The sequence below is a fragment of the Rhinoraja longicauda genome, chromosome 34 (genome assembly GCF_053455715.1).
Source record: "Rhinoraja longicauda isolate Sanriku21f chromosome 34, sRhiLon1.1, whole genome shotgun sequence".
In the NCBI taxonomy this organism is placed as follows: domain Eukaryota; kingdom Metazoa; phylum Chordata; class Chondrichthyes; order Rajiformes; family Arhynchobatidae; genus Rhinoraja; species Rhinoraja longicauda.
Genome location: NC_135986.1, coordinates 14,142,406 through 14,209,225, shown reverse-complemented (window position 1 = coordinate 14,209,225; position 66,820 = coordinate 14,142,406). Strand labels below are relative to the sequence as shown.

General features: G+C 48.1%; 6 protein-coding genes across 6 annotated transcripts; 1 reads left to right on the top strand and 5 right to left on the bottom strand.

Annotated features, from left to right (window-relative positions):
- The first annotated feature begins 23,529 nt into the window (after positions 1 to 23,529).
- On the top strand, positions 23,530 to 23,841 carry LOC144609503 (histone H4). Its single transcript, XM_078427984.1, has one exon. The coding sequence runs from the start codon at positions 23,530 to 23,532 to the stop codon at positions 23,839 to 23,841; it is 312 nt and encodes a 103-aa protein (XP_078284110.1).
- Positions 23,842 to 24,282: 441 nt separating this feature from the next.
- Positions 24,283 to 24,954, bottom strand: LOC144609553 (histone H2A-like). Its single transcript, XM_078428063.1, has one exon. It carries the CDS (start codon positions 24,943 to 24,945, stop codon positions 24,553 to 24,555), a length of 393 nt encoding a protein of 130 aa, XP_078284189.1. The 5' UTR covers positions 24,946 to 24,954; the 3' UTR covers positions 24,283 to 24,552.
- Positions 24,955 to 30,255: 5,301 nt separating this feature from the next.
- LOC144609383 (histone H3) lies at positions 30,256 to 30,706 on the bottom strand. The gene has a single exon (XM_078427846.1). It carries the CDS (start codon positions 30,677 to 30,679, stop codon positions 30,269 to 30,271), a length of 411 nt encoding a protein of 136 aa, XP_078283972.1. The 5' UTR covers positions 30,680 to 30,706; the 3' UTR covers positions 30,256 to 30,268.
- A 1,086-nt stretch (positions 30,707 to 31,792) lies between these two features.
- LOC144609459 (uncharacterized) lies at positions 31,793 to 32,527 on the bottom strand. Its single transcript, XM_078427939.1, has one exon. It carries the CDS (start codon positions 32,525 to 32,527, stop codon positions 31,793 to 31,795), a length of 735 nt encoding a protein of 244 aa, XP_078284065.1.
- A 20,470-nt stretch (positions 32,528 to 52,997) lies between these two features.
- LOC144609460 (histone H3-like) lies at positions 52,998 to 53,408 on the bottom strand. Its single transcript, XM_078427940.1, has one exon. The coding sequence runs from the start codon at positions 53,406 to 53,408 to the stop codon at positions 52,998 to 53,000; it is 411 nt and encodes a 136-aa protein (XP_078284066.1).
- Positions 53,409 to 59,867: 6,459 nt separating this feature from the next.
- Positions 59,868 to 61,489, bottom strand: LOC144609581 (histone H4-like). The gene is made up of 2 exons (XM_078428087.1): positions 61,292 to 61,489; positions 59,868 to 60,221 (listed from the first exon to the last, which is right to left on the bottom strand). Exons 1-2 carry the CDS (start codon positions 61,487 to 61,489, stop codon positions 59,868 to 59,870), a joined length of 552 nt encoding a protein of 183 aa, XP_078284213.1.
- Positions 61,490 to 66,820: the final 5,331 nt, after the last annotated feature.

Sequence of the window (66,820 nt, the reverse complement as noted above, 5' to 3'; positions counted from 1 at the left end):
GCCTTGTAGCCTTTCCTGAACGGCGTGTAGCAGTGGTCCAAAGTTCCATCCCCCCTGGTGACACACGTGATGTGTTGGTAGAAGTTGGGCATGACCTTTTTGAGATTTCCCCTATTGAAGTCTCCAGCCACCAGCACAGCCGCATCAGGGTTCTTGTTTTGGTGTTGACACAACACATCGTGTAGGGTGGACAGTGCCACGTCGGTGTCCGCATGCGGTGGGATATAGACGGCTGTGATGATCACCGAGCTGAACTCCCGGGGTAGGTAGAATGGTTGGCATAAGATAGTTAGATGTTCCAGGTCCGGCGAGCAGGAACGAGAAAGCGTCTTAATATTCCCAGGATTACACCAGTTATTATTGGTCAAGAAGCAGACTCCTCCGCCCTTGGATTTCCCGGATTCTACCGTTCTGTCCGCCCGGAAAACAGTGAAGGACTCGGATGGGCAGATCACCTGGTCAGGCACCAGCGGGGTCAGCCATGTTTCGGTCAGACAAAGGATGTTACAGTTCTTTATGTCCCTCTGGAATCTGATCCTTGCCCTCAGGTCATCCAACTTGTTCTCCAGGGACTGGACGTTGGCCAGAAGTATGCTGGGCAGAGGTGGACGTAAGGCTTGGGTTCTCAGCCTGTTCCGAATCCCCCCTCGCTTCCCTCGGTGTTTTTTCCGACTAACCTGGATTTCCCTCAGTTCCTCCATCTCATTAGACCCCCGGTCCCCCGCTATTTCCGGCAGACGGTTTATGTCTTCCTTAGGTAAGACAGAACCAAAGTATTTGTTCAATTGGTCTGCCATCTCCTTGTTCCCTATGATCAATTCACCTGTTTCCGACTGCAAGGGACCTACATTTGTCTTAACTAATATTTTTCTCTTGACATATCTATAAAAGCTTTTGCAGTCAGTTTTTATGTTCCTTGCCAGTTTTCCCTCATAATCTATTTTCCCATTCCTAATTAAGCCCTTTGTCCTCCTCTGCTGGACTCTAAATTTCTCCCAGTCCTCTGGTATGCTACTTTTTCTGGCTAATCTGTATGCTTCATCTTTTGTTTTAATACTATCCTTGATTTCCCTTGTTAGCCACAGATGCACTACCTTTCCTGGTTTGTTCTTTTGCCAAACTGGGATGAACACTTGTTGTCGTTCATCCATGCGACCTTTAAATGCCTTCCATTGCATGTCCACCGTCAATCCTTTCAGCATCAAACGCCAGTCTATCTTGGACAATTCACGCCTCATACCCTCAAGGTTACCTTTCTTTTAGTTCAGAACACTTGTTTCTGTATTGACTTTGTCACTCTCCATCCTAATAAAGAACTCTACCATATTATGATCACTCTTGCCCAAAGGGCCTCGCACAACAAGACTGCTAACTAACCCTTCCTCATTACTCAATACCCAGTCTAGAATGGCCTGTTCTCTTGTTGGTTCCTCGACATGTTGGTTTAGAAAACCATCTCTCAAACATTCCAAGAAATCCTCTTCCTCAGCACCCCTGCCAGTTTGGTTCACCCAATCTATATGTAGATTGAAGTCACCCATTATAACTGCTGTTGTTTCTTCGCCTCAGACCAGGATGGAGAGTTCCCGGTTTTGTTTAATTCTCCCCGTATGGGGTTGTCACTGGACAGTGATCAGTGAACACAGAGCCGGACACTCAGGGTGGGGGCAGTTTTACGAAGAGCGGCTCACTTTGTGTGTGAGGGATACTTTTTAAGCAGTCGCCTTCGGCAGCGCCTCACAATGAAGCAATTAATCCACCACCTTCACACAAGTAGCTGCCTTTTATCTCACCCTCAATTATCCAATTTATTTTTCCATTCCACAGGAAAATTCTTCAATCAATTATTTTTCCTCCTCCGTGGCACAAGGAATAGAGCAGCCGCTCCGTCCCTCACTCACAAGGTATGTTACAGTGCACATAGACACCGGCAGCACATCAATTTCAGGGCCTCGGATACGAGACCCAGACACACATTTCCAATACACCAGTTAAACGGAACCAGAGAGACGCACAAACGCGAGCTGTCGTGACTGGTGTCGATGAGTATCTTGGTCAGCATGAGTAAGTTGGCCGAATGGCCTATTGCCGTGCCGTGTTCTCCATTTCACTCAGTAATGCCACTGGGACTGTAAGGAAGGCTTTCTGAGTTTACGAATGGATCTGGAACACCTGGGGAGGTGTAGACAATAGGTGCAGGAGTAGGCCATTCGGCCCTTTGAGCCAGCACCGCCATTCAATGTGATCATGGCTGATCATTCTCAATCAGTACCCCGTTCCTGCCTTCAAATGATTGTTGGATGGAATTTAACTCTAACAAGAGTGACGTGTTGAATATTCGTCAGGCAACTCGGGCAGGACTTGCACAGAAAATGGTGGACTCCTCATTGTTGTAGATGGACATGTGAGGTAGACACAAAAATCTGGAGTAAATCAGCGGGACAGGCAGCAACTTTGGAGAGAAGGAATGGGTGATGTTTCGGGTCGAGACACCAAGAAGGGTCATAGAAACATAGAAAATAAGTGCAGGAGGAGGCCATTCGGCCCTTCGAGCTAGCTCTGCCATTCATTGTGATTGTGGCTGATCGTCCACGATCAATAATCAATAACCAGTAAGCCTGCCTTCTCGCCATATCCCTTGATTCCACTAGCCACTAGCATCTTTTGAGGATGTAACTAGGATTTTTGAGGATGTAACTAGGAAAATTGACAGGGGAGAGCCGGTAAATGTGGTGTACCTCGACTTTCAGAAAGCCTTCCACAAGGTCCCACATAGGTTATTAGGAGGCAAAATTAGAGCACATGGTATTGGGGGTAGGGTACTGACATGGATAGAAAATTGGTTGACAGACAGAAAGAAAAGAGTGGGGATAAATGGGTCCCTTTCAGAATGGCAGGCCCTGAAACTGGTGGGGTACCGCAAGGCTCGGTGCTGGGACCGCAGCTATTTACAATATACATTAATGACTTGGATGAAGGGATTAAAAGTACTATTAGCAAATTTGCAGATGATACTAGCTGGGTGGTAGTGTGAACAGTGAGGAAGATGCTATGAGATTGTAGGGTGACTTGGACAAGTTGTGTGAGTGGGCGGATGCATGGCAGATGCAGTTTAATGTGGATAAGTGTGAGGTTATACACTTTGGTGGTTAGAATAGGAAGGCAGATTATTATCTGAATGGTGTCAAGTTAGGTAAAGGGGGTCTACAATGCGTGTCCTGGTGCATCAGTCACTGAAAGGAAGCATGCAGGTACAGCAGGCAATGAAGAAAGCCAATGGAATGTTGGCCTTCATAACAAGAGGAGTTGAGTATAGGAGCAAATAGGTCCTTCTGCAGTTGTACAAGGCCCTAGTGAGACCGCACCTGGAGTACTGTGTGCAGTTATGGTCTCCAAATTTGAGTAAGGATATTCGTGCTATTGAGGGCGTGCAGCGTAGGTTTACTAGGTTAATTCCCGGAATGGTGGGGCTGTCATATGTTGAAAGACTGGAGCGACTAGGCTTGTATACACTGGAATTTAGAAGGATGAGAGGGGATCTTATCGAAACATATAAGATTATTAAGGGGTTGGACACGTTAGAGGCAGGAAACATGTTCCCAAATTTGGTGGAGTCCAGAACCAGGGGCCACAGTTTAAGAATAAGGGGTAGACCATTTAGAACAGAGATGAGGAAAAATCTTTTCAGTCAGAGTTGTAAATCTGTGGAGTTCTCTGCCATCGGCAGTGGAGGCCAATTCTCTGAATGCATTCAAGAGAGAGCTGGATAGAGCTCTTAAGGATAGCGGAGCCAGAAGGTATGGGGAGAAGGCAGGAACGGGGTACTGATTGAGAATGATCAGCCATGATCACATTGAATGGCGGTGCTGGCTCGAAGGGTCGAAAGGCCTACTCCTGCACCTAAAGTGATGAACGTGAACATGCAGGCTCAGCATGTAGTTCAGGAGAAGATTTGTATTTTGCCCTGTGACTAGGGTTTGTGATCAGTGTAGAGATATCTCATTGAAATCACGATCAGCCCCAGTGAGATGGCATCTTGAATATTTTGTCCAGATCGATCATAGGTAGGATATTGGTGCAATAGAGGGAGTGCAGAGACGGTTCACACAGTGTCTGGTCTGCGGGGTTGGAAATTGAAGGGGTTTGAAGGACAGTTTATCTGAAGAAATCTGAATATTTTACAATATCTGTGTGTCCAAGATTGTTGAATTGTGCATTGGCAAGTAGTGTGACAAAACGGGTTGATCTGAGTGAAAACATGTCATTTGTGTGACGTGCAAGTTTATCCAAAGACTGTGAGTGACAGGAGTGAGTACAGTTGGTGACAAGTAATTTCGTGCCCGACGACTGCTGGCAGTGAGACTCACTGGGAACCAGTGTCATGGCCGTGCTGTTGATGAGAAGCGGCAACTCTGGTGTCAATGTGAAGAAATGTAGGACGGTGGGAAAACTCAGCAGGCCAGACAGCATCTGTGGAAAGAGAAATGGCTGATATTTTAGCTCTGGCATCCTTGATTGGAACAGAGGAAGAGATAAATGTGTCTGTCTCTGTAGCAGAGAGGGCTGGGAGGGCATTGGGTGGAACTGAGTGACGTTTGCTGATAGATGCACCGGGGCTACTCAGGATTTAATCTAGTGATGTAGGGGGCTGAGATCCACAGTTACTGGTGGGCTGTGACTCCTATGTAGAAATAAGGACAGTAAAATCCAGTGGGATGAGTAGACAGAGACAGGAGGGGAATTTCGAGAGGGGCCAGTGGGGTTAATGGACGATCACTATGACGGGATTATACTGTCTGCCTCTCAATAGTCAGCATGGAAGAGTAATCCAAACATGTCGGCTGAATGAGGAAGGGTGTAAAATCAATGTGTTTGTAGTCATGGGTAATTGTAACTGTTGGGTGGGGAGAAGCAGTGATGTTTCAACAGAAAGCAACATCCAGATCTGTGCTACTAGGACTAGCTCTGTGGCACAGTGGGGATGAATGAGGCCAGTCAGGCTACAGTGATAGGATACTCAATAGTCAGGGGAAAAGAAGGATATTCTGTGAGGATAGGAATAAGGAGATGGGACAGATGAATGCATGGCTGAAAGGTTGGAGCAGGGAGTCAGATTATTGGATTATTGGGATTTTTCTGCGGCTGCGGTGATCTGCACAAGAGGGACGGGTTACACCTGAACTGGAGGGTGACAAATATTCTGGCAGGCAGATTTGCTCACGATACCAGGGAAGGTTTCAAATAGATTGGCAGTGGTGTGGGATTCAAAGCAGTAGTGAGGCAAGTGGAAGCTGCAAGTTGACTGCAAAGTCAGCAACAGTAAGTTCAGTATATGTGTCAGGCAGCAGCAGGGCAGGGAGCGAGCAAAGGGAGTCAGATTAAATTACATTTATTTCAGTAAAAGAGGCCGGACAAGTAAGGTCGTCGAACTGGACGTGAATAAGTACATGGGACTGGGATATTATAGCCCTTGCAGAAATATAGTTAATGGAGGGTCAGGCAGGTAGCTTAATGTTCCAGGGTACCAGTGCGACATGATAAAATGAACTGAAGACAGATATTAAAAGCGAGAGTAACTCAGCGCATCAGGCAGCATCTCTGGAGAAATGGAATAGGTGACGTTTCGGGTCAAGGTCCTTCTTCAGACTGACAGTCAGGGAAAAGGAGGAATGAGAGATATGGACGATACTTAGAACAAATGAATGAAAGAAATGCAGACAGCAACGACAATCATTGAAATGTGAATCCCACAATGGTCCATTGATGACTGGGATAGGTGATAACGAGTTATACAGACCGTGAAATTCGACAGGACGACAACAAAGCTAGTATTACGATGGTGGGGGAGGGACGGATAGAGGGGATGCAAGTTAGAGAAATCAAAATTAATACCTCTGGGTTGTAAACTGCCAAAGTGAAATATGAGGCGCTGTTCCGCCAATTTACATTTGGCCTCTCTCTGATACTGAAGGAGACCTCGGACAGAGAGGTCAGGATGGGAATGGGAAGGGGAGTTAGTGTTTGGCAACTGGGAGAGCATGTAGTTTAAGGCGGACTGTTGAGTGAAGCGATCGCCGAGTCTGCCTGTGTTTGGTCTCCCCTAATATATATATATATATACACACATATACACATATCCACACCTGGATGGCAGATACAGTAGATGAGGTTGGAGGAGATGCACGTGAACCTCTGCCTCACCCGAAAGGAATGTCGAGGTCCCTGGACCTGTGCGCTCTGTTGGTGAATTGATTCTGAAACAGATTTACTGCTCTTCATTTGCCTCCAGGGTATTTGACTGATATTATCAACTGTTTTGGCGTTTGGGACCTATCAGTTATTGCTGAAGTCCTCGCCAACACTCCACGCTATCCCCTCAATTAATCGAACCAACTATGATTAATGAAAATCTGAAGAAGGCTCCCATCCGAAAACATTGTCTGTCCATTCCGCTCTTTGTAGCGCGTGGCAGTGTTGCTGCCTTCCAGCGCCAGAGACCCGGGTTAGATCCTGAGTATGGGTGCTGTCTGTACAGAGTTTGTACGTTCTTCACATGCCCTGTGTGGGTTTTCTGCAAGAGCTCCAGTTACCTACAGCACTGAAGACGTACAGGTTAGTAGGTGAATTGGCTACGTGCATTTGTAAATTTCCCCTCGTGTCGGATAGTGTTCGTGTAAGGGGATCGCTGGTCGGCGTGGTTTCGGTGGGCCGATGGGCCTGTTTCCGCACTGTATCTCTGAAACTAAACGTAAGCTGCAATTTATTGTGCTTCCTAAGTAACTTCTGGCTTTATAAACACAGGTTTACCATCTAAGTTGGATCTGACCTCCAACGCTTCACCGGGGATTCCCCCTCTTCCAGCCGCCTTCTCCATATTACAATCAGTCTGAAGAACAATCCAAATCCAAGGGGTGGCTATGGGCACTCACATGGGACCTAGCTATGCCTGTCTCTTTGTAGGGTATGTTGAACAATCCCTGTTCCAGGCGTACACTGGCCCTATCCCCGAACTCTACCTCCGCTACATTGAAGACTGCATTGGTGCTACCTTCTGTACACATGCAGAACTCACTGACTTCATCAACTTTACTAATTTCCATCCTGCTCTCAAATTTACTTGGAGCATCTCCCTACCGTTTCTGGATCTTACCGTCTCCATCACAGGAGACAGACTGTTGACCGACATCTACTGCAAACCAACTGACTCCCATTGCTATCCTGACTACACTTCTTCCCACCCTGTTTCCTGTAAAGACTATCCCCTACTCCCAATTCCTCCATCTACGCTGACTCTGCGCTCAGGATGAGGTGTTCCATACTAGGACATCGGAGATGTCCTCATTCATTAGGTAACGGGGGTTCCCCTCTTCCATTGTACTTGAGGCTTTCGCTAAGGTTTCTTCAATATCCCTCAGCTCCACTTTTGCTCCCACTCCCCTATTCATAACAAGGACAGAGCCCCCTTGTTACCTTCCACCCCATCAGCCATCGCATACAACATCTTATCCTCCAACATTTTTGACACCTCCAACGGGATCCCATTACTGGCCACATCTTCCCATCTCCACCCCTTTATGCTTTCCGCAGAGACCGTTCCCTCCGCAACTCTCTGGTTCACTCATTCCTTCCTACCCAAACCACCCCCTCCCCAGGTACTTTCCCCTGCAACCGCAGGAGAAGCAACACCTGTCCCTTTACCTCCCCCCTCGACTCCATCCATGGACCCAAACAGTCTTTCGTAGTGAGGCAGAGTTTCACCGGCACCTCTTCCAACCTCATCTACTGCATCCAGGTGTCAACTTCTCTACATCGGTGAGACCAAGCGCAGGCTCGGCGATCGTTTCGCTGAACACCTCCGCTCAGTCCGTCTTGACCTACCTGATCTCCTGCTGGCTCAGCACTTCAACTCCGCCTCCCATTCCGAATCTGACCTTTCTGTCCTGGGCCATTGTCAGATTGAGGTCCAGCGCAAATTGGTGGCAGAGCACCTCATAAGTTTGGGTAGTTTACACCCCAGCGGTATGAACATTAGTTTTTCTTACTTCACATAGTCCCTGCTTTCTCTCTCTTTCCCAGTTTTCCCACTGGTCTTCCTATCTCTGACTATTCTAGAGTCACTCCCCTGACATTAGTCTGAAGGGTCTCGACCTGAAACGTCACCCATTCCTTCTCCCGAGATGCTGCCTGACCCGTTGAGTTACTTCAGCATTTTTTGTCTACCTGTGGTCCCATATCCATGTTCTCCAGCGATGCTGCCTCACCTGCTGAGTTATTCCGGCACTTTCATATTTGAATAATTGCTCCACTAATGAAGTTGTACAAGCTGACCTTTAATTGCAAGGTGAGCCACCTCCAATTTCCGGTGGGCCTCACTATGGCACTGGAGGAGGCCCATGACAGAAAGGTCAGACTGGGAATGGGAGGGGGAGTTGAAGCGCTCAGCCACCGGGAGATCACGTTGCTTAAGTGGGACTGAGCAAAGGTGTTGAGCGAAATGATCGCCGAGCCTGCATTTGGTTTCGCCGATGTAAAGAAGTTGACATCTAGAGCAACAGATACAATAGATGAGGTTGGAGGAGGTGCAGGTGAACCTTTGTATCACCTGGAAAGACTGCTTGGGTCCTTGGATGGAGTTGAGGGGGGAGGTAAAGGGACAGGTGTAGCATCTCCTGCGGGTTGCTGGGGAAAGTGCCCGGGGATGGTGTGGTTACTCAATCAAGCTTACTCATTAGACTTGGCTCAGAGAAATTCAGATGCTTATGGCTCATCTAATGTGTATTCTGCTGCAACTACTACAGAATAATCTAACCCAAATATTAATATGGGGCAAGCTGAAACAATTTCTACTGATAAATGTGCCCTTGCTGCAGCATGTACTTATTCAAAAAAGAAGTGTTACTTTTGCGTGGGTAATATTCATAATAGAGAGTGATATGTCCTGCTCGAGAGGCAACTTGTAATGGTTGTGGCAAGAAGGGATATTATTCTAGAGTATGCAAGTCCAAAGCAACTACTAAAAGTGTGATTGCTGCCACGTATATGCCTTCTTTATGTGCAATCACAGCTGCATTTCCTCAGGGCTTGTCTCATGCAGCTGCAACGGTATCCATCAACGGCCGTACACTTAATGTACTACTTGATTCTGGCAGTTCAGAAAGTTTTATTAGTGAACAAGTTGTGTCTCGACTAAATATAACTATAATTCCTTCAAATAGAGAAATCTCGATGGCTCTGACAACTCTCAATACTCAAATTATTGGATCTTGTATTGTGGACTTTATTCTGAACAAAACTAGTTATAAATCTGTATGTCTGGGTATTTTGAAAAATTTGTGTAGCGATATAATTCTACGTCAGGATTTTCACAAACAGTACAGATCACTTCAAATCATGTATGAAGGAACAATGCCTGATCTTGTATTGTCAAAGCCTCCAGTATTGTGTGATTTTTCTACTGCATCTGTTGAATGTCCTTCATTATTCACTAATCTATCCTGTAAGTGCAAGCCTATTGCTACAAAATCAAGACATTTTAGTAAAGATGACAAAAAATGTATCAACACAGAAGTAACTAATCTTTTACAAGAAGGTATCATAGAACCCAGCTCTTCCCCTTGGAAGGCACAAGTTGTCGTGGTTAAGGACCCCTTAGAGAGACATAGAAAGAGACTCTGCATTGATTATTCTCAAACTATAATCAGTTCACGGAGCTTGATGCATATCCATTGAACAGGAAAACCTTAAAGATACTTTCCCTTATCTTAATAATATAACTATTGCAGGAAAAGACCAAGCTAAACATGACAAAAATGTACAATGGTTTTTAGAAGTTGTACATTCTAAAAATCTAACATTAAATGAGGCTGGCAGAAAGACTCCACCCACTCCAAGAAATACCTATTCCAGCTATATTAAACTCTCTATGAAGCTTGATGAATATCCATTGAACAGGAAAACCTTAAAGATACTTTCCCTTATCTTAATAATATAACTATTGCAGGAAAAGACCAAGTTAAATATGACAAAAATGTACAATGGTTTTTAGAAGTTGTACATTCTAAAAATCTAACATTAAATGAGGCTGGCAGAAAGACTCCACCCACTCCAAGAAATACCTATTCCAGCTATATTAAACTCTCTATGAAGGCTTCTTGGTATGTTTGCATATTATGCTAAATGGATACCAAATTTTTCTGACAAATTTCAACCTTTGATTAGAGCAAAATCGTTTCCTCTTGACTCTACAGCAATTGGTGCCTTTACTTCTTTAAAGAAACAATTAGAATCTGCGACATTATACGCCATCGATGAGGATCTCCCCTTTGTTGTTGAATGTGATCCCTCTGATTTAGCACTATCAGCAACATTAAATCAAGGAGGACGACCAGTGGCTTTCATGTCACGTACTCTCCAAGGTAGTGAATTGCACTACCCACCCGTCGAAAAGGAAGCTACAGCAATTATTGAAGCAGTGAGAAAATTGAATCATTTCCTTGCTCACCAGCACTTTACTTTAATAACAGATCAGCATTCAGTAGCTTTAATGCTAGATAATCGGAAACGAACAAAGATTAAAAACAGTAAAATTCATGAATGGAGGATTGAATTATCTGCATATAGTTATTCAATTGAGTACCACCCTGGTAAGGATAATGTTGCTCTGGATACATTAACTCGAGCATTTTGTGCTTCTGTTCATTCTTTTGCAGTCACTGATCCTCACAAAGGGTTGTGTCATCCTGGAGTCACTCGTATGTTACACCAAGTTCGTTCCAAAAACTTACCTTTCTCTATAGATGATGTGAAGTGATGTGTGCTTCATGTAGAATCGGTGCTGAATTAAAACCAAGGTTCTTCCATTCTGTAGAAGGAAGATTGATCAAAGCTACTCAACCTATGGAACGTGTCTTGAACAGGAAAACCTTAAAAGGGCCTTTACCATCCTCCTCTCAAAATGTTTATATACTTACCATACTTGATGAATATTCGAGGTTTCCATTTGCCTTTCCTTGTCCAAATATGTCAGCTGCTACGGTTATCAAATGTTCAGATCAACTGTTTTAATTCTGTGGATTTCCACGTTACATACATTCTGATAGGAGCACCTCATTCATGTCAAACGATTTAAAAGACTACCTTTCTAATAGAGGAATTGCAACAAGTAAAACAACACTATATCATCCTATTGGAAATGGTCAGGTTGAGAGGTATAACGGAATCATTTGCAAAGTAGTGAAACTGGCTTTAAAGTCAAATGACATACCAGATTAGCAGTGGGAATGTGTTCTACCAGATACATTACACTCCATCAGATCTCTACTGTCAACTGCTACCAATACTACTCCACATGAGCGGTACTTTAACTTCAAACGGCATTCTTCCGGTGGTATTTCTCTGTCATCATGGTTGACTAGCCCTGGGACTGTGTTGCTTCATTGGTATGTCCGATCAAATAAGAATGAGCCCTTAGTTGATGAAGTTGAACTGACTGATGTCAACCCTTCTTATGCAACTATCAAGTATCAGGATGGACGTCAGTCAACTTCTCATTTCGTGACCTTGCACCATGTCCATCTTCTCCATCAGCTCCATCACTCCTTTATAATATTAATCAAGAACTTCCTTCAACACTCCCACTGTCCCCTATGAAAACTTCTATAAGTAATTCTAAAATTGAAAATGTAAATAACAATATGAGTGAAGTTGATGACCAAGCAATATATGTACCACCAGCTATTGAAACACCATTATCTCCTGATGCTCCAGTGCTGCGACGGTCATCAAGACATACTAAACCTCCTGACTGTCTCAACTTATAAATAGGAGGGGAGAATGAAGTGTGCGCATGTGCGGGGCTTGGGCCGGCGAGGCCTGCTGAATCAGCGATAATTTCCAGGCGCTTTGAAGATGTGTATGACAGAAATGAGTTGCTTAAAGCTTAAATAAAGTTTAATTGATTAGAATTTTCATTTGCCTCACAACATTGACGTTGAAAGCAAGGTTGTTGTTCTGGTACCATTTGATCAGTTGTTCGATCTTCCTCCTATTTTCCAACTTATCGTCATCTATAATTTATGCAACAACAGTGGTGTCATTGGCCAACTTGAAGATGGAGTTCAAACTGTGTCCGGCTACACAGTCATGAGTAGAGCAGCAGGCTGAGCACGCAGCCATGAGGTCCTCCAATGCTGATGGTTATCAAGGAGGAAGTGTTGCTGCCAATTCGTACAGATCATTGTCTGTTGACAAGGAAGTCTAGGAACCAGTTGCAGAGGGTTGTGCAGAGACCCAGTTCCATGAGCTTGGTATCCAGCTTGGAGGGGATCATGGTGTTAAACATCCTGATGTATGTGTTTTTATCATTCAATCAGTCCAGTGCAGAGCGGTGAGCCAGCAAGATTGCATCTTCTGTTGACCTGTTGTGGTGGGAGGTAAATTGTAGCGGGTCCATGTTCTTGTTGAGGAAGGAGTTCATATGCACCATAAACAACCTCTCAAAGCACTTCATCACCATATACCTAGTCACTGAGGCACGTCACCATATTCTTCTTGGCCAAAGGTAAAGCAGATGGGAACCTGATCTAAAACATTTTTTGGGAGATTGTTTGTATCCTCTGCAGTGATACCTAGTAGATTCCTGAAGGTGCACAGCACAAAGACAGTCACTGTGATCCACCATACTATCTAACAAAAAACCCAACTGTACCGATCCAGTTCATTGGTACTTGGTCTGTAAACATCTACACCATAATGCTTCACGTCCCATCTACACTAGTCCCACTTGCCATATTCCCTCTAAACATGTCCTATCCAGTCTTAGCGCAGTACCCAATATAGATGACTTAATATAGTTATTAATTTTTAATAACTATTTTCTCTATGGCAGGACCACAATCAAGCACAGGACTAAGCAGTGAAATTTCTGGAGTTTCAATAACCCTACAACCTTGCTGCGGGCTAATCTAGAAGGATGAGAGGTGATCTTATAGACAATAGACAATAGACAATAGGTGCAGGAGTAGGCCTTTCAGCCCTTCGAGCCAGCACCGCCATTCAATGCGATCATGGCTGATCACTCTCAATCAGTACCCCGTTCTTGCCTTCTCCCCATACCCCCCCACTCCGCTATCCTTAAGAGCTCTATCCAGCTCTCTCTTGAAAGCATCCAACGAAATGGCCTCCACTGCCTTCTGAGGCAGAGAATTCCACACCTTCACCACTCTCTGACTGAAAAAGTTCTTCCTCATCTCCGTTCTAAATGGCCTACCCCTTATTCTTAAACTGTGGCCCCTTGTTCTGGACTCCCCCAACATTGGGAACATGTTTCTTGCCTCTAATGTGTCCAATCCCCTAATTATCTTATACGTTTCAATAAGATCCCCCCTCATCCTTCTAAATTCCAGTGTATACAAGCCTAATTGCTCCAGCCTTTCAACATACGACAGTCCCGCCATTCCGGGAATCAACCTAGTGAACCTACGCTGCACGCCCTCAATAGCAAGAATATCCTTCCTCAAATTTGGAGACCAAAACTGCACACAGTACTCCAGGTGCGGTCTCACCAGGGCCCGGTACAACTGTAGAAGGACCTCTTTGCTCCTATACTCAACTCCTCTTGTTACGAAGGCCAACATTCCATTGGCTTTCTTCACTGCCTGCTCTACCTGCATGCTTCCTTTCAGTGACTGATGCACTAGGACACCCAGATCTCGTTGAACATCCCCTCTTCCTAACTTGACACCATTCAGATAATAATCTGCCTTTCTATTCTTACTTCCAAAGTGAATAACCTCACACTTATCTACATTAAACTGCATCTGCCATGTATCCGCCCACTCACACAACCTGTCCAATTCACCCTGCAGCCTTATTGCATCTTCCTCACAATTCACACTACCCCCCAGCTTAGTATCATCTGCAAATTTGCTAATGGTTTATCGAAACTTATAAGATTATTAAGGGGTTGGACACATTAGAGGCAGGAAACATGTTCCCAATGTTGGGGGAGTCCAGAACCAGGGGCCACAGTTTAAGAATAAGGGGTAGGCCATTTAGAACAGAGATGAGGAAAACTTTTTCAGTCAGAGAGTTGTGAATCTGTGGAATTCTCTGCCTCAGAGGGGAGTGGAGGCCAATTCTCTGAATACATTCAAGAGAGAGCTAGATAGAGCTCTTAAGGATAGCGGAGTCAGGGGGTATGGGGAGAAAGCAGGAACGGGGTACTGATTGAGAATGATCAGCCATGATCACATTGAATGGTGGTGCTGGCTCAAAGGGCCGAATGGCCTACTCCTACACCTATTGTCTATTGTAAAGCTACTGTTCTGCCACTTGGTCTGCAAACACCTACACCATAACGCTTCCAGAGCTCATCCAGATACTTCTGACATTTTGTGAGTGTCCTTGCATCCACTACCTTCTCGGGGTGGTCCCTCATTGCAACCCACTCCTTGGTGAAAGAAAAATCGTTAGGTTTTTCTCACCCTCTCCCTGCTCGCCTGAAAATGATGTCAACTGGTTTCAAATATCTTCGTTTATGGGGAAAGGTTTCTCATTATCCACGCTGCTCCTACCCACATCTCGCTCTGACCAGATTCCCCTCATGTCCGAAACGCTCTGTCCCAGGGAACAGTTTGGTCAATCTCCTTTGCCCATCTGAAGTGCATTCCCACCCCTCCTATGGTGTGGTGACCAGAAATGCACACAGCACTCCAGCTGTGGCCTCAGCAACGTTTTACAGTTCACTCAAAATACTTCGCACCCATTCTGCTGTCTCCGAATTCTCCATCATTCGGCTCACTTTACACAGTATCACTTTGCAAAGCGGCTCGTCTGATTGACAGCTCCATCTGTCCCTCCCCGGGCTGCGGCCGCCCCTGTCACGTGATGCGAGGAGACGTCACGGAGCTAATTGCGACCTGACGTCACGACGCCATTGACGTCGTTCCCTCGGCAACCGGCTGCGAGGCCCACGGAGGAGGAGCGGCCTGGGCCCGGGGGTGGACGCGAGAGATTCCCCGGGCGGGAGGTGTTGTGGCGACCGGGGGCCCGTGTCCAAAGTGCTGGAGCGCGGTTCCAGCTCGTCCCGGTCCCGGGGCCGCACTGAAGGGAGTCAGGGTGAGAAGAGGCGGATGGAGCCTCGCCTTCATCAGCGCGGCGGAGAAGAGGAACCGAATTCAAAAATGGGTCCGGCCGAGGCTGCCCCGGGATGGAAGTGTGGGCCCTGGTCCTGATCTCCGGCCTGAGGATGCAGGACCATGGGGTTTATTCCACGTCCTGGGACCAGGGGTCGTGGGCTGGGAAGGGGAAGTATTGACTCGACTGAACTGAAACGGTCGATGCAGAGAAACTGTTCCCTGCAGCAGGTAAATCTGAGAGCGGTCGACAGGCGCTCCCACTGAGAAATAAAGGTAGAACAGTTTGGAAACACTCGGCAGGTCGGTCAGCATCTCCGGGGAGAAAAGCAGAGTTTCGGTTCCAGGTCTCAGCTCTGTTTCTCTCACCACGGTCGCTGCCTGGGCTGCTGAGAATTCCCAGCAGGTGTTATGTTCATCTCGGACATCCAGCATCTGCAGATTTTATTTTCTTCCCATCTAACAATTGGAAGCTGAGGTTAAGAACTGAACTGGGGTTGGTGTGTACTTGCTAGAGTTTCGAAGAATGAGAGGTAATCTCACGGCTTCTCTTGTGTTTGCAGACTGACTTGGCGGGATGAACAAGATGGCGATTGCATCAAACGTGACATTCCCATGTGGATCTGGGACCTGGCTAGTGGAATCTTGTGGACATGAGTGCTCCTCCACCGTGGACATTGGGGTCTTCTCTTCTTGACTGCCGTCGAGTGAACAGTGAGGGTATGTTGGTACCTACTCCACCAGTCCCTGCCTCAGTTTTAACAATGCCATCCTCGTGTTCAAATCCCTTCTTTGCCCTCACCCTTTCTGTAACCTCCTTCACTGTTCTGGCGCTCTGAAATCTTTGCTCTCCTCCACCTATGGCAACGTCATGTCCCTTCCCTTTTCAGATTGGAGGACTCTGACTACAGGTGTGCTGCAGGAATTATTACTTGGTCCTTTCTTTTTTGTCTAAACAACTTAATTCCCTTGTTCCAGTCCCGACTTGAAACATTCCCTCCATAAATGCAGCATATACCTGTTGAGTTCTTCCAGCACACGGCATAAAGGCAGAAGAGTTGGTATGTAACTTCGGAGACAACACCAAAATTGATGAAGTTGTGGTCAGTGAAAATGGTTGTGAAAGTATACAGCAGGATACAGATCAGCTACAGAAATGGTGGATAAATGGCAGATGGTGTTTGGAGCAAATGAAAGGGGTTGCACTTTGTTAGGTCTAATGTTAGGGGAAAGTATACAGTTAATGTCTGGATCCTCAAAAGCATTGACATGTAGAGGGGTTTTGGGGGACACTACAGCAACCTAAAAGTGAGATCACAAGTAGATAGTATGGTAAAGACGGCACATGATATACTTTGTGAGTCGGTGTATTGCGTAAAAGAGTCGGGAACCCATGTTGCAGCCTTGGAGTATTGTCTGGTCACCCCATTACAGGAATGTTGGTGAGAGTGCAGAAGAAGTTTACTAGAATGTTGCCTGGATTAGAAGACATTAGGTACAAGGCAAGGTTACATAAAATTGGATTGTTTTCTCTGGAGTATCGGAGGCTGAGGTTGAAGTAGATAAAATTAGGAGGGGCATAGAAAGTGTGGATAGTCTGATCCTTGTCCCTGGCTGAAATTGTCATAAACTAGATGGCTTAGCTTTAAGGTTTGAGACACAAAGTTTAAACGATATGTGTGTGACCGCTGTTTTGCACAGGGTGGTATGGGTGCCTGGAATGTGCTGCGTGGGAGATGGTGCAGGCAGATAGAATAGTGGCATTTAAGAGTCTTTTGGATCGACACTTGGATATACACGGATATGAATCACACGCAGGCAGAGAGGATTAATTAAACTTGGCATGGAAACATAGAAAATAGGTGCTGGAGGAGGCCATTTGGCCCTTCGAGCCAGCACTGTCATTCATTGTGATCATGGCTGATCGTCCACAATCAATAACCCGTGCCTGCCTTCTCCCTATATCCCTTGACCACTAGCCCCTAGAGGTTTATCTAACTCTCTTAAATCCATCCAATGATTTGGCCTCCAATGCCCTCTGGCAGAGAATTCCACAAATTCACAACTCTCTGGGTGAAAAAGTTCCTTCTCACCTCAGTTTTAAATGGCCTCCCCTTTATTATAAGACTGTGGCCCCTGGTTCTGGACTCACCCAACATTGGGAACATTTTTCCTGCATCTAGCTTGTCCAGTCCTTTTATAATTTTATATATTTCTATAAGATCCCCTCTCATCCTTCTAAACTCCAGTGAATACAAGCCTAGACTTTTCAATCTTTCCTCATATGACAGTCCCGTAATCTCAGGTAAGCTGCCCCATCGAAATATGAGATGATGTTCCTCCAATTTGCGTTTAGCCTCACTCTGACAATGGAGGAGACCAAGGACAGAAAGGTCTGTGTAGGAATGGGAAGGAGAATTAAAGTGTCCGGCAACGAGGAGATCAGGTAGGTTCAGGCGGGCTGGTTGAAATTACGGAGACATGGCTTGAAGGTGACCAAGGCTGGGAGCTAAACATGCAGGAGTATTCAATATTCAGGAAGGATAGATAGAAAGGAAGAGGACATGGGGTGGCATTGCTGGTTAAAGAGGAGATGAATGCAATCACAAGGAGAGACATTAGCTTGGATGTTGTAGAATCGATATAGGTAGAACTGCGAAATAGCCAAGGGCAGAAAATGCTTGTTGGAGTTGTAGACAGACCACCAAACAGCAGCAGGGAGGTTGGGGGTTGCATAAAGCAGGAAATTAGGGATGCGTGTAGTAAAGGTACAGCAGACATCATGGGTGACTTTAATCTACATATAGATTGGGCCAACCAAATTGGTAACATCGCTGAGGAGGAGGATTTCCTGGAATGTACACAAGATGGTTGTTTAAGCCAACATGTTGAGGAACCGACTAGAGGGCAGGTCATCCTAGTCTGGGTATTGTATAATGAGGAAGGATTAGTTAGCGATCTTGTTGTGCAAAGCCCCTTGGGCAACAGTGATCATAATATGCGGCACGGTAGCGCAGCGGTAGAGTTGCTGCTTTACAGCGAATGCAGCGCCGGAGACTCAGGTTCGATCCTGACTACGGGTGCTGTACTGTAAGGAGTTTGTACGTTCTCCCCGTGACCTGCGTGGGTTTTCTCCGAGATCTTCCGTTTCCTCCCACACTCCAAAGACGTACAGGTATGTAGGTTAATTGACTGGGTAAATGTAAAAATTGTCCCTAGTGTGTGTAGGATAGTGTTAATGTGCGGGGATCACTGGGCGGTGCGGACTTGGTGGGCCGAAAAGGCCTGTTTCCGCGCTGTATCTGAAATATGAAATATGAAAATAAATAAAATATGATGGAATTCTGCATTAGGATGGATAGTGAGACGGTTAATTCAGAGACTGGGGTCCTGAACTTGAAGAAAGGGGACTTTGATGGTACGAGATGGGAATTGGCTTGGATAATCAGGCAAATTATACTTAAGGTTGACAGTGGAGATGCAATGGCAAAGATTTAAAGACCGCATGGATGAACTCCAAAAAATGTTCATGCCTGTCTGGCGAAAAAATAAAACGGGGAGGGCGGCTCAACAGTGGCTCACAAGGGAAATCAAGGGAAGTGTTAAATCCAAGGAAGAGGCATATGAATTGGCCAGAGGAAGCAGCAAACTGGAGGACTGGGAGAAATTTAGAACACAATAGAGGAGGAGAAAGGGGTTAATTAAAAGGGAGGAAAAGAGCATGAAAGAAAAAAACACTAGTCTTACTGTCTCCGACTACATTCTATCTTTCTCCCACCCCCTCACCTAACATCAGTCTAAAGAAGGGTTTCGACCCGAATCGTCACCCATTCCTTCTGTCCAGAGATGCTGCCTGACCCGCTGAGTTACTCCAGCATTTTGTGTCTACCTTCGATTTAAACCAGTATCTGCAGTTCTTTCCTACACAAGAAAGAAAGCTTGCGGGGAATATAAAAACTGACTGTAAAAGCTTCTTTGGATGTGTAAAAAGGAAAAGATTAGTGAAGACAAATGTAGGTCCCTTACAATCAGAGACAGATGAATTTAACATGGGAAACAAGGAAATGGCAGAACAGTTAAATGAGTACTTTATTTGTGTCTTCCTTGGTGAAGACAGGACCAATCTCCCAGAAATACTAGGGGACGGAGGATCTAGTGGGAGGGAGGAATTGAAGAGAATCCACATTAGTCAGAAAATGGTGTTAGGACTGTTGGGACTGGAGACAGATAAATCCCCAGGGCCTGATGGTCTACATCCCAGAGTACTCAAGTAGGTGTCCCTAGAAATCGTGGATGCATTGATAAACAATATTCCAATGTTCTTTCTACTCTCGATCTGTTCCTGTGGACCGGAGGGTGGCCAATGTAACTCCACTCTTTAAGAAAGGAGAGAGAGAGAAAACGAAATTATAGATCACTTAGCCTAACATCGGTAGTGGGGAAGATGCTTGAGTTGATTATTAAAGATGTTATATCTGCGCATTTGGAAAGCAGTAACAGGATAGGTCAAAGTCAGCATGAATTTATGATGGGGAAATCATGCTTGACTAATCTTCTGGATTTTTTTGAGGATGTAACAAGTAGAATGGATAACGGAGAGCCAGTGGGTGTGGTGTAACTGGACTTTCAAAAAGCCTTTGACAAGGTCCCACACAAGGGATTAGTGTGCAAATTTAGAGCACATCGCATTGGGGTTAGGGTATTGACATGGATAGAGAACTGGTTGACCGACAGGAAGCAAAGATTAGTAATTAATGGGTCCTTTTCAGAATGGCAGGCAGTGGGGTGCTGCAAGGTTCGGTGCTGGGATCCCAGTTATTTACAATATATATTAATGATTTAGACGAGGGAATTAAATGTGCCATCTCCAGGTTTGCGGATGACACAAAGCTGGGCGGCAGTGTGAGCTGCCAGGAGGATGCTATGAGGCTGCAGGGTGTCTTGGATAGGTTGGGTGAGTGGGCAGATGCAGTATAATGTGGATAAATGTGAGGTTATCCACTTTGGTGGTGCACAGGAAGGCAGATTATTATCGGAATGGTGTCAGATTCGGAAAAGGGGAGGTGCAACACGACCCGGGTGTGCTTGTACATCAAACACTGAAAGTAAGCATGCAGGTACAACGGGCAGTGAATAAAGCTGTTGGCCTTCATTGCGAGAGGATTTGAGTTAGGAGCAAGCAGGTTGTACAGGGCCCTGGTGAAACCAACCCTGGAGTATTGTGTGCAATTTATGTCTTATTTGAGGAAGGACATTAATGCTATTGAGGGAGTGCAGAGAAGGTTCACCAGATTAATTCCCAGAGGGAGGGACAGACATATGATGAAAGAATGGGTTGACTGGTCTTGTATTCACTGGAATTGAGAAGGATGAGACGGGATCTTGTAGATACATATAAAATTCTTAAGGGATTGGACAGGCTTGATGCAGAAAAATGCTCCCGATGAGGGGGGGGGGGGGGGGAGAGAGTCCAGAACCAGGGGTCACAGTTTAAGAATAAGGGGGCGACCATTTAGGACTGAGATGAGGAAAAACTTTTTCAGCCAGAGAGTTGTGAATCTGTGGAATTCCTTGCCACAGAAGGCAGTGGAGGCCAACTCACTGGATGTTTTCAAGAGAGAGTTAGATTTAGCTCTCAGGGCTGAAGGAATCAAGGGACATGGAGAGAAAGCCGGAACGGGGTACTGATTTTAGGTGATCAGCCGTGATCACATTGATCTGGCTCGAAGGGCGAATGGCCTACTCCTACATCTATTTTTCTATGTTTCTCTCTTCAAGTAGCCCTGAGATTCCCTCTCTCTCTATCCCTCCCCCATCCAAGTTGCATTAGTTTTTTGCATTTTCACCCTATAAGCAGCTAACAATGGCCTGTTTCTTTTATCATTGTTACTTTTTTGCATATCTTTCATTCATTATTCTTTACCTCTCCATATCACCGTCTATATCTCTCGTTTCCATTGTCCTTAACCAGTCTGAAGAAGGGTCTCAACCCGAAACGTCACCCATTCCTTCTCTCCAGAGATGCTGCCTGTCCCGCTGAGTTACTCCAGCTTTTTGTGCCTATGGACTGGGCAGTGTTCATCCATTTTTGCAATCATCTTTGATCCTGGGCGCTTCAAGTTGCTGAACCAGGCCATGGTGCAACCAGTCAATATGTTCTCTACTATACACCTGTAGAAGTTCAATAATGTGTTTGTTAACATACTGAATTTCCTGAATCTTAGAAGTATAAACATTGAGGCACTTTCTTTATGATTGCATCAATGTGCTCGGGCCAGGACAGATGTTCAGAAACGTGCATGCCCAGGAATTTGATGCAGTTGCATATGGATGTGCAGAGACCCAGTTCCCTGAGCTTGGTAACCAGTTTGGAGGGGATGATGGTATGGAACGCCGTGTTACATAGAAACATAGAAAATAGGTGCAGGAGTAGGCCATTCGGCCCTTCGAGCCTGCACCGTCATTCAATATGATCATGGCTGATCATCCAGCTCAGTAGCCTGTATCTGCCATCTCTCCGTACCCCCTGATCCCTTTAGCAAAAAGGGCCACACCTAACTCCCTCTTAAATATAGCCAATGAACTGGCCTCAACTACCTTCTGTGGCAGAGAATTCCACAGACTCACCACTCTCTGTGTGAAGAAATGTTTTCTCATCTCGGTCCTAAAAGACTTCCTCCTTATCCTTAAGCTGTGACCCCTGGTTCTGGACTCCCCCAACACCGGGAACAATCTTCCCGCATCTAGCCTCTCCAACCCCTTAAGAATTTTATATGTTTCTATAAGATCCCCCCTCAGTCTTCTAAATTCCAGCGAGTACAAGCCCAGTCTATCCAGTCTTTCCTCATATGTAAGTCCCGCCATCCCAGGGAGTTACAGTCCTATGCGTTACAGTCTGAGATCGCACCAATCTGTGTCCCTGCAGGACTGTGGTTGGATTCCCTTTGTCCATCTCCCTACTGTCAGTGCTGGAGCTGTACTGGGCAGTCTCCATGCAGTCCTGAGGTGGTTTGTGCGGTCTGTGCCCTTACAGTGTTGGGAGTGGCTGGTGCAAAGCTCTCTGTCCACAGGCTGTGTGGTCTGTACTGGGCTGTGATTTCACAGTGTAGTGCAGGGGGTATTCCTGTCTTTATCTGTGCAGCAGAGGGGTTGGTGTTGGAAATCTGTTGCCCCACAGAGCAGTTTGAGGTTCCTTGTCTTTATATTATTGTGCTGTGTGATGGTCACACAGTCTCCCTACAGTACAGTGCAGGGGAGTATTATTGTTTCCCGTTGGTGCACGTGACAATAATAATAACCTTAAATCTTTTTAGGTCACACAGTGAGTGCCAGTCATCTATCATCGTTTAAATACCAGTCATAAAGTCATAGAGCTGTGCAGCATGGAAATATTGTGCTAGTCCCTTTTACCTACATTTGGCCCAAATCCCTCTAAAACTAACGACTTGCTCAGCTGCATGATGATGTGGCAACATTTGTACTCTATCCTTCCCAGTGAAGTAAAGCATGCCAAACACTGCCTACACCGCGCTGTCCACCTGACTGACCATTTTCAGGGAGCCATACACCTGTACACCCAGATCTCTGTGTTCTGCAACACACTTCAGGGTCCTACCATTTACGTGCAAGTCGTGTCCATTGTTTCACAGGCCAAAATGCAACATCTCTTATTTGCCATCTGCCCTTCCTAGTCCCACCTTCCCAACTGCTCTGGACCTTGTTGCAAAGTTGTGGCTAAGGAAGGTGCGATCCCAAGAGGGATACAATGGGGAAAACTGTGGATCTGGTTAAACGACTAGAGGGTGATGGGGGCAAAGGGGGAGGGGAGGAGAGTGTTGGTAGAAGTCATTTAAACGCAGAGAATTAACCATTCACATCCCTCCACAAGCTAAACATCAGCTGCTGTTGCTGCAAGTGGAAAGGTAAATTGTTGCCGGCCCTGATTTGTCCCGGTTTTTTCTCACCTCCAACTTTCCACGCCCTCTCCACTGCCTCCTCAATTTCCCCCACACCCCCTCCCCAATTTCAGGCTGAAGAAGGGTCCCGAGCAAAAACATCACCTATCCCTTTTCTCTTGAGATGCTGGTTACTCCACCACTTTGTGTCCATCTTTCGTATGAATCAGCATCTGTAGTTCCTTATTTCGACCAGTTCAACATGGGGATTGGCGGGAACGTTAAATTTAAATTGTATTGTTTATTGACGGTTGGAAATTGGCGGTTAAAGGAAACCGAGGGCGGAGCTGGAAGATAAAAGGCGTCCCTCTTTCTGTCTGTCACAATGATTCTGCCTTTTCTCCTCCTCTGCATTTCCCCGGCAGGTCGGGGCGCTGTGTATAAAAGGAGACAGCAACAGCGAGATTGTCACTGAGCAGCGACTCGAGTGAAGCAGCATCATGTCTGGCCGAGGGAAAGGAGGCAAAGGTCTGGGCAAAGGCGGAGCAAAGCGGCACCGAAAAGTACTTCGCGATAACATCCAGGGCATCACCAAGCCAGCCATCCGCCGCCTGGCTCGGCGTGGCGGGGTCAAGCGGATCTCGGGTCTGATCTACGAGGAGACCCGCGGGGTGCTGAAGGTTTTCCTGGAGAATGTGATCAGGGACGCGGTCACCTACACCGAGCACGCCAAGCGCAAGACGGTCACTGCCATGGATGTGGTGTACGCTCTGAAACGCCAGGGCCGCACTCTCTACGGGTTCGGCGGATAAATAACTACCCCTTTATTCGAACACAAAACAAAGGCTCTTTTAAGAGCCGCCCACAGCCTCACAGAGAGAGCAGTGACCACCCGATTTAGTTAATTATATTGAATCCTGCAGCAGTCAATATGATCCGGTAAAGGAACATTTTGTGACATTGGTGATCGGTTGTACTGTTGCGGAGTGGTGTCTCCGCCTGTTTAACATCGGAAGTCTGGGCGGCATTCGGTCATGAAGAGAGGCGTTGCTCCATGGAGACAAAGATTCGTGTCGGCGAAATGTCCGCTATTCATTCTCTTCACAGATGCTGTAACCGGTTGTTATTCCCAGTATTTGGGAGTCGTCACGCAGATGGTGACGGTATGTACGTTAAATTTTCCCTCTACGGATTGATGTTCTAGAAACATCGGCCTTTCTGAAATTCCCCTGCTCCCCTCTCACTGATCCCGTTGGGTGAGAGCTCCGTGTAACTGACGGAGAGGAGAATGTGGACTGTGGAGGAAGCCGGACAGAAGCGGATCGCTTTGTGCGGGGCAGATGTTGGCTTTATTCATGGGAGTTGGCGGGACGCAAAGGGGAACGTGAGTAGGTCCGGTTGTTTCATACGTGAACGGATAGACTGAACGGAAACCGCCCACCCCAGCCGGTACTCAGCCCTTCGACAGACACTGAGTGGCTCTGAAAAGAGCCTTTGGGTCGTTAGATTGACGTTTCGCTGATCTATTTGCTCTTAGTGGCAGAGGTTGCGCTGGTTTTCTTGGGCAACAGCACGGCCTGGATATTAGGCAGCACCCCGCCCTGAGCGATGGTTACCCCTCCCAGCAGCTTGTTGAGCTCCTCGTCGTTGCGGACGGCCAGCTGCAGGTGTCTGGGGATGATGCGGCTCTTCTTGTTGTCCCGGGCCGCGTTGCCGGCCAGCTCCAGGATTTCAGCCGTCAGATACTCGAGCACAGCAGCCAGATAGACAGGGGCTCCGGCACCCACCCGTTCACCATAGTTGCCCTTTCTCAGGAGCCTGTGAACACGGCCCACCGGGAACTGCAATCCGGCCCGGGACGAGCGTGATTTAGGCTTGACCTTGGCTTTGCCTCCGGTTTTCCCTCGTCCACTCATTTCCACAAACTTCTGCGAGCAGAGAATGAGGAAATCCTCCCGCACTCCCCCTTCTTGTAGCTTCAGGACGAATGCGGTGGGACGCTTACCATTGGTGGCGCGGCGCAGCGCTTCATCTCATTGGTGATGTGAAATAGGCCAATCGTAGAGCTGCCTCTTCCTCCAATGACCAGGCGCCAACAGGAGAAGAGCGGAAAATAACCGCCAGTCCCCAAAAGAACTGAAATTTGAAAAGCCCGCCCAAAAAGAAAATATATATCTTCAACAATACCCTAGACTTAATTAATTACACATCTATGTGTGATAATGGATCCCCGCATCCCCGGTTATTCTATAAGAAAATAACTGCAGATGCTGGTACAAATCGAAGGTTTTTATTCACAAAACGCTGGAGTAACTCAGCAGGTCAGGCAGCATCTCGGGAGAGAAGGAATGGGTGACGTTTTGGGTCGAGACCCTTCTTCAGACTGATTCTATGATCACCCGAGTGTGAATTCGTTCCATGGTGAGAGATTCTTAGCAATGTTCACTTACTATTTGAAACAGCAAACCTGTCGGAACAAACGCGGTTCACAGAACATGTTAGACATCGTTCTATGCACAAAGGACATTAGACTATTGATGACCAATGGTCTAATGAAATGGAAACCGGAAGTGACGTGAGAGGACGCTGGCGTTGTTTGTTCGCCGCTTCTCACCACTTCTATTTTTGGATTAATTTTGCCGTTTTTAAAAAGATTTCTCAGATTTGAAAAAATCCCTCTACTTAAACTAACCCTTCTGCTTGACCTGGTATCATCTGCCCAGCTCTTCCACCGCTGCCTCCGCACCCTTGGACTCCGCACCTTTGGACCTCTCACTCCTTCCTGTCTGTGCTCCTGTCTCTGCTGGCTTGGACTGCTCCCCTGTGGGTTACCTGACAGCTAGCGCTGACATCATCAAATCGCTAACGCTACCGCTAACGCTAACAGCTGCCTGGCTGCCTGCTTGCCTGGCTACCTCCTCTGCCTGCACGTCCTCAGCTCCGTATTAACCCTCAGGCTGCTCAGCTTCCTTGATCCTCATAGGCCTTGCTCTGGATCAGCCTGTTGTGCCTGCTGTGACCTTTTGATCTCTCTGGGCTCTATGCTCCTTCGCTCCTGCCTGGCATGGCACTGAAGTACTTGGCTGCGAGGCTCCTCCAGCTCAACAACCACTCCACTCCGACATGCATCTCTGCCATCATCAACCAAGGACTTCTACGACGACCCAAATACATCCACAGAGGCTCCGGTCACAAGTTTGTTTACTCCCAGACCGGTCACTCCATCCCTGCACTCTGGTCAGCTGATCGGACTTCCACTCGTCCATTACATCTTCACAACAACGCACACGAGCGTGCCCCCTGTCTACAAGCCCTGGCTAAATCACCCGTGTCCATCCACACCATACAAAGCAACATGAAGCTCACTCTGCTCAACATCCGGTCCCTCAACAATAAAAGTCTCATTCTGAATGACTTCATCCTGGAAAATAAACTGGACTTCCTCTGTCTGACAGAAACCTGGCAACAACCTCTGGATTACCTCTCACTCAACCTCACTACACCCAACGGATACTCCTACATCAATAAACCACGCTCGGAAGGCCGAGGTGGTGGGATTGCCGTAATTCACCGACAGGACTTCAAGATCAACCTCATCTCCATCTCATCTGCTCCATCATTTGAACACCTGGCTTTCAAACTCTCTGGCCACACAAAATTAGTCATGGCAGTTGTCTACCGCCCTCCCAAACCACACCCATCATTCCTTTCTGACTTCTCTGACTTTCTGACCCAGTTCTGTTCTCTCTCCCCCTCAATCCTCCTCCTCGGTGATTTCAACATCCACATGGACTCCACTGACTCCACAATAACCGCTGACTTCACTGAAATACTCAACTGCTTTAACCTCACTCAACATGTAAATTTTCCCACCCATAACCGTGGGCACATTCTGGACCTTGTCTGCTCCACTGGACCAAATCTACATCACCTCTCTGGCTCCGACCCCACCCTCTCTGATCACTTAGCCATCACCATGTCTGTCAACATTCCCACCCCAGCTCCAAAGCAAAAACGCAAAATAAACTTCCGCAAGCTGAACTCTGTTTCACCTACCTCGCTCTCATCCTCCCTCTCTGAAATAATGTCCGCCTCTCCCTTCGTTGACCTCCACAGCCCCTCTGACCTCACTGACTACTACAACCGCACTCTCTCCTCCTGCCTCGACCAGCTTGCACCTATGAAAACCTTCACCCACTCTGCTCCCTGGTTTACCCCTGAACTCCGCGTGATGAAAACTCATGCCCACCAACTTGAAAGACTCCGCAACAAAACAGGTCTCACAATTCACTCCCAAGCCTACAAAGACCACATACAGCACTATAAAGATGCCCTCTCCCATGCCCACTCCACCTACTACTCTCAAATAATTCACTCTGGCTCCGGAAACCCCAAAACACTCTTCTCTACAATAAACAAACTCCTCAGCCCCCTGGACACCATCTCCCAATCATTCACAGTTGACAAATGCACCACTTTCCTTTCATTCTTCCAAAGCAAAATAGACAACATCTACAGCACCTTAACCACCAACGCACCTGCTCCCCCTCAAACCACCTGCCCCCCCTTATCCTGTCAGCCCCTGCCTCAGTTCTCCCCAATCTCCACCACCGACCTCTCTGACCTCTTCACAGGAATAAAAACTGCCACCTGCTCTCTGGACCCCATCCCCTCCAGCTTTGTCAAGGCCTGCCTTCCTGCTCTCTCTCCACTTATCACTGCAACAATAAACTCCTCCCTGTCCACTGGCATCGTCCCGCCATCCCTCAAAATCGCTGCTGTCACCCCCATTCTGAAAAAACCTGGTCTAAACCCTGACACCCCAAACAACTTCAGACCAATCTCCAACCTACCCTTTCTGTCCAAAGTTTTGGAACGTGCTGTAGCTTCCCAACTCAAATACCACCTCTCTACCAATAACCTGTATGAAACTTTCCAATCCGGATTCCGCTCAAACCACTGTACTGAAACTGCGCTCCCCAAAATCACAAACGACATTCTCCTCTCCTCCGACGCTGGCAACCTCAACATCCTCATCCTACTTGACCTCAGCGCCGCCTTTGACACCATAAATCACTCCATTCTCCTCACCCGACTTGAAACCTCCCTTAACATCACCGGCACAGCCCTATCCTGGTTCAAATCTTACCTCTCAGACAGACACCAGTTCATCTCCATTAACAACTGTAAATCCCCCACCGCTCCCCTCCCCCAAGGTGTCCCCCAAGGCTCAGTCCTTGGCCCCCTCCTCTTCATCCTCTACCTGTTCCCCCTTGGTCAATTAATCCGCCGTCATGGTCTCAACTTCCACTGCTTCGCCGATGATATCCAGCTCTCCATCTCCACCAAGTCAATCTCCTCCACCACACACTCTACACTGACAAACTGCATTACTGAAATAAAATCTTGGCTTCAATCAAACTTCCTCAAACTCAATTGCAACAAATCTGAAATCATCATCATTGGTCCAAAAATGCTCACCAAATCCACCCAAAACTTCATCCTCAACATTGATGGTCTCCCAGTATCCACCTCACCTCACATCCGGAATCTTGGAATCATCCTTGATCAAACCCTCTCCTTCGACAAACACATCAAACACATCACAAAGACAGCCTTCTTCCACCTCAAAAACATTGCCCGTCTCCGTCCATCCCTCTCCTCCACAGCTGCAGAAACCCTCATCCACGCCTTCATCACCTCCCGTCTGGACTACTGCAACAGGCTCCTCTATGGCGCACCCTCAAAAATCATCAATAAACTTCAATACATTCAAAACTCCGCTGCCCGTCTACTCACACACACCTCGATCCGTGACCATATCACCCCCGTCCTTTATAAACTCCACTGGCTCCCCATCCCCCAGAGAATCCAGTACAAAATCCTCCTCATAACCTACAAAGCCCTCCATAACCTGGCCCCATCCTACCTGACCGACCTCCTCCACAGGCACACTCCCACCTGCACCCTCCGCTCTGCCGCTGCCAATCTCCTATCCCCCCACATCCGGACTAAACTCAGATCCTGGGGGGACTGGGCTTTCTCCATCGCTGCTCCCACCCTATGGAACTCACTACCCCAAACCGTTAGAGACTCCCCCACACTCACCACATTCAAAACATCGCTGAAGTCTCACCTGTTCAGTACTGCCTTCAACCACTGAAGGTCAACTCACCTTCTGTCTCCTTTCTCTGTTCAGTTATTTATTTACTTATTTATCTATTTATTCATTTCCCTATGTTCTCAAAATCTCTGTAAAGCGTCTTTGAGTATATGAAAAGCGCTATATAAATAAAATGTATTATTATTATTATTATTATTATTAATGACTCACGGAGCCGTCGCAGCACTTAATATGTTTGCTTCTCGAATAGCAAACGACTCACACGTTCAAAACACCAGACTGCAGTCACTAAAAGTCAGTCACTTCACAATTAAAACAGCAGCAGCAGCAACAAACACTCCAACATTTTGTTCATGTTAATCCAATCTGAAGGGATAGATCATTGAGAGAAGTGTATGAAGATTGAGACAAACTAACGGGCAAGCAGAGAGTGATGTTTCCGTTTCAGTGCAGTTGGCATGAATGCAGAGCGACACATGGATTATACCGTGGTTTGGACGGCTAATTTGATCAAATTAAACAGAATGAGAATCATCGCCTGAAAATGAAATATCGAACCAGTTGGAGCAATGAGGTGTCGAAATATCGGCACAACACTTTCAGCGAGACCGTGCGTGGCTCTGAACAGAGCCGTTAGGTTTTCCGTTAGCTGCGTCAGCGCTGTGTGGGACGTTACTTGGAGCTGGTGTATCTGGTCGCTGCCTTTGTCCCTCCAACCGGCCTCATCACTTTGTAGATGTAGATGCAGTAACTCAGTGACTGTGGAAGGGCTGATCAGCGACTGAGGTCCGCGCGGGGAAAGTGCGTAATAAAGGTGTTTGTTGTCCTTGAACAGAGCGCGAGAAAATGGGGCGCAGAGCGAACAGGGGCTGGTCTGTACGCGGCGTGTACACAGCATTATGAGCAGCTTTGCGTTTACATGGTAACCAGTTACACTTGAATCACTGGAGTAAAACTCCGCTTAGCAATAGTCTATGGCATTAATTCAGATAAAAACCCAGCGGATAGAACAGAACATTAATATAACAAGACATTAAGACAAAGGCGCAGCACTTTCTTCTGCCGGGTTAGTGGCTCTTAAAAGAGCCGTTTGTTGTCTCTGGTGGAGGTGGGGTTCAGGCGCGCTCCCCTCGGATGCGGCGGGCCAGCTGGATGTCTTTGGGCATGATGGTGACTCGCTTGGCGTGGATGGCGCACAGGTTGGTGTCCTCAAAGAGCCCCACCAGGTAAGCCTCGCTGGCCTCCTGCAGAGCCATGACGGCCGAGCTCTGGAAGCGCAGGTCTGTCTTGAAGTCCTGAGCGATCTCCCGCACCAGGCGCTGGAAGGGCAGTTTGCGGATGAGCAGCTCGGTGGATTTCTGGTAGCGCCGGATCTCCCTCAGAGCCACGGTGCCGGGCCTGTAGCGATGAGGCTTCTTCACTCCACCCGTGGCTGGAGCGCTCTTCCGCGCCGCTTTGGTCGCCAGCTGCTTGCGAGGAGCTTTCCCTCCGGTCGATTTGCGCGCTGTCTGCTTGGTCCGGGCCATTCTCCTTCAACAGTCAGAGCACAGCGTGAAATACAGGCACTGGAATGACGGAGTCGGCTCTGGGACCGGCTTTTAAAGCATTGGTGAAGCGCCGGCCCACAGCCTCTGAATGGCTGGAGCAGAGATGTCACTCACGGTGTCCCATGCCTGCGAATGGCTGCAGGTCTGTCAGCACCAGGCGGCGGTTTCAGAAGGTCTGAGGCGGGGAGGTGGGGGGGGGGATACAGAGATTTGTGACCGGCGAGTGGGGTGGGGGAAGCTCAGCCAACCAGAGAGCGCGGACTGCACTATCATTGGTTGCGGGTTGAATTACAAATTGCCCGCCAATTTCACAGCAAATCCACTTTTACTTCTGCTTTAAATCATCGAGTCCGAATATGCGGCGCGGACTTACAGACCGGACCCCGTTGCAGAGGGTATAGAAAAACTGCAGATGTTGGTTTAAATCGAAGATAGACACGAAATGATGGAGTAACTCAGCGGGTCAGTCAGCATCTCGGGAGAGAAGGAATGTGTGACGTTTCGGGCGAGACCCTTCAGACTGAGGGAACGGTAACGGTTTCGAGTCGACTCCTGTTGCTGCATTAATCATGTACATCGCAATCTGCATCCACTCTCACTCCCGGGTCACTGCTCCCTCTGTGGGTGGCTCTCTGAAGAGATACAATAGCGTCTGAAGAAGTGTCTCGACCCGAAACGTCACCGATCCCTTCTCTCAAGAGAAGCTGCGTGTCCTGCTGAGTTACTCCAGGGTTTTATGGCTATCTTCGGCTCTTAGAAGAGCCTTTGTTTTGTGTTCGAATAAAGGGAATGGTTCAGCCTCCGAACAGAGCGCGGCCCTGGCGTTTCAGGGCGTACACGTCCATGGCAGTGACTGCTTTACGCTTAGCGTGCTCGTGTATGTGACCGCATCCCTGATCACATAGAGAGAGGGGGGTGGGAGACAGCGATTTGGGATGATGAACCCCCGGGTAATTGAAATGATTTCCGCCTCGCACTGAGCCTGGTCCCGGGACAGGGAACGTTTGAGTTTGGATTTGCTCTTTCCTGATAGAGTGGGTGGCTCTGAAAAGAGCCGTTGGGTTCAGGTCTTTACAGACAGCGCTTTTTATTTCACTTTTTGGCCGTTGCCTTCTTGGGTTTCGCCGATTTCGGCTTTGTCTGTCGTTTTGCCGGCTTCTTTGCTGCCCTTTTCACTGCGACCTTCTTGGGTTTTTTCGGCGATGTCTTCTTCGGTGATGATTTCTTCGCCGCCGTTTTTTTAGCCGCTGGTTTCTTGGCCACAACTTTCTTAGCGGTAGTTTTCTTGGTGGTAGATTTTTTTGCCAGTGATTTCTTGATCGGGGTTTTCTTGGGCGTGGGTTTCTTGCTCTTGGATGTCTTGGCTGCTGGAACCTTTGCTTTCTTTACCGATTTCACGGCGGCTTCTCCCTTACCGGTCTTGAAGGAGCCCTTGTTCTGATCCAGGAAACCGTTTGCTACTCTCTTCCTGATGCACCTCAGGATCACGTGGCGTAACTTGTCCACATCCACGCCGTCGGCGGCCAGACCTTTCTTTATCGCAAATAAAGACAGCCCATGGCGATCGTGGCAATCCGCCACAAGCTTGTCGATCCGGCCGCCCAGATTGGGGCTGTCTGCCTTGCTCCGGGCGGCCGCCGTCTTCTTCTTGGGAGCCTTGGTTTTGGCGGCGGGGACGGCTGGAGGAGCCGCTTCGGCGGCTGCGGTTTCGGTCATGTCGGCGACTCTGCACAAGCTCTCTCTGACACTCAGGACTGAGTGAGAAATGAAGCGAGTGGCAGCGGCACAGAGCAACTTAAAGGCAGCGAGCGGACGGGGCGGAGACATCCTGCTGTCAGCTCCCGGCCCCTCCACCTCGCTGTGTTTCTCTGTCTTCAAAAACCCTCAAATTCCAATTAAAATCGGACACCTCGGAGACACAGACTGACCTCGGTACTTCTCTGAGACCGGAATGTTGATTGTAGTGTAACTCTGATACGAATTAAAAGCAGCGCTTTCCATTTAAACCCGTTTCACTGATGCACTGAGCGCGTTCTCTGTCCCGATCGCTGACATGTTCGCTGTTTTTCGGCAGAAATATCGAAACCAACGTAAACTTTGCGGTTAATTCCCACTTCAGGACTGAGCTGTGAAGTGGGACGATCCCGTGCCACTGATATCTTTACATTTTTCACCAGAGGGGCTGGGAAATCCGGCGAAGTGTTCGGACCCACAAACACAGTGACATCAATTTGAGTCGCCCACCCCTTTAACACACTCTCTGACACAATGTTCACATCTACACATTCACATTTCAGACAGTTGTCCCGTTGCACAGTTCCCAGGGTGGGATTACCTCTCAGTAACTGTTAAACTCGCTGACGCCGCCGATCATCAGAGTCTCTGATCCCTGGATTCGGATTCGTCTCGTCTCTTTCTTACATGAGCGGCCCTGTATTTTTAAGCAGTCCAACACCTGACACATACTCCAGTTGTGGTATCAACAGCTCACTGCATGTCTGAAATATAATTTATTTACTTGTTTTTTTTAACCGGATTGTATTATGGTCACTGGCTCCACACTGACACTTCAGTCACTTGCTCCGCCTGATTTCCCAATCGGAGTATCAGGCCCATCCACATATTGTTTGAGAAATCTTTCCTGGACGCATTTAACAAATTCCACCCCTTCCATAGTCTCGAATCTGTGGCAGTCCCAGTCAACATGACGGAAGTTTAAATCACCTACCAGCATAACCCTGTTGCACTTACAGGCTTCTGCAAACCCCCCTCCCCTACATCAGGTAACCTGTTAAAATCACGAATTCACATTCTATCTGCTGCTCCAGCCGAGGTGTGGAGCAAGCAGCGAACTAGGATGCATGACCCATGGTCACCCATGACCGAGGGGGCCTAACAAAGAAGTAGAGGAAAAAGTCATTCTATCTGCGTCTGCATTCGAGTTGTTGCAAATCAGGCAGCAGGACCCTAAGATCTCTGTGAACCTCAGCCCTTTGTCATCTCAGTATTTGGAGTTGGTTTATTATTGTCACGTAGCAGTATACTGCTACAACGTTTATTTTGCATGTCAGGCAGGCAAATCGTACTCTCACACAATACATGAGAGCAAAAAGGAAACAAAGTGCAAGGGGTCACGAGGTGGATTGGAAGATCGGAAACATATAAAAGGTCTGTTCACGAGTCTGCTAACAGCGGGCAAATAGCTAATCTTGAATCTGGTGACACGTGCTTTCAAACTGTAATATTTTCCGCCTGACAGCAGAGGAGAGAAGATAGAATGACCAGGTTGTGAGTGGTGTAAGAAGGAACTGCAGATGCTGGTTTAAACCAAAGATAGACACAAAAAGCTGGAGTAACTCAGCGGGACAGTCGAGGCCCTTCTTGAGACCTGTGAGTGGTCCTTGTATTATGTTGGTTGCTTTCCCGAGGCAGGATGAAGTGTGGATTACGTTGGTGGATCAGCCTGGTTTGTGTTGGACTGGGCTGTTTCCACAACTCTCTGCAATTTATTGAGATCCTGGACAGACCAAGACAGACCAGCAATCGATGATGTTTCTGGATAAATAATTTCCATGGTGGTGCATCAGCAGAAATTGATAGTCTTTGGAGAGCCCCTAGATTTCTTTGGTATTCTGAAGAAGTGGAGTTGTTGGTGTGGTGCCTTATCGTTAGACATGCTTCTTTTTTCCCCCAAATTTGATAATTTTGTGTTCAGATGGACAGAGTAATACAGCCAATAAACAGAGCCTTTGGCCCACCATATCAATTTGCCCATCTATATTAATCCCATTTGTTGGCATAGGGACTTCATAGAAACATAGAAAATAGGTGCAGGAGTAGGGCATTCGGCCCCTTGAGCCAGCACCTCCAAACAATAAAATCATGGCTTATCGTCCAAAATCAGTACCCTGTTACGGCTTTTCCCCCATATCCCTTGATTCCCTTAGCCCTAAGAGCTAAATCTAACTCTCTCTTGAAATCTTCTATGCCTTGCCTATTCATCTGTCTATATGTCTCTTAAACATGGTGTCTGTATCCATTTCCACCACCTTCTCTGTCACATGATTCAGATATCAACCAACACTGTGTAAAAAAAATACCCCTCACATTCCCTTTAAAACTCCTTGGGCTTTACCTCAACCCTATCCCCTCTTGTTTTTGAAATACTGACCATGAGAAAACAATATTGATTATTTATCGTAACCTCATATACTTCCAACAGGTCATTCCTCAGTTTCCTTCACTGCAAGGAAAACAAGAAAATCCTCTCCAGGTTGTCCCCATGGATAAAGTCCTCCAGTCCAAGCAATATTCTGCTGAAGGTAGACACCAAATACCGGAGTAAATCTGTGGGACATACAGCATCTCTGGAGAGAAGGAATGGGTGACTTTTCGGGTCGAGACCTTTCTTCATACTGATCTGAAGAAGGGTCTCGACCCAAAACATCACCCATTTGTGACACGTTTGCGGATGACACAAAGCTGGGTGGCAGTGTAAACTGTGAAGAGGATATGAGGAGGTTGCAGGGTGACCTGGGCAGATTGAGTGAGTGGGCAGATGCATGGCAGATGCAGTATAATATAGATAAATGTGAGGTTATGCACTTTGGCGGCAAAAACATGGAGGCAGATTATTTTCTCAATGGATTTAGGTTAGATAAGGGGGAGGTGCAGCGAGACCTGGGTGTCCTTGTACACCAGTCACTGAAAGTAGGCGTGCAGGTACAGCAGGCAGTGAAGAAAGCAAATGGAATGTTGGCCTTCATAACAAGAGGATTTCTGTATAGGGGTAAAGAGGTTCTTCTGCAGTTGTATAGGGCCCTGGTAAGACCACATCTGGAGTATTGTGCACAGTTTTAGTCTCCTAATTTGAGGAAAGACATCTTTGTAATTGACACAGTGCAGCATAGGTTCTCAAGATTGATCCCTGGGATGGCGGGACTGTCATATGAGGAAAGATTGAAAAGACTAGGCTTGTATTCACTGGAGTCTAGAAGGATGAGAGGGGATCTTATAGAAACATATAAAATTATAAAAGAGCAGAACAAGCCTGATGCAGGAAAAATGTTCCCAATGTTGGGCGAGTCCAGAACCAGCGGACAGTCTTAGAATAAAGGGGAGGCCATTTAACTGAGGTGAGAAAAAACTTTTTCACCCAGAGAGTTGTGAATTTGTGGAATTCTCTGCCACAGAGGGGAGTGGAAGCCAAATCACTGGATGGATTTAAGAGAGAGTTGGATAGAGCTCTAGGGGCTAGTGGATTCGAGGGATATGGAGAGAAGGCAGGCACGGGTTATTGATTGGGGACGATCAGCCATGATCACAATGAATGGCGGTGCTGGCTCGAAGGGCCGAATGGCCTCCTCCTGCACCTATTTTCTATGTTTCTATGTTAAAACCACATCCTTCCTACAATCTGGTGCCGTTTACTGTTCAGCCAAAATGCAACACTGTACAGTTGTGTGAGTTAAGTTCCATCTGCCATTCCTTGTGCCTCTGTCCCAACTGATTTAGATCCAGCATCAATCTTAGATAACCTTATTCACTGTCCACTCTACCACTAATTTATTATCCGTGAACTTACTAACGAAGACAATTGCATAATCATCCAAATGTTCGACATAGATGATAAACAACAGTGGACCCAGCACTGATCTCTGCAGTACACCACTGGTCATAGGTCTCCAAACTGGAAAACAGACCTACAGAATCACCTCTACCAAACCAGTTTTGTATCAATTGCCCAGCTCACTCTGTATCGCTTGTGAACTAACTTCTGGACCTGCATACCATACAACACCATGTCAAAGCCCTTGCTAAAGTCCATGTAGCAACATCTACTGCCTGCCCCTCACCAATTTTCATGGTTCGTTTTTGAGAAATTCAGTTAAATTCGTGAGTCACAATTTCCCATTCACAGAACCACCGTGACTGTTCCTACTCAGTCCTTGCCTTTACAATTGCAGGCAGAACTTGTCTCTCAGAATTCCCCCCTAGTAACTTTCGCACAATTGACTTTAGGCTCACTGGCCTGTAGTTCCCTGCCTTTTCCTTGCAGTCCTTAAGTAAAGGCACCACTATAGCCACCCCGCAGTCTTCCAGTACCTCAACCATGGCTAACAGTGATGCAAATAACTCTGCAGAACCCCTGCATTTTCTTCCTTGGTTTCCCACACTGTCCTCGGATACCCTTGATCAGGCTCCAAGGATTTACACTTTATGCACTTTAAGACCACTCTTCCATAATGGTGCAAAGAACAGTGTGGGTCTCTCACCCCACAATGTTTGTGCCAAACATGATGCCTAATTAGGTCATATTGTCAGAAGTGAGAGCAGTAGAATTTGGCCACGTCTACTCCGCTATTCTATTATGGCTGATCTATCTCTCCCTCCTAACCCCGTTCTCCTGCCTTCTCCCCATAACGTTTGAGACCTGTACAAATCAAGAATCTATCTATCTCTGCCTTAAGAATATCCACTGACTTGGCATCCACAGCCTTCTGTGTCAAAGAGTTCCACATATTCACCACCCTCGGACTGAAGAAATTTCTTCTCGTCTCGTCCCTAAAGGAACGTCCTTTACTTCTGAGACTCCTCTAGTGCAAGACACTTCCATGAACGGAAACATCTTCTCCACATCCACTCCACACAAGCCTTCCACTATTTGTATGTTTTAATGAAGTCCCTCCACATTTTTCTAAACTCCAGCAAGTGCATGCCCAGTGCCGACAAACACTCGTCGTAGGTTAACCTACTCATTCCTGGGATTATTCTTGTAAATTTCCTCTGGACCCTCTCCAGAGTCAGCACATCCTTCCTCAGCTTGGCTGTCTGAAACTGGTGCCATATTGCAGTAAGATAGACAGAATATGTTGGAGTCACTCAGCAGGACAGGCAGCATCTTTAGAGAGAAGGAATGGGTGATGTTTTGGTTCGAAACCCTTCTTCCAAATGATCTTTAGACAGAGATCCTGCCTGCCCGCCTGAGTTACTCAAGCATTTTGTGTCTATCTTCGATTTAAAACAGCATCTGCAGTTCCTCCCGAGCCATATTATACTGATGTGTTCTAAGCTACACTACCCGCCTTTCCACATATTTCCGTATCATCCGCAAACTTGGCCACAAAGCCCTTAATCTCATCTGCCTGTACATGATCCATACCTCTCTATTCCCTGCACATTTGTGTGCCTATCTAAAAGCCTCTTGTACACCACTATTGTGTCTGCCTCCACCACCTCCCCAGACAATGCAATCAAGGCCCCCACCACTCTGGGTAAAAACACTTGCCCCGCATATCTCCTTTATACTTCCCCCCTCTCAACTTACAGCTATTCCCATGAGTACTGTTCATTTGCAACCTGGGAAAAAAGTTTTGACTGTCGACCTTATCTATGCCTCTAAACATGGGACATGTTTGCAGACATCACTGTTCTCCTCCCTGAATTCCCCAGTTTATGCGACTTTCTCAATGGCTGCCAATATAGCATTCCACATTGATCCTTCAGGGACCCTAATCTCTCCTTCGTTGCCTTTCAATATGTTTAAATAATTCCCAGGTTATCTCCATAACCTTCTCTGCCAAAGATATCTCGTGTCCTCTTTTTGCTCTTCTGCTTTTCGACGTAAGAGTATTTCTACATCACTTGCACTCCCCAAGAGATTTGCTTCATCCCAGCTATCTACACATGATATATACTTCTTTAATTCCTTCCTCTACTTCCTAAAAATATTGAGCAATTCAGGTTGTTGACAAATACTTTATTGAACTTCTACAGGTGTACAGAAGCGTACTGTTGCATCACGGTCTGGTTTGGCAACTCAAAGGCCCATGTACGAAGGAGACTACAGAGAGAGGTAGACACTACCAGGTCACTCACATGTGCTGACCTCTCCACCATCAGAGGGATCCAGAGAAAGCACTGCTTTAAAGGCAGCTAATATAATAAAACCACTCCACCCTGGCTGTGCTCACAATTCACCCCTGCCATCAGAAAGAAGGTGCAGGAGTCTGAAAATCATGGTCATCAGGTTCAAGAACAGCTCCTTCCCAGTAATTATCGTGCTTTTGAACAGGACACAATACTAACCTCAGCTATGATCTGCTGTGCACCATGTTTTTAGCTGCATTATGGATTTCCGTTGTTGCACAATTTTGGTTACCGAGTAATGTGGTTACAAATTTAATGTATGTTTAATTATTAATTATGATCTGTGTGCTAAGGTGTTAAATGACATTTGAAGCTGCAGCAAGTGTGAATGCCATTGTTCTATTGCAGGTACATATCTATATACAAAAACTCTCGTTTGTTTGTTCCTGAACTACAGCCAGAACGATACATGATAGCGCGGCAATTTTAGACCCACCTTACTCACCATCTGGTGCTAGTGGAAGAAGTTTAATTGAAATAGGTGTTATATTTTTTAAGTTATTCACATTTAAAAAGTTTAAATCTATCTCCTAGGGAGGGAAGGGGAAAAGGAGGGAGGATAAGAGGGGTTGAGTGGGTGGGAGGAGAAGGGGGGAGCGAGGGGAGGAAAGGGTAGGAAGGAGGAAGGGGGATTGGGGTTGGGGGAGGGAGGGAGGGAGGGATGAGGGTTGGAGTGGGAAGAGTGGGGGAGAGGGGAGGGTGGGGAGGGGAGAGGGGGGGGCAGAGGTGAGGAGGAAGGGGGGAGTGGGGAGGAGGGAGGAGAGGGTGCTGCACCAATGCAGGAGAGGTTTGGGCCCAACGTTCCACTTGGTCTAGTGACAATTAAACGTCCTTGACTCTTGAGAGCCCAAATATCTCTTGTGGACCCAGGTTCCCTCATCCTGATGGTCACTTTCAGTGGTCAAAATGTTCAAAACTGGATTCCCTTTCAGCATCTTGTTAACTTTGCCCAAATGCCTTGAGTTTTACTCGAGTGTCATGTTATCTCTTTAATAATAGCAGCTGACATTTTCCTGTGACACAAAATGCTGGAGTAACTCAGCGGGACAGGCAGCATCGCTGGAGAGAAGGAATGGGTGACGTTTCGCATTGAGAAATATCTATCTTCGATTTAAACCTGCAGTTCTTTCCGACACATTTTCCTGTGGCAGGTGGTTGAGATCATTTGCCTGGTGTTTCCTGCTTCCCCCCCCACCCCCTCCACATTTGTTGGTATGGAATTGTTCTCTTTGTTGTTGCCGGAAGCATACTGCCGCTAATCTGGGAATATTTGGAAAAAAAATTAAAATGCCAGCTCAACAGCAACTTTTTTAATAACTCTGGAATGATGAGAAGACGACCCAGAGTCTTGTCTGCCCTCAGCTCCAACAGCTGTCTAGATAACAATTTTGATTGAAATTTTTCAGGGATTCCCCTAACTTCCAGTTCCTGATTTACAGCCATTTCTGCAAGGTTCATTGTATCCTCTGTAGTGACTCTGACAGACTCATGGGATTGTGCAGCAGAGACAGCCCATGTGGCCCTCCATACTGACGAATAAGAGCCCCCCTGTACCAGTCCAGTATATCAGCACTTGCTGTCCATAACCTTGTACACTGCAACGCTTCAAGTGCTCTTCCAGATACTTGTTCACTTGTGTGAGTGTTCTTGCATCCACTACATTCTCAGGCACCATGTCCCACTTTGCATGCACGTTCTGAGTGTAATACAACACTCAGGCACCTGGTAGTATTTCTCACTCACTCTGCTGTCAACAATTTACCACCATTGCCCCTCAGACTCACTTTGCACAGAATCACCGCTGACTTTCTCAATAAATTTCCATTTTATTTTATCTCACCAGAAATGCTTACACTTTACACGATTCTGACTGGCTGCATCTCTCGCCTCTTACTTTGTTCTTTATCTCTTTTATTAAATTTTCTCTGATCTTTTTCATTGCTTCTGCCTTGGAAACGATTTATTTTGTTCACGTTTCTGTCTTGAGAAAACAGTTTCTATTTCGCTTCCCCAGTTGCACATTTGACACCAAAATGTCTCCGGAAGACGGGAGCACTGTGAGAGTCATCTTTTTAAACTTCTCCAGTGCTTGACAACATCCGGCCTTCATTGCTAGGCAGCAAACTGACGAAGATGCGGGTGGATGCACCATTGGTGTCCTGGATCACTAATTACCTGACTGGACGACCACAATGTCAGGCAACAGAACTGTGTCTCGGACATGGTAGTGAGCAACACGGGGACCCCACAGGGGACGGTACTCTCTCCCTTCCTGTTCAACATCTACACCTCGGACTTCAGATATAGCTCAGACTCGTGCCACGTGCAGAAGTTTTTGGATGACTGCAATTGTGGGCTGCATCAGTGAGGGGAGGGAAGCTGAATGCAGAGGTGTGGTCAAAGACTTTGTTGAGTGGTGTGGGTTGAAATACCTGATGTTGTACCAAACGGTGGTAGCCAGTGCCAGCTTCTTCGCTGTTGTGTGCTGGAGCAGCAGGGCAAAGGCCGCGGACACCATCAGAATTCACAAACTCATCTGGCTCCGCCCTGGGAGCGGAAGTGGATTCATAGGAGGTGGTCTTGGAGGGGAGGATGCTACTCAATGACACACTATGTAACAGATTGGTTCCACCATGATGCAGTACAGACCACCACAGGATATCCCTCTTGCCTGTGGCTATCAAACTGTGCAACTCCTCCCCTTTCTGTCGTGGGGTAGACTGACTCCATTCCCCCCACCTTCACATCTATACACATCCCCAACCCTTTCCACTCGTCACTTTAATTTCATGTTTCATGTATCTAGTGTTTTATGACTGTTGGCAGTAGGGTTGCCAACTGTCCCGTATTAGCCGGGACATCCCGTATTTTGGGCTAAATTGGTTTGTTCCGTATTAGTCCCGGGGTGGGGGGGTTTGGGGGTGGGGGTGATGTAAGCCTGGACGCTGCAGGCCCCGACGTTGTTTTATCCGGACAGTTGAGGTCCAGACAATCGAGTTTTCCGACATTTTAGCTCGAAACACTCTGGACGTCATCTTGTCTTGCATTTGGGAGAGAGATAGTTGGCACCCCTACCGACAACAGTATTATTTTTACAAATTATTAATATATTCAGTTTCTGTCAACTCAATATCAAATATCATGTACCTTGTGTTTTATGACTGTTGGCAGATCAGTTTCGCTCCTGTGAAAAGTGACTGTCCGTAGCGGCTCCTCTGATAGACAGCTCACTCTGCCCCTCCCCCCGGGCTGCGGCCGCCCCTGTCACGTGATGCGAGACAACTTCGGCGAGCCATTTGCGCGATGACGTCACAGAGGTCACGTACCGTCACTGACGTCGTTCCCTCGGCAACCCGCCGGTCGGGCGCCAAACGGCGGCGAGGCCCACGGAGGGGGAGGGGCCTGGGCCCGGAGGTGGAGCCTGAGGTAAAGGACTGGACTGAAATGGGGTCCTATCATATCATATCATATATATACAGCCGGAAACAGGCCTTTTCGGCCCACCAAGTCCGTGCCGCCCAGCGATCCCCGTACATTAACACTATCCTACACCCACTAGGGACAATATTTACATTTACCCAGCCAATTAACCTACATACCTGTACGTCTTTGGAGTGTGGGAGGAAACCGAAGATCTCGGAGAAAACCCACGCAGGTCACGGGGAGAACGTACAAACTCCTTACAGTGCAGCACCCGTAGTCAGGATCGAACCTGAGTCTCCGGCGCTGCATTCGCTGTAAAGCAGCAACTCTACCGCTGCGCTACCGTGCCGCCCCAACCGGTCTGTACTTGCTGGAGTTGTGAAGAATGAGAGGTGATCTCACGGATGCTCTTGTGGTTTGCAGACTGGTTTGGAGAGATGGAGAAGGCGGCGATTGTATCAGACGAGCTGGTCCTTGCTCTCTGCCATTCCCGTGTGGATCTGGGGCCTGACTGGTGGAGTCTTGTGGGCCTGACTGCTCCTCCACTGTGGACATCGGGGTCTTCTCTTCCTGCCTGCCGGGCAGTGAACAGTGAGTGTGTTAGTGTCTTACTCCCTGCCTCAGTTTGAGCATTCTCATCCTCGTGTACCAATCCCTCCTTGGTCCTCACACCCTCACTCAGTCTGTCACCTCCTCCACTCCTGTGACCCTCTGAAATCTTTGTTCTCCTCTATCTGTGGCCCCCTTTTCTTGCTCACATTCTTTGGCTTCACAAATTGGAGGCCTCAGTGTCACAAACAGCTGGAGTAACTCAACGAGACCGTCAGCGTCTCTGGAGAGAACGAATGGGTAACCTTCGTGTGGAGACCTTTGATTTGGGAAAAAGGAAATGAGAGATCTAGAGTTTGATGTAGAAACATAAAGAACAATGGATGAAAGATATGCAAAAAGTAACAATGATAAAGGAAACAGGCCATTGTTAGCTGTTTGTTGGGTGAAAACAAGAAGCTGGTGAGACTTGGGTGAGGGAGGGATAGAGAGAGGGAGAGTTGAAATTAGAGAAATCAATATACTTCTGATCAAGTGAAATATGAGATGCTGTTCCTGCAATTTGTGTTTGGCCTCACTCTGACAATGGAGGGGACAGAAAGGTCAGTGTCGGAATGGGAAGGAGAATTAAATTGTTTAGCAACTGGGAGATCAGGTAGGTTCAGGTGGACTGAGCAAAGGTGTTCAGCGAAACGATCGTACAGTCTGCATTTGGTCTCACCGATGTATATGAGTCCGCATCTTGAACAACGGATACAGTAGATGAGTTTGGAGGTGGTGCAATTGATCTTCTGCCTAACCTGAAAAGACTTTCGGGATCCCTGGACAGAGTCGAGGAAGGAGGTTTTGGGACAGGTTGCATCTCCTGTGGTTGCAGGGAAGGTACCTGGGGAGGGGGTGGTTTGGGTGGGAAGAGATGAGTTAACCAGGATGTTTCAGAGAGAACGGTTTCTGTGGAAGGCGGAAAGGGGTGGAGATGGGAAGATGTGACTAGTGTTAGGATCCTGTTGGAAATGGAGCATTATGTCGGAACATTATGTATTGTATGCGATAATAGACAATAGCTGCAGGAGTAGGCCATTCGGCCCTTCGAGCCAACACTTCCATTCAATGTGATCATAGCTGATCATCCACAATCAGTACCCCGTTCCTGCCCTCTCCCCATACCCCCTGACTCCGATATAATAAAGAGCTCTATCTAACTCTCTCTTGAAAGCATCCAGAGAATTGGCCTCCACTGCCTTCTGAGGCAGAGAATTACACAGATTTACAATTCTCTGAGTGAAAAGGTTTTTCCTCATATCATATCATATATATATCATATATATCTACAGCCGGAAACAGGCCTTTTCGGCCCTCCAAGTCCGTGCCGCCCAGTGATCCCCGTACATTAACACTATCCTACACCCACTAGGGACAATTTTTACATTTACCCAGCCAATTAACCTACATACCTGCACGTCTTTGGAGTGTGGGAGGAAACCGAAGATCTCGGAGAAAACCCACGCAGGTCACGGGGAGAACGTACAAACTCCTTACAGTGCAGCACCCGTAGTCAGGATCGAACCTGTGTCTCCGGCGCTGCATTCGCTGTAAAGCAGCAACTCTACCGCTGCGCTGCCGTGCCGCCCATCTCCATTCTAAATGGCCTACCCCTTATTCTTAAACTGTGGCCGCTGGTTCTGGACTTCCCCAACATTGGGAACATGTTTCCTGCCTCGAGCGTGTCCAATCCCTTAATAATTTTATATGTTTCAATAAGATCCCCTCTCATCCTTCGAAATTCCAGTGTATACAAGCCCAATCGCTCCAGTCTTTCAACATACGACAGTCCTGCCATTCCGGGAATTAATCTAGTGAACCTATGCTGCACTCCCTGAATAGCCGGAATGTCCTTCCGCAAATTTGGAGACCAAAACTGCACACAGTACTCCAGGTGTGGTATCACTAGGGCCCTGTACAACTGCAGAAGGACCTCTTTGCTTCTATACTCAACTCCTCATGAAAGCCGACATGCCATTAGCTTTCTTCGCTGCCTACTGTACCTGCATGCTTACTTTCAGTGACTGATGAACAAGGACACACAGATCTTTTTGTACTTTCCCTTTTCCTACCTTTGGGACAGGTTTGGCTGATGGGGTGAAATTTAAGGACTAGGGGCTGTCTATCTCTGTTGCGACTACAGTGGTCTGTGCAGGGATCGGTGATGAATAAGGTTATCTTACAAGTTTACAACTGAATATATATCAACTGGGAAAGCAGCCAAGGGAATAGCAGATGAAGTTTAACTCAGATAAGATAACGGAGATAAATCCACATAAGACAAGAAGTTGAACCAGTGCAGGACATGCGCAATAGAGTTCAATTTGAGTTTATTGTCACATGCACGAGTACAATCAGCTGTTGGAACAATAAAAAAATCTTCCTTAAAGCAGCATCAAAGACATGTAGGCTTAGATAAATGCACAAAACAAAATACATATAAATTGTACATTAAAATAAATAAAATTCTTAAAGAAAGATGACTGCAAAACCAAAACAAAGTACAACAACAAAAGTCTATAACAGTGCAAGAGTTGTGCCATAGTGTTCCATTCTCGAGGTACGATTAGGATTGTGTAGATTTGTTCAAGAACCTGAGAGTTGTATGAAAGCAACTGTTCCTGAACCTGGTGGTGTGAAACCTCAGGCTTTAGTGCCTCCTGCCCAGGCAGGAGAAGAGATTTGAGAGAGAAAGATGGATCAGCAATGATTGAATCGCTGAACAGACTTGGTGGGCTGAATGGCCTAATTCTGGTCAGAGGGTGGTGAAGGTGTGGAATTCTCTGCCTCAGAAGGCAGTGGAGGCCAGTTCGTTGGATGCTTTCAAGAGAGAGCTGGATAGAGCTCTTAAGGATAGCGGAGTGAGGGGGTATGGGGAGAAGGTAGGAAGGGGTACTGATTGAGAGTGATCAGCCATGATCGCATTGAATGGCGGTGCTGGCTCGAAGGGCTGAATGGCCTACTCCTGCACCTATTGTCTATTGTCTATTGTCTATGACATGAAATTAACCATTAATCTATTACTTTGCCCAAACCCTTTGCCCCTCCGCATTGGTTGCCACTTTGGTACCTCACAGCTTCACTCTTTGTCAACCCTCTTGTTTTCAAAATATCTCGGGCTCTGTGAGGTTTTCCCTAAGCTGAGCTGCCACTAATATTTCAAGACAGTTTGCTCACCTAAATTCATGCTACAGAACCCCACCCTCTATGTAACCTTAAAGGATCTCCCCAGTCGCTAATCCTCTTAAATCTACCATGCACTTCCGTTTATTATTATTTTTTTTTCTTTCTTTTCTCTCTCGTTAACATATTATTTACGGTGTACTATGTTTACATCTTGTGTTGTGCTGCAGCACTTAAGAATTTCATTGTTCTATCTGGGACATATGACAATAAAACACTTTTGACACTTAACTCTTGTTTTAATCAATCCCTCAATATCCCTCAAAATCCACGGTTCCCAGGACTGCATCTGCTTGCCCAACTTCATTCCTTAGGATTAGGTCCAGCACTCCCCCATCAAACTCAGACTATCTATGGACTATCTCCTGCACTTCAAAAGTCTCACTCCTTATCCTTTCACACTTAGGTGATCTTAATCGCATCAGCCTTTGTCCTCAGTTTATAGTTGTCTGATGATGCCATTTATATCTACACTTTACTGAGATCTGCAAAGCCCTGTGTCCTCCAGTGCAATGGTTTGTGTTTTAAGGACCTGTGCCCTCACAGTGCAATGCCCCGGGTTGTAAACGCCTATGTCCTCACAGTGTGACGCTCTGTGTTGTAAAAGCCTGTGTCATCACAGTGCAATGCTCCACGTTGCAACATGCAACACTTAACATGCAACAAAAGCTTTTCAATGTACCTCTTTACATGTGACAATAAACAAAACTAAACTAAAGTAAAGGTCTGTGTCATCACAATATGGCGCACTGTGTTGCAAAGGCCTGTGTCCGTTCATTACCACAAAAGCAAGGAGTGGGAGTTGGCCATCTGGCCTGCCATCCCTTCACTGTGATCATGGCTGATGTGTCCCAGGCCTCAACTCCTCTTCTGTGCTCATTCTTTCACCCAGAGCAGAGGAATCAAGAACCAGAGGTCATAGCTTTCAAGTGAGAAGGGAAAGAATAGGAATCTGAGAAGTAACTTTTTCACAAGAGGATGGTGGGTCTTTGGAAAGAGCTACTGGAGGAGGTAGATGAGGCAGAAACTATAACATTTGAAAGACTTTCGGACAGGTACATGGGTAAGAAACATTTTGAGGGATCTGGGTTAAATATTGGCAAGTGGGAATAACGTGCATGAGCAAGCTGGGGTGACAGGCTTGTTTCCGTGCTGTTTGGCCCTATGACTCAATGAATTCCACATTACGTTAGTACTGAACTTCCACAACAATGTATCCCCCCCTCTCTTCAAATATCTCCAGTGATCCAGTCTCCACAACCCATTTGTGTCAAAGTTCCAGAGATTCACATCCCCCTCCCGTGCTGAGGTTGCACCAGTCTGTGTCCCTGCAGGACTGTGGTTATTTTTTCTTTGTCCATCGCCCTGCTGTCAGTGCTGGAACTGTACTGTGCAGTCTCTGCAGTCCAGAGCTGGTTTGTACGAGTCTGTGTCCTTCCAGTGTTGCTGTGGTTGGTGCAAAGCTCTCTGTTCCCACTGGGCTAGGTGTGGTCTGGGCTGTGGCTTCACAGTGTTGTGTTACTGTCATTATCTGTCCAGCAGTGCAGTTGGTGCTGGGAATCTGTGGCCCCACAGGCAGTGCTGGGTTGTTGGGGTTTGTGTCACTAATTACTGTCCTGTGTTGCATGTAGTCATAAGTTCATAAATTATGGGAGCAGAATTAGACCATTTGGCCAATCAAGGCTACTCCACCATTCAATCGTGGCTGATCTTTCTTTCCCTCTCAACCCCATTCTCCTACCTTATTCCCATAACCCCTGACATCCGTGCTGATCAAGAATCTGTCAATTTTTGCTGTAAAAATAATAATTGACGGCTTCTGCAGCCTTTTGTGTCAATGAATTCCACAGATTCACTGCACCCTGTCTAAAGAAATTCCTCTTCATCTCCTTTTTAAAAGCCTTTTTTTCTAAAGTTGTGGCTTCCAGTCCTAGACTTTCCCACGAGTGCAACCACCCTCTCCACATCCACTCTATACAGGCCTTTCATAGTCATCGAGTGATACAGTGTGGAAACAGTGCCCTTCGGCCCAACTTTCCCACACCGGCCAATATGTCCCAGCTACACGAACCACCGGCCCACATTTGGTCCATATCCCTCCAAATCTGTCCTATCCATGTACCTGTCTGTTTCTTAAATGTTGGGATAGTCCCTGCCTCAACTACCTCCTCTGGCAGCTTGTTTCATACATCTACCACCCTTGGGTGAAAAAGTTACCCTTCAGATTCCTATTAAATCTTTTCCCCTTCATCTTAAACCTATGTCCTCTGGACCGTGATTCATCTACTCTGAGCAAGAGACCCGATCTATTCGTCTCATGATCTTGCACACCTCTATAAGTCTTACACACCAGTCTGACGAAGGGTCTTGACCCGAAACGTCACCCATTCCCTCTCTCCTGGATGCTGCCTGACCTGCTGAGTTACTCCAGCACTTTGTGATACCTTCGATTTGTACCAGCATTTGCAGTTATTTTCCTACACCTCTATAAGATCATCCCTCATGCTCCTGCGCTCCAAGGAATAGAGTACCAGCCTACTCAACCTCTGCCTATAGCTCAGAACCTCTAGTCCTGGCAACATCCACGTAAATCTTCTCTACATCCTTTCCAGCTTGACAACATCTTTCCTATAACACGGTGCCCAGAACTGAACACAATAATTTAAATCTGGCCTCACCAATGACTTATACAACTGCAACATGACCTCCCAACTTCTATACTCAATACTCTGGCTGATGAAGGCCAATGTGCAAAAAGCCTTTTTTGACCACCCGATCCTCCTGCAACTCCACCTTCAAGAAACCATGCACCTGCACGACTAGATCCCTCTGTTCTACAACACTACCCAGTGCCCTACCAATCACAGTGGGTCCTGCTCATGTTAGACTTCCCAAAATACAACACCTCACATTTATCTGTATTAAACTCTATCAGCCATTCTTCAGCCCATCTGGCCAAACGATCAAGATCCTGCTGCAATTTTTGACAATCATCTTCACAATCTGCAAATCCACCCACTTCTGCATCATCTGCAAACTTGCTCGTCAATATCTTCACTATTCTGTAAGTTTCATTGAGGTTCCCCTCATCCTTCTCTACTCCAGCAAGTACAGGACCAGAGCCATCAAAAGCTCATCATATGTTAACCCAATCTCTGTGGCCCTGACATGCAGTGCTGTGTATGTTGCTAAACACAGAGGGGGAGCAACGAGAGAGCATGTTGCTAAACACAGAGGGGGAGCAACGAGAATGAATGTATGTTATGGGTCTACACCCTGAGAATACAATGCCTGCTGATGTAAAGGTCTGTGCCCTGACAGTACATTTGCGGTTGCAGCTCCTAGACTGTGGAACAGCATCACTCTCCCCATCAGAACTGCCCCCTCCATCGACTCCTTTAAGTCCAGGCTCAAAACCTATTTCTACTCCCTAGCGTTTGAGGCCCATTGAGGAGGTGCTGTGAACTGTTTTGTATGTGCTGTTATGTTTGTGTGCTACTGTATGTTTCATTTTTTCCTTAGTACCTAATCAGATGTACAGCACTTTGGTCAACGTGGGTTGTTTTTAAATGTGCTATATAAATAAAATTGACTTGACTTGACATTGCCAACTATTGTCTATTGTGTTGCTCTGCATTCTTACCCATTCTATTGAAACGGAAACTTCATCCTCTCCTTCCTCTTTACTTTGTTTCTATCTTCATACACTTCTCTTGGTGATCTATCCCTTCAGAGTGGATTAACGTGAACAAGATGTTTGTGTTTGTTGCTGCTGTTGTTTTAATTGTGAAGTGACTGACTTTTAGTGACTGCAGTCTGTTGTTTTGAAAGCAGGCATCCCATTATCTATTCTGGAAAACAACATATTAAGTGCCAGCTCTAGGCCCTCTCTTCCTACCCATCCCTGCGGACACCGACGTGGCACTGTCCACCCTACACGATGTGTTGTGTCAACACCAAAACAAGAACCCTGATGCGGCTGTGCTGGTGGCTGGAGACTTCAATAGGGGAAATCTCAAAAAGGTCATGCCCAACTTCTACCAACACATCACGTGTGTCACCAGGGGGGAAAGAACTTTGGACCACTGCTACACGCCGTTCAGGAAAGGCTACAAGGCCGTTTCTCTCCCTCCTTTTGGGAAATCTGACCACGCTGCCATTTTCCTGCTGCCGGAGTACAAACAACGGATAGTACGGGAAGCGACAGTGACGAGGGACGTAAAGCGGTGGGCTGACCATTCAGAGGCCATGCTGCAAGATGCACTGAGCGAAGTCGACTGGAACATGTTCCAGATACGTAAATGAGTTTGCAGAAGCGGTTACGGACTTCATTGCCACAATAGCCGATACCATCATCCCCACGGTAAGGGTCAGTATCTTCCCTAACCAAAAACCCTGGGTGGACAGGTCTATTCGCGTGGCCTTGAATGCTCGCACCGCTGCTTACAACTCCGGCCTGGCATCCGGCAACATGGACGACTACAAGGGAGAGTCCTACCGACTGCGAAGGGCAGTGAAGGATGCAATAAAGAGGTACCGGGACAAGATGGAGTCACAGATGGAGCAGCAGGACACCAGGCGCCTTTGGCAGGGGCTACGGACTATAACTAGCTACAGGTCCAGCACCCCCTCAACCGGAAGTGCCGGCTCCTCCTTAGCTGATGACCTGAACTCTTTTTACGCACGGTTTGAGACGGGTAACACCACCAGCTCGCCGTCTAAAAACAGCACCGAAGGGGCGCTGGCTAGCGAGGCTGGAGGGGGATCCACCGCCGGGGATGTGCACACATTCTCGGTGTCCGAGCATGAGGTGAGGTGGGCTCTGACGCGTGTGAACACGAGGAAAGCTGGAGGCCCAGATGGTATATCTGGGCGAGTACTAAAGTCTTGTGCTACTCAGCTTGCTCCAGTGCTCACCACAATATTCAACCTCTCCTTGGCAAAGTCCGTGGTCCCTGCATGCTTCAAAAGATCCATCATTGTACCGGTGCCAAAGAATGCCTCTCCAGCGTGTTTAAATGACTACCGACCGGTGGCCCTCACCTCGGTTGTCATGAAATGCTTGGAGAGGCTAGTCAAGAAGCACATCTGCGCCCTCCTTCCTCGCAACATGGACCCACTACAGTTCGCATACCGTCCGAACAGGTCCACGGATGATGCGGTCTCCCAGGTTCTACACACCGCTCTCTCTCATCTGGACAGCCAGGGGGGCTATGTGAGGATGCTGTTCATCGACTTTAGTTCAGCATTCAACACAATAGTCCCCAGCAGACTGGTTGAGAAGCTGCTGGAACTGGGGCTTAGCACCCCTCTGTGTGCCTGGGTCCTGGACTTTCTCACTGCCAGGCCCCAAGTGGTCAGGATGGGGGAACACACATCTAGCTCCCTCACCCTGAACATAGGATCCCCCCAGGGCTGCGTCCTTAGCCCCCTACTGTACTCCCTGTACACACATGACTGTAGGGCCAGGTTCAGCTCAAACTCCATCATCAAGTTTGCTGATGACACTGTGGTGGTGGGCCGGATCTCCAACAACGATGAGAAGGCCTACCGGGAGGAGGTGGCTGATCTGGCACTCTGGTGTCAGGACAATAGCCTCCTCTTGAATGTCACTAAAACAAAGGAGCTGATTGTGGACTTCAGAAGGGCTAAACATCCAAGGACGTACACGCCACTGGAGATAAATGGGTCTATTGTGGATAGGGTGAGCAGTTTCAAATACTTGGGAGTCCGCATCGCAGAGGATCTGACGTGGGCAACGCACATTGCCGCACTGGTGGGTAAGGCTAAGCAGCGCCTTTACCACCTTAGACAACTGAGGAAATTCAGAGTGTCGCTGAGGATCCTTCATTGCTTCTACTCTGGGGCTGTAGAGAGCATCCTGTCCGGCAACATTACGGTCTGGTTTGGGAACAGCTCTGCCCAGGACAGGATGGCCCTGCAGAGAGTAGTGCGTTCGGCAGAACGCACCATGGGAACTACACTCGTCCCCCTGCAGGACCTATACATCAGGAGGTGCAGATCCAGAGCAAGCAAGATCATGAGGGACCCCTGCCACCCCAGTAACGGACTGTTCCAGATGCTACGGTCAGGCAAACGCCTCCGCTGTCACGCTGTGAAAACGGAGAGGATGAGACGGAGCTTCTTCCCACAGGCCATCAGGACTGTCAACTTTGATAACCCCAGAGACTAAATTTTTGTCGACACTTTTTGTGCTATGTTTAGTAACTTATTAACTTTATTTATTGTAACTGTAATTATTTTTGTGCACAACCCGCAGGCATTGCCACTTTCATTTCACTGCACATCGAGTATGTGTATGTGACAAATAAATTTGACTTGACTTGACTTGATGATCCCACACACCAGGTCATAATTTCACAGACCATTTCTAATTTTATCACTTCTGGCTGTCTGCCTTCCACAGTCTCCAACCTCATTGTTTCCCACCCCCGCTCAGCCTGGTTTTACCTTCTCCCCAAAATCTATCATCACAACTGCCCTGGCAGACACATTGTTTCTGCCTGTTCCTGTCCCACTGAAATATTTTCCACATATCTCGACTCCATCCTATCCTCCCAGGTCCAATCTCTCCTGACCAATATCCAAGATATCTCACACGCCCTTCTTCTCTTTAATGACTTCCAATTTCCTAGCCCCCACTCCCTCAACTTCACTATGGATGTTCAGTCACTCTACACCTCCATCCCCCACAAGAAAGGCCTTAAAGCCCTCCGTTTCTTCCTGAACTGCAGAAACATCTAATACCCTCTGCCTAACGGAGCTGGTCCTCACCCTTAACAACTTCTCCTTTGACTCTTCCCACTTCCTCCAAGGCAAAGGCATAGTTATGGGCACCCGCATGGGCCCCAGCCATGCCTGCCTCTTTGTAGGGGACGTCGAACAATCCATGTTCCAGGTGTACTCTGGCTCTATCCCCGAAGTCTATCTCTATTACATTGGACTGGGTGATTGTGTCGCTGAACACCTTTGCTGTCCACCTGGTTGCTAAACAAACCCATACTCTTTCCTGTTGCCATGATGACCTTTCTGTCCTAGGTCTCCTCTATTGTCAGAGTGGGGATTACATTAAGACAAAGGCGCAGCACTTTCTTCTGCCGGGTTAGTGGCTCTTAAAAGAGCCGTTTGTTGTCCTTGGTGCAGGTGGGGTTCAGGCGCGCTCCCCGCGGATGCGGCGGGCCAGCTGGATGTCTTTGGGCATGATGGTGACTCGCTTGGCGTGGATGGCGCACAGGTTGGTGTCCTCAAAAAGCCCCACCAGGTAAGCCTCGCTGGCCTCCTGCAGAGCCATGACGGCCGAGCTCTGGAAGCGCAGGTCTGTCTTGAAGTCCTGAGCGATCTCCCGCACCAGGCGCTGGAAGGGCAGTTTGCGGATGAGCAGCTCGGTGGATTTCTGGTAGCGCCGGATCTCCCTCAGAGCCACAGTGCCGGGCCTGTAGCGATGAGGCTTCTTCACTCCGCCCGTGGCTGGAGCGTTCTTCCGCGCCGCTTTGGTCGCCAGCTGTTTGCGAGGAGCTTTCCCTCCGGTCGATTTGCGCGCTGTCTGCTTGGTCCGGGCCATTCTCTTTTTTAATTATTTTTTTTTTAATATCAAAAAATACTTTATTCAAATAATAAATATCATTCACAAACCATATTTTTAAACAAGCCCATCCGACATTTCCAGAGGTTACATTCGATACAGGTATTCATTTAGACATTTACATACATTTACCCAGTATCCCTATTTGGAGGGGCGTCTTCACCACACCCTGCCCCCCCATGCTCCTCCCCCACAGGGCCTTAGCGTTGGCTGCACCAAGCTTTGGTCCGGGCCATTCTCCTTCAACATTTTTTTTTTTTTTAATATAAAAAAAAATACTTTATTCAAATAATAAATATCATTCACAAAACATATTTTTAAACAAGCCCATTCGACATTTCCGGAGGTTACATTCGATACAGGCATTCACTTAGACATTTACATACATTTACCCAGCATTCATTTAGACATCTACATACATTTACCCAGTATCCCTTATTTGGAGGGTCGTCTCTCTCCACCACACCCTGCCCCCCATGTCCAGCAGCGGAAGGACCCTAGACTGTGCTCCTCCCCCACAGGGCCTTGGCGTTGGCTGCACCAAGCTTCAGTGCGTCCCTCAGCACGTACTCCTGCAGTCTGCAGCGGGCCAGTCGGCAACATTCCTTGACGGACATCTCGCTCCGCTGGGAGGCCAACAAAGCTCGGGCAGACCAAAGTGCGTCTTTCACCGAGTTGATGACCTTCCAGCAGCACTCGATGTCAGTCTCGGAATGCATCCCTGGGAACAGTCCGTAGATCACAGAGTCGTCTGTGACGGAGCTGCTCGGAATGAATCGTGACAGGGACCCCTGCAGACCTCTCCAGACTCTCTTGGCAAATCCACACTCTGTGAAGAGGTGGGCCACCGTCTCCTCTCCGTAGCAGCCGTCCCGGAGGCAGCGTGCGCTGGTAGTGAGGTTCCGGCGATGCAGGAAGGATCTGACTGAGAGGGCTCCCCTCACCGCCAGCCAAGCCAGGTCTTGGTGCTTGTTGGTGAGTTCTGGCGATGAGGCATTTTGCCAGACAAGCTGGGCAGTCTGCTCTGGGAACCACGCCACAGGATCCATGGAGTCATTCCCCTGCAGTGCCTGCAGGACGTTCCCTGCTGACCACAGCCCGATGGACTTGTGGTCAAAGGTGTTGCTCCGGAAGAACCTTTCCACAAACGACAGATGGTTCGGCAATGTCCAGCTGACTGGCACATTGCGTGGCATCTGCGCCAGGACCATCCTTCGCAACACCGGGGACAGGTAGAACCTCAGCAGGTAGTGGCATTTGGTGCCCACGTGCCTTGGCTCTATGCTCCGCCTGATGCAGCCACACACGAAGGTGGCCATCAGAATGAGGGCGACGTTGGGCACGCTTTTACCCCCGTTGTCTGCCGACTTGTGCATTGTGGCTCGTCGCACCCGGTCCATCGCCGACCCCCAGATGAAGCGGAAGACGGCCCGGGTGATCCCCTTGGCGTGGGAGGGAGGGACGGGCCACACTTGCTCCAAGTACAGCAGCCCCGAGAGCACCTCACACCTGATGACCAGGTTTTTCCTCGTGATGGAGAGGGAGCGCTGCTTCTACAGCTCCAGCTTCTTCCCCACCTTGGCTATCCGTTCCAGCCAATTTTTGTTACATGCCTCAGCCTTCCCGAACCAGATCCCCAGCACCTTCAGGAAGTCAGGCTTGATGGTGAAGGGGATGGAAGATCGGTCGGGCCAGTTGCCAAAGAGCATGGCCTCGCTCTTCCTGCGGCTTACCCTGGCCCCCGTGGCCAACTCAAACTGGTCGCAGACGCTGATCAGTCTGCGGACCGACCCTGGATCCGAGCAGAAGACGGCGACATCGTCCATGTACAGGGAGGCCTTAACCTGAGTGTCCCCACTGCCTGGCAATGTCACTCCTCTTATGCTCGCATCCTTCCTGATGGATTCGGCAAAGGGTTCAATGCAACAGACGAACAAGACAGGGGAGAGAGGGCAACCCTGCCTGACTCCAAACCTGACGGGGAAGCTGTCTGATTCCCACCCATTAATTTGGACTGCACTACAGATATCGGTGTAGAGCAGTTGAATCCACTTCCTGATTCCCTCCCCAAAGCCCATTTTGGAGAGCACGTCCCTCATGTACGTGTGCGATATCCTGTCGAAGGCCTTCTCCTGGTCCAAGCTGACCAGGCAGGCATCCACCCGTCTGTCCTGCACGTAGGCAATGGTGTCTCTCAGCAGCACCAGGCTGTCTGAGATTTTCCTGCCAGGTACATCACAGGTTTGGTCCGGGTGGATCACCTGTCCCAGAGCAGACTTGACCCGGTTGGCGATGGCCTTAGACAGGATCTTGTAGTCTACATTTAACAATGTGATGGGTCTCCAATTCCTTATGTCATTCATCTCCCCCTTCTGCTTGTAGATCAGGGTGATGCTGCCCTTCCTCATAGAGTCTGACATGCTGCCGGCTAGAAGTATGTCGTTGTACACTTCCAGCAGGTCCGGGCCCACCCAGTCCCACAGAGCCGAGTACAACTCTGCCGGTAAGCCATCGCCTCCGGGAGTTTTACTCGAGTCAAAGGAACAGATGGAGCCAGTCAGCTCCTCCAGGGTCAGTGGTTGGTCCAGACTCTCCCGCTTGCTGTTGTCCAAGACTTCCGTGATGGAGGACAGGAAGTTTTGGGAGGCGGTGCTGTCTGTGGTCGTTTTATCGTACAGATCCTTATAAAAGGATCTGCAGATCTTTAGCATGTCTGTCTGCGAGGATGTTACCGAGCCGTCCTCCTCCCTAAGGCTTTTGATCACAGAGCTCCCCCTGTGAACCTTATGGAAGAAGAAACGTGAGCACGTCTCATCCTGCTCAACATGGCGGACCCTGGACCGGAAGATGATCTTGGAGGATTCAGAGGTAAAGAGCCGAGCTTGCCGGCCCTTCAACTCTCTCAGTTCCTCCCTCACATCCACCCCTCTCCTCTGCAGAAGGAGCAGTTGCTGCAAATCTGTCTGGAGTTGACACAATTCCCTCTTACCCTGTCTTGCTCTCTGAACACCTTTGGAGACGAATAACTTCTTGATGTTCTCCTTTGTTGCCTCCCACCAGAGTGTTGGGGAGTCAAAGAGGGGCCTCACAGTTCTCCAACATGCATAGTCCCTCTTTAGCTCCTTAACGTTCTCCGGGGTCAACAGCTCCACATTTAACTTCCACTTCCCTCTGCCCGCCTTCCGGTCCTCCTGCAGGTGACAGGTGGCCTGAAGGAGGCAGTGGTCAGAGAAGAACACCGGCGCGAGGTCGGTGTGTCTGACCGTGACGGCCCTCGATGTGAAGAGGAAGTCTATCCGGGACTAGGCTGAACCGTTCGATCCTGACCAGGCCCGCCTGCAGGGTCACTGAAGGCGTTGCGCAGCTTTGCATCTTTGACCGTCTCCACCAGGAGTGTGGAGGTGCCGTCCAGTCTGTGGTTGGCACTGCCGGATCGTCCAGCCGCATCGATGATGCAGTTGAAGTCACCGGCCAGAACGAGCGGTCTAGACGTGGCCAGCAGCGGTGGGAGCTGCTGGAGGACAGCCAACCGCTCGCTCCGCCTGGGTGATGCATACACATTAATCAGCCGGAGCGGAGAACCACGGTACATAACATCCACCACCAAGAGACGCCCCCCCACCACCTCCCTTACCTCAGTGATGGTGAAGCCCCCTCCCCGCAGCAAGATCCCCAGACCGGACGCACGACAATCATTTCCCCCGACCATACCGACAGTCCGTGGGGCCACCATCGCGACCACCTCCGATAGCAGCGAAGGTGTGGCAGCCCGCACTCTTGTAGAAAAGTCACATCCGCCTTTACCTTGGCCAGGTACTGCAAGGCGTTGACACATCGCGCAGTGTTCTTCACACTGCGCACCTTTAAGGATGCCAGTTTCAACTCCATTGTCCTTTAGAGTTCCAGGCCGTCCTTCTCCTCCCGCATGCACATCATCTGGCTGAGTTCCAGCACATTTTTGTGGCACAGGTACTGGTACTGGCTGGTGGCTTCCTCAGCCCAGGGTGAATTTTCTGGCGTGGCCACTGCGTTGCTCCCGGTCTCCCGGAGCTGGGGCCCATTGGCCACTGCACTGCTCCCGGTCTCCCGGAGCTGGGGCCCGTTGGCCACTGCACTGCTCCCAGTTTCCTGGAACTGGGGCCCATTGGCCACCGCACTGCTCCCGGTCTCCCGGAGCTGGGGCCCATTGGCCGTTGTGCCGCTCCCGGTTTCCCGGAGCTGGGGCCCATTGGCCGCTGCACTGCTCCCAGTCTCCTGGGGCTGGGGCCCGTTGGCACTGCTCCCAGTCTCCTGGGGCCCGTTGGCACTGCTCGCAGTCTCCTGGGGCTGGGGGACAACAGACATGTTCTTCCTCTTACCTTCCTCCTCCCCCGTTTTCTTCCTCTGCCTCCGTTGTCGGCTTCTCCCGGTCGCCTCATCCTCCGACGAGGAGAGGTTGCTGGCCTGGTCCTGGGAGAGAACTCTTTTTTGGGGCTTGCTTGCTCCCTCCGGCTTTTTCTCTGTGCGCAGAGCCTTCAGGGTTTTCCTCGACTGTACCAACTTCCAATCCTCCTCTTCCTGTTCCCCCTCTTCCATCGACTCGCCCTCGTGGGCAGGGGGCTGGGGGGCTCTGACGGGCGGTTGGGGGCTCGAGGTGGTCGCGCTGTCATCGCCCCTGCTCTCCTTTCCTATTTGGGCTTTTGCCGTGGTAGGAGACGTCTCGACCACCCTGGGGGTGCTGGCAGCGGCCCCTCTTATCGCCTGTGTATAAGTGCTTGCTCTTTTAGGGCAGGCCCTGTAAAGGTGGCCTCCCTCCCCACACAGGTTGCAGCTCTTACTTTCTTTACATTCCCTTGTCTCGTGGCCTTCTAGTTTGCAGTTTCTGCAGACGACTGTCCTGCATTCTGCCGCCACGTGCCCAGGTTTGTTGCATTTCCTGCACACCCTGGGCTGCCCCGCGTAAGTCATGTAGCCCCGGTTCCGTCTGATGGCGAACACCGAGGGAGGGTGGATGATGAATCCCTTCCCGTCCACCCTCAGCTTCACCTTCACTTGCCTCTTGCTCGTCCAGATCCCGAACAAGTCCTTTATGTCCACACAGTTCCCTGCCCCTTCGACATAGCGTGCGAGGAAGGTGAGGACATCCACGACGGGCACATGTGGGTTAAACATGTGCACCGTGACCATCCGTTCCCTCTGGGTGGGGAGGGTGAAGAGCGGCTGCACCTTCAGGAGCGACAGCGGGGCTTCATCCCCCTTCTCCCGGAAGTCCTGCAGCATCTTCTGCCATCCCGACGGGTTTTGGAAGGTAACGTCAAAATATCCGTTACCTGGGAAGTCCTGGAGGCAGAAGATGTCCCCGGCCTTGAATCCACAGGCCTCCAGCAGCACCTTCTTGATGAAGAGGTCCCTTGAGAAAGGGGTCCCCTCCCTGAGGTCCTTCACCGATACTCGCAAGGTATTTCGGATACACTGCCCTCCAGCTCCACTTGCTACTGCCATCCCACCTGGATAAGGGTGTTAGGTTGGTTACCCAACCAGCATGGATCCACCCCTAAACCAGACTCGTGCTCCTGACCTCCGCTCCTCGTCAATGATCCACGCCTCAATACAGATACTGCTCTTATACTGTTCTTATAAGAACATTAGGGTTGTGCAAGAACAGATACTACACTTGATCTTAGCCAAAAGGCCGACTCTCCTTCAACAGTCGGAGCACAGCGTGAAACACAGGCACTGAAATGACGGAGCCGGCTCTGGGACCGGCTTTTAAAGCGTTGGTGAAGCGCCGGCCCACAGCCTCTGAATGGCTGGAGCACAGATGTCACTCACGGTGTCCCATGCCTGCGAGTGGCTGCAGGTCTGTCAGCATCAGGCGGCGGTTTCAGAAGGTCTGAGGCCGGGGGGGGGGGGGGGGGGGGGATAGAGATTTGTGACCGGCGGGTGGGGTGGGGGAAGCTCAGCCAACCAGAGAGCACGGACTGCAGTATCATTGGTTGCGGATTGAATTTTAAATTGCCGCCAATTTCACAGCAGTCGGGAACCGAGGACGGTATTTTATTGATATTTTTGAATAAATTCAGTTTCTGTCAGATATGCGGCGCGGATTTCCAGATCGGATCCCGGTGCAGACGGAATTCAGCTCTGCTCGTGACTGGAAATAAGCGACGGTTACCCAGAGAACAGTTTCGAGTCGACCCTCCTGTTGCTGCAGTAATCATGAGGTATAAAGGTTAAAGGGAAACTGACATTGAGAAAGGGGTCTTGTGTGTGATCTTTTACTGTCGGCTGCCGATGTTATTTGCATTTCTAATGACCGCAGTGATCAAGCCAAACTCGTTTCATAAAGCACATTACAATCTGCATCTACTCTCACTCCCGAGTCACTGCTCTCTCTGTGAGGCTGTGGGCGGCTCTTAGAAGAGCCTTTGTTTTGTGTTCGAATAAAGGGGTATTTGTTTAGCCGCCGAACCCGTAGAGAGTGCGGCCCTGGCGTTTCACAGCGTACACCACATCCATGGCAGTGACCGTCTTGCGCTTGGCGTGCTCGGTGTAGGTGACCACGTCCCTGATCACATTCTCCAGGAAAACCTTCAGCACCCCGCGGGTCTCCTCGTAGATCAGACCCGAGATCCGCTTGACCCCGCCACGCCGAGCCAGGCGGCGGATGGCTGGCTTGGTGATGCCCTGGATGTTATCGCGAAGCACTTTTCGGTGCCGCTTTGCTCCGCCTTTGCCAAGACCTTTGCCTCCTTTCCCTGGAATGATGAGAAGATGCCCCAGAGACTTGTCTGCCCTCAGCTCCAAAGCTGTCTAGATAACAATTTTGATTGCAATTTTTCAGGGATTCCCCTTACTTCCAGTTCCTGATTTACAGCCATTTCTGCGAGGTTCATTGTACCCTCTGTAGTGACTCTGACAGACTTATGGGATTGTGCAGTACAGAGACAGCCCATGTGGCCCTCCATACTGACGAACAAGAGCCCCCCTGTACCAGTCCAGTTTATCAGCACTTGCTCCATAACCTTGTACACTGCAACGCTGTTCCAGATACTTGTTCACTTGTGTGAGTGTTCTTGCATCCACTACATTCTCAGGCACCATGTCCTACTTTGGAACCACGTTCTGAGTGTAATACAACCCTCAGGCCCCGTCTAATTTTCGCCTTCCTTACCTGGCAGTGATTCCCACTCACTCTGCTGTCAACAATTTACCACCATTGCCCCTCAGACTCACTTTGCACAGAATCACCGCTCACTTTCTCAATAAATTTCCATTTTATTTTATCTCATCAGAAATGCGTACTCTTTACATGATTCTGACTGGCTGCATCTCTCACCTCTTACTTTGCTCTTTATCTCTTTCATTAAATTATCTCTGATCTTTTTCATTGCTTCTGCGTTGGAAACAATTTATTTTGTTCAAGTTTCCGTCTTGAGAAAATAGTTTCTATTTCACTTCCCCAGTTGCACATTTGACACCAAATTGTCTTCGGAAACCGGGAAGCACTGTGAGAGTCATCTTTTTAAAATTCTCCAGTGCTTATCACCATCTGGCCTGCATTGCTAGGCAGCAAACTGACGAAGATGCGGGTGGATGCACCATTGGTGTCCTGGATCACCAACTACCTGACTGGACGACCACAATGTCAGGAAACAGAACTGTGTCTCGGACATGGTAGTGAGCAACATGGGGGCCCCACAGGGGACGGTACTCTCTCCCTTCCTGTTCAACATCTACTGGACTTCAGATATCACTTAGACTCCTGCCACCTGCAGAAGTTTTTGGATGACTCTGCAATTGTGGGCTGCATCATTGATGGGAGAGAAGCTGAATGCAGAGGTGTAGTCAAAGACTTTGTTCAGTGGTGTGGGTTGAAATACCTGAGGTTGTACCAAACAGTTGTAGTCAGTGCCACCTCCTTCGCTGTTGTGTGCTGGAGCAGCAGGGCAAAGGCCACAGAGACCATCAGAATTCACAAATTCATCTGGCTCCGTCCTGGGAGCGGAAGCGGATTCATAGGAGGTGGTCTTGGAGGGGAGGATGCTACTCAATGACACATTATGTAACAGTTCCACCATGATGCAGTACAGACCACCACAGGATATCCCTCTTCCCTGAGGTTATCAAACTGTGCAACTCCATCCCCTTTCTGTCGTGGGGTAGACTGACTACCCTGCCCCCACCCTCAAATCTTTGCACATCCCCAACCCTTTCCACTCGTCACTTTAATTTCATGTTTCATGTATCTAGTGTTTTATGACTGTTGGCAGTAGGGTTGCCAACTGTCCCTTATTAGCCGGGACATCCCGTACTTTGGGCTAAATTGTTTTGTCCCGTATTAAATTGGTTTGTCTGGATGGGGGGGGGGGGGGGGGACGGTGATGTAAGCCTGGACGCTGCAGGCCCCGGCTTTGTAGGTCCGGACAGTTTAGGTCCAGACAATCTAGGTTTCCGACATTTTAGCTCCAAACACTCTGGACGTCATCTTGTCCCGCATTTGGGAGTGAGATAGTTGGCATCCCTACCGACGACAGTATTATTTTTTATTTAGACGAGCACTAAATTTTTGGAATCACCTTAAATCTAGTCCCCCAGACACCCTCCAGTTCAAAGCCCTCCAAATCCAAGAGGGGAACCCAGAAAAGAGCTCCCTGTGTCAGTTGGTACTGAGACTAACTACCCCAACTCAGTTAAACCTTGACCAGTCTCAGATCAACACTGTTTTCCAATCACCAGTTAGAGTGAACCAAATTATTAAACAATGCAAAGAAATCTATTTGGAACATTGGGATAAAGTAACTAAAAGCCAAAACAGACTAGGGTGCTACCGTGCCCTCAAAAGAGATTATAAATTGGCAGACTATCTCTCAACTGTTAGAGACATAAAGCAGAGACAGACCCTCACCAAGTACAGGTTAAGTGACCATCATTTGGCAGTTGAAAAAGGAAGACAGAAGAGATCTTGGCAACCAAGAGAAAATAGAATATGCGGTCACTGCTTGACAGATGTGTTTGAAACAGAGGTGCATTTTCTCTTAAAATGTAAAAAAATCGATAAAATAAGAAAAATATATTTGGAAAAACTCAGTCTGGCGACCTCAGATTTTAAAGAACTAGACGATATATCAAAACTAAGAATAATCCTTGGCGAAGGAAATACGGCACATCTTGGCGCACAATATGTAACAGCATGCCACAACCTGAGGGACAGTGAATGACCAACATGTACACATACACTCATACATAAATTGACTCTAAGGAAATTAATATCGACCTGTTAAACGTGCTACCTTGCTGTACTGTTTACAACTGCAAGAACCAGTAGCAATCGATAAAAGACTATAAATGTATTGCGTGAATAAATATATATATATATATATATATATGTACAGGGGCATATCGACCCATGCATCGTATACTTGTTTTTATATTCATGCATTTTAAATATGTATGCTATGTTCTATACTTTAGCAATATAATGATGTATCTTATCATGCCAATAAAGTATTTTAAATTGATAAATTGAATTTAATTATTTTTACAATTATTAAAATAATTCAGTTTCTGTCAACTCAATATCAAATATCATGTACCTTGTGTTTTAAGACTGTTGGCAGATCAGTTTCCCTCCTGGGAAAAGTGACTGCCCGCAGCGGCTCCTCTGATTGACAGCTCACTCTTCCCCTCCCCCCGGGTTGCGGCCGCCCCTGTCAGATGATGCGGTAAAACGTCGGCGAGTCATTTGCGCGATGACGCCACAGACACCGTTTGGCGTCACTGACGTCGTTCCCCTGGCAACCGACCGGTCCGCGGCGCGGGGCGGCGGCGAGGCCCACGGAGGGGGAGGGGCCTGGGCCCGGGGGTGGAGCCTGAGGTAAAGGACTGGACTGAAGTGGGGTCGGTCTGTACTTGCTGGAGTTGAGAAGAATGAGAGGTGATCTCACGGATGCTCTTGTGGTTTGCAGACTGGTTTGGAGAGATGGAGAAGGCGGCGATTGTATCAGACGAGCTGGTCCTTGCTCTCTGCCATTCCCGTGTGGATCTGGGGCCTGACTGGTGGAGTCTTGTGGGCCTGACTGCTCCTCCACTGTGGACATCGGGGTCTTCTCTTCCTGCCTGCCGGGCAGTGAACAGTGAGTGTGTTAGTGTCTTACTCCCTGCCTCAGTTTGAGCATTCTCATCCTAGTGTACCAATCCCTCCTTGGTCCTCACACCCTCACTCAGTCTGTCACCTCCTCCACTCCTGTGACCCTCTGAAATCTTTGTTCTCCTCTATCTGTGGCCCCCTTTTCTTGCTCACATTCTTTGGCTTCACAAATTGGAGGCTCAATGTCACAAAAAGCTGGAGTAACTCAACGGGACCGTCAGCGTCTCTGGAGAGAATGAATGGGTGACTTTCGGATCGAGATCCTTCAGTTGGGGAAAAAGGGAAATGAGAGATCTAGAGTATGATGTAGAAACATAAAGAACAATGGATGAAAGATATGCAAAAAAGTAACAATGATAAAGGAAACAGGCCATTGTTAGCTGTTTGTTGGGTGAAAACAAGAAGCTGGTTCGGCTTGGGTGAGGGAGGGATAGAGAGAGAGGGAATGCCGGGGTTAGTTGAAATTAGCGAAATCAATATACCTCTGGGCTGTAAGCTGCTCAAGCGAAATATGAGATGCTATTCCTCCAATTTGTGTTTGGCCTCACTCTGACAATGGAGGGGACCTAGGACAGAAAGGTCAGTGTCGGAAAGGGAAGGAGAATTAAAGTGTTTAGCAACCGAGAGATCGGGTAGGTTCAGGTGGACGGAGCAAAGGTGTTCAGCGAAAAGATCGCACAGTCTGCATTTGCTCTCGCCGATGTATATGAGTCCGCATCTTGAACAACGGATACAGTAGATGAATTTGGAAGAGGTGCAATTGAACTTCTACCTAACCTGAAAGGACTTTTGGGATCCCTGGACATAGTCTAGGAAGGAGGTTTTGGGACAGGTGTCGCATCTCCTGCGGTTGCAGGGAAGGTACCTGGGGAGGGGGTGGTTTGGGTGGGAAGAGATGAGTTAACCAGGAAGTTGCGGAGAGAACGGTTTCTGCGGAAGGTGGAAAGTGGTGGAGATGGGAAGATGTGACTAGTGTTAGGATCCCGTTGGAAATGGCGAAAATGTAGGAGCATTATTTGTTGTATGCGATAATAGACAAAAGCTGCAGGAGTAGGCCATTCAGCCCTTCGAGCCAACACCGCCATTCAATGTGATCATGGCTGATCATGCACAATCAGTACCCCGTTCTTGCCGTCCCCCCATACCCCCTGACTCCGCTATCATTAAGAGCTCTATCTAACTCTCTCTTGAAAGCATCCATAGAATTGGCCTCCACTGCCTTCTGAGGCAGAGAATTCCACAGATTTACAACTCTGAGTGAAAAGGTTTTTCCTCATCTCCATTCTAAATGGCTTACCCCTTATTCTAAAACTGTGGCCCCTGATTCTGGACTCCCCCAACATTGGGAACATGTTTCCTGCCTTAATAATTTTATATGTTTCAATAAGACCTTCATCCTTCTAAATTCCAGTGTATACAAGTCCAGTCGCTCCAGTCTTTCAACATACGACAGTTCCGCCATTCGGGGAATTAACTTCGTGAACCTATGCTGCACCCCCTCAATAGCAAGAATGTCCTTCCTCAAATTTGGAGACCAAACCTGCACACAGTACTCCAGGTGTGGTCTCACTAAGGCCCTGTACAACTGCAGGAGGACCTCTTTGCTTCTATACTCAACTCCTTTTGTTATGAAGGCCAACATTCTATTGGCTTTCTTCACTGCCTGCTGTACCTGCATGCTTCCTTTCAGGTGACTGATGCTCGTAAGTCTTCTCTACACCCTTTCCAGCTTGACATCTTTTCTCTAACACGGTGCCCAGAACTGAACACAATACTCTAAATACGGCCTCACCCATGTCTTATACAACTGCAACATGACCTCCCAAATTCTACAGTCTGAAGAAGGGTCTCGACCAAAGCCTCATCCGTTCCTTCTCTCCCGAGATATTGCCAAACCCCCTGAGTTACTCCAATATTTTGTGTCTACGTTCTATACTCAATACTCTGGCTGATGAAGGCCTATGTTCCAAAAGCTTTTTGACCACCTGATCTACCTGCGACTTCACCTTCAAGGAACGATGGACCTGCACGACTAGATCCCCATTCTCAGTCTGATCTTTCTATCCCGGGCCTCCTCCATTGTCAGAGTGAGGCCCAGCGCAAATTGAAGGAACAGCACCTCATATTTCACATGAGTAGTTTACACCCCAGCAGGATGAACATTGACTTCTCTAACTTCTGATAGTCCCTGCTTTCCCTCTTTATCCCCTCCCCCTTCCCAGTTCTCCCACTAGTCTTCCTGACCACATTCTATCTTTGTCCCACCCCCTCTCCTGAAATCAGTCTGAAGAAGGGTCTCGACCAGAAAAACGTCACCCATTCCCAGACCTCCCAACCCTTCCGGATTTGGTGGAAAGATTCCGCTTTCTTATTTCATTTCCGCCACTGTGAATTCACCTCACATTGTTCCGCAAAACCCATACCTCGCCGCTCGTCCTGCCTCTCGCCCCGCCCCGCCTCTCGCCGCTGGCCTCGCCTCACCTCGCCGCTGGCCTCGCCTTGACATGCCGCTGGCCTCGCCTCGTCGCTTGCCTCACTGCATAGCGCGAGGCCCGTTGATGTTGAGAGGGGATGGGGTGCAGGGGAGGGGGGAGTGGGGGTCGGGGGAGGGGTAGTGAAGGTGAGGGAAAAGATGGGGTTGGGAGGGCGGGAAAGGGGGTGAGTAGGGCGGAGGCGGGAGTGGGGGGTTGGACGGGAGGCTGGGGAAAGGGGGAGTAGGGGGAGTTGGGGTACAGTGGGAGTGGGGGGGAGTGGATGGGGGGAGGGTAGTGGGGGTGGTGGAGAGGGTAGCGGGGGGTGGGGGGACCATGGACTGTTGTGATATGCTGTTGAAGACCACTGGAGCAAGTATGTGTTCAATGAAATTAGGTATGTGCAGTTTTAAATGAAACTCTTTCTTCATAACTTAGTCATACATTTTGTGTAGCAAAACAGAGATAACAAAACAAATCAATTTTTTCTTTGTGTTGTGAAAAATATTTCTGTTCAATAATCTTTCTATAAATAGCAGAATGTACTCATCGAAGGTATTTATTCACAAAATGCTGGAGTAACTCAGCAGGTCAGGCAGCATCTCGGGAGAGAAGGAATGGGCGACGTTTCGGGTCGAGACCCTTCTTCAGACTGAATATACTCATGACAGGTCTGACTGACATTGTACATGTAGTACAATAACTACAGACTGTTGGAAATAATAGTAGTTTTCCACGCATACCATTTGTTTGCTGAAAAGTTGCATTACGCGCCATATTATGAATTTTGG

What these genes read in the sequence shown, in the direction of transcription:
- LOC144609503 (XM_078427984.1), top strand. Translation starts at nt 23,530, where the DNA reads ATGTCTGGCCGAGGGAAAGGAGGCAAAGGTCTGGGCAAAGGCGGAGCA.
- LOC144609553 (XM_078428063.1), bottom strand. Translation starts at nt 24,945, where the DNA reads ATGAGTGGACGAGGGAAAACCGGAGGCAAAGCCAAGGTCAAGCCTAAA.
- LOC144609383 (XM_078427846.1), bottom strand. Translation starts at nt 30,679, where the DNA reads ATGGCCCGGACCAAGCAGACAGCGCGCAAATCGACCGGAGGGAAAGCT.
- LOC144609459 (XM_078427939.1), bottom strand. Translation starts at nt 32,527, where the DNA reads ATGTCTCCGCCCCGTCCGCTCGCTGCCTTTAAGTTGCTCTGTGCCGCT.
- LOC144609460 (XM_078427940.1), bottom strand. Translation starts at nt 53,408, where the DNA reads ATGGCCCGGACCAAGCAGACAGCGCGCAAATCGACCGGAGGGAAAGCT.
- LOC144609581 (XM_078428087.1), bottom strand. Translation starts at nt 61,489, where the DNA reads ATGGTGGAACTGTTACATAATGTGTCATTGAGTAGCATCCTCCCCTCC. An exon ending in ACTGTTTGGTACAACCTCAG is followed by an intron (nt 60,222 to 61,291) that starts GTATTTCAACCC and finishes ATTGTTATCTAG; the next exon opens with ACAGCTTTGGAGCTGAGGGC.